Genomic DNA, 72,089 nt, shown 5'->3' on the forward strand with positions numbered 1-72,089 from the left:
AAATTAGAGTTAATATTTTGATTCCAGTGGCCCTTCTTCATCTCAATACATTCCTATCTCAATACACAAGGACAGCAGATACATGGGAACACCACCTCCTGCAAGTTCCCCTCCAAGCCGCTCACCCTCTTAACTTTGAAATATATCGCTGTTCCTTCAGTGTCATTTTGTCAAGATCCTAGAAATCTCTCCCTCATGGCATTGTGGATCAGCATCTGGACTGTTGTGGTTCAAAACGACAGCTCACTACCACTTTTTCAAGGTTAACTATGGAACATCAATAAATGCTGGTCTAGCCAGGGGCATCCACAACCCAAAAATGAATAAAGTATAAAGAACTGCTTTCAAGAAGAAGTTATTGGTTAATTAGAAGTCAATTTGGTTACCTCAGCACTAGAAAGAAGATTGTCAAAGATTCATCAACCAATATAGTGGTGAAGCACAGTAATCTGTAATGCCTGTATTGCATCCCTGAAAGAGCTGTACTAATCAATTACTTGTCCATGTTTTTCTCCAGAACCCTTCAGCATTTTCTAACTATAAGCTATAAAGGTTTACAAAATATTCATTCTCAGCATAGTTTAATCAAGATTTTTCTATGTATGTATTGTTTCTGAGAGGGTAAATGTTGGAGACTGTGTTAGGCTCCACTCAATCTACAGATATCATAAGGACTTGGGTGAGGAGAAGCAGAACATCTTAGGATCTTGTCAGGGGAAGACCGACATCCATGTGTCTTCCACTAGGCTTTATAACAAAATCTAACTTACTAACACAACTTGTGCCTGATTGCTATCAGCAAACTGCTCTTTTTTGAAGACAAGGACTGTTCTTATGAAGACACACCTGTCATTTTTGTACAACGCTGTTAAACAAAAGGTAAGCCCTCAAACCCAGGCACGGAAAAGCAAACGGTGGCGGCAAATTACCTCAGCCACAAGCAGCTACTGGGTGGCATGGTATCATGTACAACAGAAATCAGAGAATTTTCAAAGCTTTTTGATCATTGGGATTAAATTTTTCCTTTTACTGTGAGCACAAAAAATTGAAAATTCACTTTGTAGAGGCAAATTTTCATTTATGTAACAAAGGCCCTGAAATTTTATTTAAGCTCAGTTGAAGTCGATAGGTTGCATTTCCAACTAATGACACTCTCCAGCTTGGACCTAGCCATAAATCATGGGATCAGTTTAGTTGACTATGTGCTGTCATTGGCTGTGCGTGCAGCACCTATCTAAGAGTTGAATAATAAGTTGCAATGGAATCGCAATTGCATTTGATCATTGTGAGTTAAAATAACTGTAGTGCTGCATTTCAAAAGAAAACTGGATATGGTGAAATTTTAACAGCTACAGCTTGAAAAATTAGTATGTATTTTAAACGTGTGTCCCTTTTATTCAATTGAATACTATAAAATGTGCACGGGGTGATCATATCAATGTGGACACGATGTAGGTCAAAGTTTCACATTACATGCTGTAACAATTAATTGAATTTTTTTACCAGCATGCTGTGGCAGATCTCTGCTGTCAGTCTCTTGTGACACAGAATGAAACCTCACAGGGCTCCTGAAGGTATGTTGATTGCAGCGTGCATCATTGTGTTTAAAGACCCTGCCAGTATTGGTGCTCCCGGTACATCCATTACACTTATGTCGTTCCTGGTCAGCTGACTGCCTCTGTATTGGAGCCCCTGAGTTAGACTTCAATTTTATCACAATATGGGTAAAATACCATGAAGCTGCTGGCCCTTCCCCAGAGACCTTGCTGGGCTTCTTAATGATGAGTAGCTTCTCTTCATTTTATATACAGACATCATTAAACACTTTCATACAGTAGTTTCCATTCTGCTTCACTTGGGAGACTGACAATTTTGATAGTTAGTGTATATCAAGCTCTTTATCATTCTTCCTGGCTGGCTGCCTTTGAGAGTCAAAAGATACATTGCTGTTCTCAATGGTAAGGAGTACTTCTTCATCTCTAACATACTGTCGACAGGTTGTCTAATTCCACTCATCACAACGTTTTGTTTGCTTCTTCTGCAGTGCTATTGGATTCTTAAATCTTTTAAATCATTAGCATATTGGCAGGCACTCATTAATTATACTGAAGCTGGGTCCGCAAGACAGACGCTGGTAAATATAGAAGCCGTCTTTTGATGTAGGGTCAAACATTATTCTTTTGTCTGCCATAAGCCTACTAGAGAGTCCACCTACTAGTAATCGCATCCCAATAATGTAGATGATCTAATTGTCCTGTTTACATATTGATATTGACTATTTACACTTGTCTTAATCTCCATTTTCATTAATACTGCCTTACACAAACCAACTCATGGAGCATATTTACTCAAACATGAAGATAACATGGACATTGGAACGAAAACAGTAAATCAGCAACAATCCTTACATGAAAGGTAGATCTACAATATTGTCCTAAAGTTAATCATGTAGACAGAGCAAGGAGATTTGTGCTTAAACAAATTCACAACAAATTTAGAGCTGAAGTCAGGGCAGCGTTGTTAACTTTGACTGCATGTTTTCGAGGAGATTGTGTTGTCTGAACTCCTACTTATTGCCCTGAGTTTACGAACCAACACTTTCATCCTCTGGCACACTATTATTACACAAACAGACTCATCTTTATCTGAATGGAGACTTCTTGACTATTTAAAATCTTCCTTCCCCATTTCCAATATTATTATAATAAATGAAACATATGGTCATTACAGTATTTTGGCCAACAATCTTTAATTTCTGGAGATATCAAGATAATCCTGGAGGATTGACAGCACCATGGGAGAATGTGGTTCACACAAATGGTGATCTAAGTGTGGAATAGACTTCCAGGTCAGGTAATGCAGGGAAAGCGTCTGGAAACTGTTAAGAAGCAGCTGGTTAATTTTTAAGGTGGAAAGAATAGAATATGATAAGACAAAGCAGAGCAGCACTCGTACCACAGTCCTTTGTGCAACATACATGTGAGGACAAATGGGTACCATAGCATAATACTATCATTTATTTGTGCTCCTGGATCTTGGCACTAATGTGGCATTAGTACCCAAGGTTAAGGCAGGTTTGCTGCTGTTTTTCCTTAAAGGTAACCTGTAATAGCTGATAGTGAAAAGCTGGTAGCTGAATAGCTTAGTCAATGACAATACTTCAGAAACCTTTCTGTCAGATGATCTGTTGCAACTAGGTACTCTTTGGAGAAGACTGCCCTGTAATAAAGATATCATACAGTTTACAAATAAATCTTAAGTATATCCTAAACAGGTTGAAGCCGACAATGAAGACATTTACTATCCTTTATAATCTTAGTATGTCCCTGTAGGCTAATGTGCATTATGCAATAAAGCAACATTATTGACCATCTTGGTAGATTTAGTGAGCTGAAGGAGGTAGGGAGAAGGCCTTAAGAACTGTAGAAACTGGCACTGACTTCTTGGGCTGAATGGCTGGTTTTAGTCCTCTAAGTACTATATGTTATTTAAGCACCCAGAGAAAATGTGCAGCAACTTTGTTTATCTTTTGTACACACTATAAGTTTGAGCTCTGCTGTGTTGTGGAGAATGTACCAGGCATGTGATTTGCACAACTTGAATGTCATGTAATGTGGAGAAAATGTTTTTGAGAAAAGCTGGCACTAGGAGCCTTTGGGATGAAAAGCTGCCTGGCAACAGCTTTTGGATTTGAATTAAGTTGCAGTTTGTTACAGATCTATCAGCAAGAAAAACAGCAGCACTCTCTTTCTTTCTCACCCTCTGTGAATGGAAAAAAAAATCAACACTCAATGACACTGAAATGAAGAACTTATGATCCAAGCAAAGAAATTGGTTCAACTTGAGAAAGCTGCCTCATTTGCCCTTGTGGTTTGGTCTCTTGATTCAGAAAGTTTGTTCCCTTTTATCTATATTTTCCACGCATGATATTTCTGCAAAACTGTCTATCTCATGTGTCCTATTTGTAAATGAACACGTGTATTTCGTTTTACTAAGATGCATGCCTTTTACCTCTGTTTCCAGGAGAAGATTGCAGATAAGAAGTGTAAAATTCTTGCCAACTTGACGACCCGTAGCAATAAGTATTTAGAAAGAAGGGTTGATTCATTGATGTTCAAGAAATTGAGATATTAGCGCTTCTGTCCATAGACAATGAAACCTATCAGGAACATCTCGTAAAAATGTTGTATATTTTGTGCATTTTATAAATGCACAATGTGATTTTATGTTGTCAGATGTGTCCTCAAAGTGAGCCATGAATTACAAATTTGTATGATCTCATTTGTAATTCTGTTTTAGTTTTCAAATTGGAATTTGACAAATGAAGGAGCAGCACACTTTTATGATTTATACTGGATAAAAAAGTTAGTTTATTGCACAACAATTGCTGGAAGTTATATTGGCAAAGTGTGATAAGGTTATCGCCTAAAATGCTGATACAACGACTTAGAATAAAGATAAAAAGTTGCATATGAAGATGATAATGAGACCACTCACATTTACCATCTCAGGTCTGGCATACTTGAAGAGTCCTTCTTCGAATTGACTGAGTTGGAAATTTGAATTCAATGACTACAATGGCTTCTGGAGTTGTTGGTTGGTGATCCCATAGATGGACTGAGCTGAACTGGTCCTGGAAGTGAGCAAAGGCTCCTTTGTTTCGCTTTTACAGCACCATAAGTTGTGGCTCTTGCTTCAAAAAGTTTCTTTCATGGTCACTGCACAAAAGTGGTGCCCCACAGTCAGATTTTGATATAGATAAAAACTTAAATGATAGAATCCCTACAGTGTGAATGCAGGCCATATGGCCAATTGAGTCCACACTGCCCAAACGAAAAGCAGCCCAACCAGATCTACCCATCGTATAACCTAACATTTCCCACGGCTTTTCCACTTAAACTACACGTTCCCAGACACCATGGGTAATTTAGCACGGTCAATCCACCTAACCTGCACATCTTTGGACTGTGGAGGAAATCAGAAATCTCAGGCTTTTTGTTGAGATTGGAACATCTCTTCACGCTTCCAGGGGATCCATTGTTTTGGAGTTTCTGCTTATCTTGGAAATATTGCATTTTACAAGGTCTTTTGTGATTTCTTCCTGAGACAAGTATAGTATGATCTCATAAAAAAGTGAACCCAAGAAGATTTTGTAATTTCTGAGATCCATTTTGTAAGACTCCTTCCTAAAATTCTGAAGATAAATGAGCTTTCTTTAAAAGAAATGTTTGCAATATTGTAACTAGGCATTCATGACAGAGATCAACACTTTGTTGAGAAAAATGGCCTATGCGGCTGGAGTCATCTTAACAGTGATACATGACTGACTGAGATGTGTACTATCATTCAAACTAGCTCTTCAAGGAGAATGGAAAGATCAGACGCAGGTGTGTTTTTTTCAATGAATTCATACAATGTGAAAGTCGCTGGCTGAGCCGGCACTTATTCCCTATCCATAATTGCTCTTGAGAAGGTGATGGTGAGCTTCCTTCTTGAATTGTTGCAGTCCATGTTCTGTAGCTAGATCCAAAATGCCATCAGGGAGGGAATTTCAGGATTTTCAACAAACAACACTGAAGGAGCTTTACTGCATTTCGAAGTCAGGATGGTAAGTGAATGGAGGGAAACTTATAGATGGTGGTATACCAATGTATCTGCTGCCCTTTTCCTTCTAGATGGAACATCATCAAGGATTGGGAAAGTGCTGTCTAAGGAGCCTTGGTAAATTTCTGCATCTTTTAGAAGTTATAAACTTCTGTAACTGAGTTGGTGATGGAGGTTGTGAATATTTGTGGATGTGGTGCCTTCCAAATAGGCTGCTTTGTCCTGGTAAATATCAAGCTTCCTGAGTGTTTTTGCAGGCCCACTCATCCAGCAAGTGGGGAGTATCCCATTACACTCCTGACTTTTGTTTTGTAAAAGATGGACCAACTGGAGGTAATTAGGTGGTGAGTTACTCACTGCAGGATTCCAAGTCTCTAACCTGCTCTTGTAGCCATTGTATATCTATATATATGGCTGGCCCAGTTCAGTTTCTAGTCAATACTAACCTGCAAAATGATGTTGATAGTAGGGAGTTCAATGATGGTAATGCAATTGAATGTCAAGAGATGATGGTTAGATTCCCTTTTGTTTGTGATGGTCATTGCCTGGCATTTGAGTGGCATGAATGTTACTTGCCACTGACAACCCAAGCCTGTACATTGTTGCATTTGGACATGGGACTGCTTTAATATGTGAGGATTCTACTGAACATTGTGCAATCATCAATGTCTCCATTTGTGACCTTATGATTGAGGGAAGGTCATTTATAAAGCAGAGGTAGATGGTTGTGCCAAAAACACTACCCTGAGGAACTCTCGCAGAGATGTCATCGTGCTGCGATGACTGACCTCCATCAACCGCAACCATCCTCCAATGTGCCTGGTATGTGCCAGTCAGCAGAAAAAATTCACCTGATTCCTGTTGATTCCAGTATTGCTCATTTTCGATGCCACAGTTGGTGAAATGCGACCTTGATGTCAAGGTTAATTATTCTCATTTCACTGTCCATGTTTGAAGCAAGGCTGTAATGAGGTCAGGAGCTGAGTGGCCCTGACAGAACGCAAACTGGGCATCTAGATATTAGACTAATTGGCCTACAATTCACATTTCTCACTTCTCACATTTCTTAAATAATGGACTAACATTCAGAAACTTGGAATCTAAAGGAATGATTCCTGAATTGGGTTTCCCAATTTTCGATGTTAACAGCTAGCGTATCTGCAATGTTCAGACTACTTCCATTTACATTCTAGTAAGGAATCCCTCATTTCCTGATGCTTTGACACACTTCAGTGCCATTATTTTTTCACTGTTCTTAGTTCACTTACACTAATTCTGGTGAGTGTCCGTCACTAATCCAAGATCGTTTTTCTGAGTATGCTGAACTCTACCTCCACTTTAAATGTAAAGTAATCATTCAACATTTCTCCCATTTCATATTATCAGTAATCACATCAACATTAATAGTTTTCAAGTGGCCATATTGTGGCTGACCAACTTTTCTTTCTTCATGTGGTCATAAAAACTTTTGTCTCTTCTTATGCCCAATTACAAATGTCTGGCATTGTACAAACAGACAACAGTGAACCTGACTAATCATACACTGCCGTCAATGCATAGAGTCAGCACACAGTCTTTGATTCTTTCAAAGCTTTTTCAAAAATACAGCAAATGTTCAGACATAATGGGAATCAACACGACTAAATCTGCTGGCAAGAGACCCATGGATTTGAATCAGCTAGCTGATTTACACACTATCCAATTTTATTTTCAGTGGGGCAGAAAAGTAGATACCTGATCAAGTCCGAACTTGTCAGCTCTGAGAAAGGGTCACTGGAACCAAAATGTTAACTCTGATTTCTTTCCACAGATGCTGCCTGACCAGCTGAGCTTTTCCAGCAATTTGTGTTTTTGTTCCTGATTTTTAGCAGTTCTTTCAGTTTCTATTTTTTCATTAGATGTTTTTAGATTAGAATTAACCTTTGTGACAGTAAATTCCAAACCAGAGTTCAAGTTTAGCCTAAAACGAGGGACAAAAAGTCTCTTCTGCTGGTTGTAAGCCCATTGCCTACTTGGTTCAAGCAGCCTTAATACAGTTTCATGGTCTTGGCTCAACACACAGAACTGTCTCTATCAATTCATTGTGGACAATTGCACCTGGAATGTCGTGAACCTGATGCATGCAAGATATGAAAATGCCATTCTGGTGGGTAGAAATTCTTTTCATGGGCTAAAACATGTAATTGAAGCAGAGGAAAAAAAAGGAAAATATAAGAGAGAATAAGAAAGGCTTGAAGATGCATACATGACAATGCTTACAACCTTCAGTACATCCCAAAGTACTCTCCAGCCAATGAGGTATTTGTGAAGTTCAGTCGCTGTTGTCATCTGAGAAACTTGGCAGCCAATTTGCTTGCAGAAAACTCTCCTCAAATAACAATGTTAAACTGACCAGACAATTCTGCTTTTGTGACATTGATAGATAAATTTTGGTCAGGATGATAGAGATAAATCTTGTGATCTACTTTGAAAAGTACCATGGGATCATCTGTATCCACCTGAATGATCAAATGGAACGTTGGTTTGATGTCGCATCAACATATTGGATAGAATATTTTGGGCAAATGACAAAACAGCTAGATAAACATACAAAAAAATAAGAATAAGAACAGTTTGATAGAAAGGGGTGTGTATATGCCCATGTGAAGTCATATCAGCGTAACCCAACTGAGTTGAGGGAACTTTGTTCTATAGTTGACAGAGAAATATCTTATCTGAGAATTCCTCTTGGAATTGCTGAAATGGGAAAAAAATCCACCCAATCGTGAACATTTCTCCCCTCAATGAGCAGAAAAGCTATAAAAAAAACAACTAGGAGCATAATTCTCTGTAAAGAAGCTGAGATTGTTTTGAAAATTATTATTTAAATGTTCTAATTTCCATTAGAGATAAGCAATGGGATCAAGTGTCAAAAATATTTGTTAGGATGTCATAATTGGCCAAAGGAAATAAGTAAAACACCCATAATTTTTGTTAATACTGCAATCAAATACAGAAGCAATTACAGTAATGAACATTTCAAAATTTATCAGTGATAATGGGAACTGCAGATGCTGGAGAATCCAAGATAACAAAGTGTGGAGCTGGATGAACACAGCAGGCCAAGCAGCATCTCAGGAGCACAAAAGCTGACGTTTCGGGCCAAGACCCTTCATCAGAGAGGGGGATGGGGTGAGGGTTCTGGAATAAATAGGGAGAGAGGGGGAGGCGGACCGAAGATGGAGAGAAAAGAGGATAGGTGGAGAGGAAAGTATAGGTGGGGAGGTAGGGAGGGGATAGGTCAGTCCAGGGAAGATGGACAGGTCAAGGAGGTGGGATGAGGTTAGTAGGTAGGAAATGGAGGTGCGGCTTGGGGTGGGAGGAAGGGATGGGTGAGAGGAAGAACAGGTTAGGGAGGCAGAGACAGGCTGTGCTGGTTTTGGGATGCAGTGGGGGGAGCAGAAGAGCTGGGCTGGTTGTGTGGTGCAGTGGGGGGAGGGGACGAACTGGGCTGGTTTTGGGATGTGGTGGGGGAAGGGGAGATTTTGAAGCTGGTGAAGTCCACATTGATACCATTGGGCTACAGGGTTCCCAAGCGGAATATGAGTTGCTGTTCCTGCAACCTTCGGGTGGCATCATTGTGGCACTGCAGGAGGCCCATGATGGACATGTCATCTAAAGAATGGGAGGGGGAGTTGAAATGGTTTGCGACTGGGAGGTGCAGTTGTTTATTGCGAACCGAGCGGAGGTGTTCTGCAAAGCGGTCCCCAAGCCTCCGCTTGGTTTCCCCAATGTAGAGGCAGCTACACCGGGTACAGTGGATGCAGTATATCACATTGGCAGATGTGCAGATGTGCTTAAGATGGAAAGTCATCTTGGGGCCTGGGATAGGGGTGAGGGAGGAGGTGTGGCGGCAAGTGTAGCATTTCCTGAGGTTGCAGGGGAAGGTGCCGGGTGTGGTGGGGTTGAAGGACAGTGTGGAGCAAACAAGGGAGTCACGGAGAGAGTGGTCTCTCCAGAAAGCAGACAAGGGTGGGGATGGAAAAATGTCTTGGGTGGTGGTGTCGGATTGTAGATGGCGGAAGTGTCGGAGGATGATGCATTGTATCCGGAGGTTGGTGGGGTGGTGTGTGAGAACGAGGGAGATCCTGCAACCGCAGGAAATGCTACACTTGCCCCCACACCTCCTCCCTCACCCCTATCCCAGGCCCCAAGATGACTTTCCATATTAAGCAGAGGTTCACCTGCACATCTGCCAATGTGGTATACTGTATCCATTGTACCCGGTGTGGCTTCCTCTACATTAGGGAAACCCAGCGGAGGCTTGGGGACCGGTCTGCAGAACACCTTCACTCAGTTCGCAATAAACAACTGCACCTCCCAGTTGCAAACCATTTCAACTCCCCCTCCCATTCTTTAGATGACATGTCCATCGTGGGCCTCCTGCAGTGCCACAATGATGCCACCCGAAGGTTGCAGGAACAGCAACTCATATTCCGCTTGGGAACCCTGCAGCCCAATGGTCTCAATGTGGACTTCACCAGCTTCAAAATCTCCCCTTCCCCCACCACATCCCAAAACCAGCCCAGTTCGTCCCCTCCCCCCGCTGCACCACACAACCAGCCCAGCTCTTCTGCTGCCCCCACTGCATCCCAAAACCAGCCCAGCCTGTCTCTGCCTCCCTAACCTGTTCTTCCTCTCACCCATCCCTTCCTCCCACCCCAAGCCGCACCTCCATTTCCTACCTACCACCTCATCCCGCCTCTTTGACCTGTCCGTCTTCCCTGGACTGACCTATTCCCTCCCTACCTCCCCACCTATACTCTCCTCTCCACCTATCTTCTTTTCTCTCCATCTTCGTTCCGCCTCCCCCTCTCTCCCTATTTATTCCAGAACCCTCTCCCCATCCCCCTCTCTGATGAAGGGTCTAGGCCCGAAACGTCAGCTTTTGTGCTCCTGAGATGCTGCTTGGCCTGCTGTGTTCATCCAGCTTCACACATTAGAAAATTTATGCTGGGTTATTAAACAAACTGGCTTCAAAAAGTTTTTATACTGCAAAGCTAATGCACAAAGCAATGAATTTCAAATAAATGTGGCATAAAATGTAAAAGTAATGAATGGAATCTCCATACATATATAAAACCATTTAACAATCCAACTTTTGTACACGTATTTGGATCAACTTCAGAATGTGCACAGGCACATGTTGGGCTCAAAACAGGGGAAACAAGTGTGTGCATGTAATTTTAATGTGGATGAATCAAAGTCTGCTCCAATTCCCTTGGTTTGGCAGAGATCAGGGCAACTACAGTGATGTCAAAGGTTACTGACCTGCAGATTAAGATATCCAGTAAAGCAAGAAAAGGACCAGAGAGACTCCATGTTAAACAAATTATCAAAGCATACGAGATTAACTTTAGTTAATACTCTATAATCAGACCCTGCTCACCAGAATCGTTTATTAAAAATGTCAATTTTGGTTCAAATAGCAAGTTTGAAATTATACTGAAAGGCCTTTAGTGTTGAAGATTTTTATTTATTCCAAGATAATTAATTTATAAGAACTTGAAACTTTGAGAATGCACAGAAAAAGATAGAAAAAGAATTGTCAAGCTTGCCAAACACAAAACTGGAGTTCTTCTCTATTGGTTTCTGTAAATTATGGGCACTTTTCTTGACTTTGAACACATTGCTAATGTTATGCATATGTTCCTTTGCCTTGCCCTGAAAGGTCACATTGCAGTTCTGAGAGTTCAGACTACTATTTATTGATCGCCCTGTCCCCTGGTATACCTCAAAAATAGCAATTTAAAAAAAGTCTATGCAGTAACAGTATGCTTTCTGTAGTCTTATTGCTGCTTGATTACTACATTTTTAATGCAATTTCTACCGCTGAACTTTTTACAAGTAAATAAAAAATTGACTGATTTAGAAACCAAAACTTGCCTCGAAGGGGGTACTGATTACACCAGCAATTTCCGTCAAACAAAAATAACCTCATCTTGTGCTGTATTTTGTCAAATGTGAAAAAGGTCATTGTATGTGTCCTTACACAGTGAAGCACACACTATCAACATTAATGTAGAATGACGATCTACAACTGGTAGTTTAAGTGTCCATCAAACAGCTAGCAAAAATATCTTAGAATCATAGAATCCCTACAGTATGGAAGCAGGCAATTTGCCCCACCAAGTTCACACCAACCATCTGAAGGCCATCCCAATCACATCCACCCACCTACCCTATCCCTGTAACCCTGCATTTCCCCACGGCTAGCCCACCTAGCTTGCATACCCATGAACACTATGGGCAACTTAGCATGACCAACCTACCTAACCTGCACATCTCTAGACCGTGGCAGGAAACCGGAGCACCTAGCAGAAACCCATACAGACACAAGGGTGGAATCAAGCCAGGTCCCTGGCGCTGTGAGGCTATGTTAACCACTGAGCCACTGTGCTGCCCTATGACAGGGGAAAAGTAGGTTAATAGTTTTACGACTATCCCTCTCCTTTCCTGTGCACAGGTCTGACTTCTGTGACGGCTCTTGTGAAATGCACTGCTTGATGTGGTGGGAACTTTACAATTCCAGATTCAATCCTTGGCAATGTACAGTGCTAACAGATCTATGCTGGGATGATTGCAGGGGATACACTTGGCATTCCTGGGCTGGTGAAATATCAATATCAACCAGTGACCACTGGTCAAAGTCTTACAAAGCAAGAATGCACAGTTGAATAGCCTGTAGATGCTTGCTGTCCAGGTTTACATTAGCCAAATAGTCATTTAGATGAAATACCACAAATAGAGAGACAGGCAAAAGTGTGTTGCAGCAAAACGTAGTCCCTCAGAAGAGAACTGGGAAAATTCTGGAAGGCAATTCACCCCTAAAGTGTATTTAACATGGGTGGCATAGTGGCTCAGTGGTTATCGCTGCTGTCTCACAGTGCCAGTGACCAGGTTTGAATTCACCCACAACTGTCTGTGCGGAGTTTGCACATTCTCCTCATGTCTGCGCGGGTTTCCTCTAGGTGCTCCGGCTTCCTTCCACAGTCCAAAGATGTGCAGGTTAGGTGGATTAGCCATGCTAAATTGCCCTACAGTGCCCAGGGATGTGTAGGTTAGGTGGATTGCTCATGGGAAATGCAGGGGGATTGGTCTGGGTGGAATGCTGTTTGTAGGGTCAATATGAACTCAATAGGCCAAATGGTCAGCTTCCACACTCTGAGGATTCCATGATTTATGTACTTTTAATAAAAAATGTTTTTTTTCTGGCGGATTTTGTGTGCTTCAAAAAACATCAGTGCATCTGTCACTCTGAAGACTTAACTCTTAAGTGTGAACTGACTTAGCCACAACTGTAAAAAAGAATAAAAAGGAACTCAGACTTTTTTTAAAGAGACAAATGTTATAAAATAGAGAATCCTTCAGGGACTAGTGTTTATGGATAATAAACCACTTAAGCTTGTGGTCTAGCACTGATTTCTGCGTGACTGATAAAAACATGTTTTGTGCTAGCAATAATGTTCATATCAGTCCTCCAAGGGTTATTTCAACTCCTATATATTTAACAGTGCCCCTTTACGCAATCACTTCATTTGATGCATCTGCATACCAAATCTTACTATTAGTAGTAGTAGGATGGTAACTATTCATGGCCTTCATATTGGTGACAATCTAACTTAGAATTTTCTTCACAGATGGGAGATTCTTAGCATGCATAGATCATAAGTCAACCAGCATACCAAATATGAAACATTTGCAAGATTTAATCAGTGTAATCTTGCCTCCAAGAGAGATGAAGCACCATAAATGTTTGTTGTACTATTCTGGAACCCTCTTGCACATTAATAAGCTTTTCGTACACATCAGTTAGTTAAAGCTTTAGAAGAAGGTTGCATTGCCAAAGAAAAAGCTGCGATACTTTCAACAAATAATTTCATGTTTATAGATAATAAACGACTTAAACAATATGTGCGCACATATTTAATCTCAGTATGCACGTAACTGAAGCCTTTTCAAACCGTGTGATTGCGAACAAATGAACACTTGCCCATATGCTTAATAAATCCCAGCATGAAACTGGGCCATTGTTCTTTGACCACACTCTCCTGTGTGCATTGCTTGCTGCTGGACACTGTTTTATCCATTTTGCACGATACTCAGCATTCAGTGTTTCACTGGGGGATATGGGATTTCAATTCATACATTATTGATAGTAAATTAATGGACATGGACAGGATTAGCACTGGCAGCACTCACTCACTGGAGTTGCATAGCAATTGCATTTCGTCTGTTTTCAGTCTTCCGTTGCCTCACTTCATCTCCACCCTGCCCCCAACCACTCACCACCACTGAAAAAAATGTCTATTTTAACTTGGCTTTAATTTGCATCAGGAAATCAGAAATGATTTGTAGCCTTTGACGTTTGAGGTTATCAAATTTTCTGAATGCATGAATGAATAAATGGCAGAAATGAAAAAGGAATAAGAGCAGTTATGTTTAAAGTGTCTGCCAACTAAAATGTCCATCCGTAATATATCTCCATACTTGATTGGCAACAAACAACAATTGTAAACGAAAATAAAAAACAATTCAAATCAACTCGGGAAATCTTTTGCAGAATGACAAGCAGATAGTATTCTTTATCACCAATTATAACTTATACCATGGAATGTGGAATGCAGTCAATTCCAATTAACTCAGCAAGGGGTGAGAAGGCAACACCAACATTCCTCTCCAGCTTTTCAAGAGGGATGGAACTGTCACTGATTTCTCTGTGGATCATTTTTAACGCAGCAAGGCTCTCTTGTTTCTTACAGAAATATCTGTTTACTCTCAGCAGCAAAGAGAATGTAATTCTCAAAAATACTGATGTCTTTGGGAACTTTTTAATTATTATATCTGAAAGCCATCAATATGCTGCCCACAATTCGTTAATAATAACCAGCAAGGATACAAGCGTGAATGGACTTGTTTACGTCAGATCTCCATCAATGATCTTTCTCGCAAGTAAGACTAACACCACAAGGATTATTTTACCCCTACGTAGATCCATTTTCATTTATTCTTAAATATGACTCTATTTCAATGCCACCAACAATTACAAATGCTGAGACCGAAAAGGGAGCAAGCCTAAGCTTTTATGAGAATCTATTTATTTAGCTGATCAGTGGAGAGCTGAGAAGGTCCTGACCAAAATGGGTTGGAGAAACATGCTAGCTGCTAAGATTAGGAACCGATACTGAATGCTGTGCTATAGCAAGACTAATAGAAAAGTGGTGTTCTATGAGATAACCTTCTTGCCATATTGCTGTGTTGAAGCACTTCCAACACGACCAGCAGATCAATACAAATAAAGTTTCAGTCTTTGAATACTTAAAAAAATACTTTACTGCATGCGAGTGATATGCTTAAGAAGGTCAAGTTATTTTGGAATAAGTATTGCAAAACAAAAATAGAACACTGATAACATCTCCTTATTCTTTGTGATTCTACAGTTGTGCAGGCATTATTTTATAAAAGAAAAACATACTGATACAACACAAGTACATAGGCAGTTTTGATAGCTGAAGCATCATATCTGATAAATGTGACTAAACACAGGAACAACCTGATCTGAAGATAGCTACATTCTCCACCTATTACAAAGCAAATTTACCATAAATTATGGTTAGGACAAACAGTGTGTAAGTCATATTTATGCTGATATTGTGATATTGATGTTTCATACATTCATTTGTGAGATGTGAATGTCACTGGCAAGTCCAGCAATTATTATCCATTCAGCTTGTCTTTGAGTAGGGAATTGTGAGCCCCTGTTTGGACCATTGCATCTGTATTGTGTAGCAACATCTGCATGCTGTTAAGGAAGGATTTCTGGGACTTTGACTCAGTGACACTGCAGGAATGGAGATCTAGCATCACAATGGTATGCGACTTGAATGAGAACCTGTAAGTGTCAAAGTCCCATGCATCTGCTACCCTTGTTCTTCCAGGTGATAGTGGATGTGGGCTTTAAGATGCTGTAGAATGAACCACAGTGAGTTACTCCAGTGCATCTTATATGAGGTGCACAATTCAGCCACTGCATGCCACTAGTGGTGGGAATTAAATTTAAGGTGGTACATGGACGCTGATCACCTGGATAGTTTTTAGCCTCTTGAAAGTTGTTGGAACTGCAATCATCCACACAAATGGGGAGAATTTCGTCCTGATTTGTCACTTATAGTTAGTGGACATGCTTTGGGAGTCAGGCGGTGAGTGGTTTGCTGCAGAATTCGCAGCCCCTAGCTTGTTCTCATGGTCACAGTATTTAGAGAGTTAGTCGAGTTTGGCTTCTGGTTGATGCTAGTTGGTCAATGTTGGTAGTTGTTGGGTTTTGGGATTGTGACACATTGATCTAATATGGGGAGTTGACCATCATAAGGATTTTTGGATAGTTTATTAAGTATGTGAGACAAGTTAATTACACAGAAAACTGTATGACTCATGACAGATTGAAGTAGAGGAGACGGCTGAAGATCTCACTGAGCCATCTTCTCCTTCTGGTCAATTCCCCATCTGAAGAAGTAAACTGTTTGACTAGGACTTCCTGAGAAGGCCTGCCTTGTGAAGTTTAGCCTCTGATCCTGACCACCCTGTTTAGAAACTTCGCTTCTTGAGGCTGGTCGTTTGTATCAGTGACCCTTTTTAATCCTTTCCGTCAATGACCATGGGACAGCTACACATGATGTCTGGGTGAATGTTGTGCCCTTCCCCAACTTCATCCAAAAGTAAATTGTCATTCTTTCTAGATCAAAACTTCCTGTTTTGCCTACCACTGCTTTGCCAGTAGGGTATATGTGACACCATATAAATCTTTGACTTTGCCAAAGTCATCCTGGTGACTCTTGTGATATTTATTGTATGTTCCTTTTGTTTTCATTTATTAGAAACTTGTTTCCACAGCTATCAGATCAGGTTCCTTGCTACACAGGAAATACAGAAAAGTTCAGTGCAGTGACCCCAATTTCCAACATAGCAGAGGATTCAAGGTTGGTAATGCCATTGAATGTCAAGGGCAGCACGTTTGTAGGGATGGTCATTGCTGGCACAAATGTTGTGTGATACTTGTCAGCCCAAGCCTGGATATTGTCCATGTATTTCTGCATGCAACCAAGGATTGTTTCATTATCCAAGGAGCTGTAAATGGTGCTGAAGATTGTACAATTGTCAGCTAATGCCCCACTTCTGACTTTACTTTAGAAGTAATGTCATTGCTAGAGCAACTTTAGATGGTTGGGCCTAGGATACTACTCAGAGGAACTCCTGCAGTGATAACCTGGGACTGAAATGATTGACTGCCAATACCTCAGCCATTTCTATTGTGTCAGGTATGACTTCAACTAATGGAGCGTTGACCCCTCTTTTATTCATTGACTCTTGTTAGTCTAGGTTTCAATGATGCCATACTCAGTAAAATGTTGCCTTGACATCAAATGTAGTCTTTGTCACTTCAGGTCTTGAGTTCAGCATTTTGTCCTTGTTTAGACCAAAGCAACAAAGAGGTTGCAAGAATTGTTGTCCTGGTTGAAGCTAACTAAGCAATACTGAGTGTGTTATTGCTGAGTAAATGCCACTTAGTAGCACTCTTAACAACAATATTACTCATTTTCTTGTTGATTGAGAGTAGACTAATTGAATGGTAATTGTCTTTGCTTATTTGACAGGACATAGCTGGACAACTTTCCACATTATGGGGTAGATGCTAATGTTGAAGTCATACTGGAACAACTTGGGAAGGAATGATGTTAGTTTTGAAGGTGTATAGTGTAAGAGTGTTACTAACCTTTTGCTGTTTCCTGATGTCATGTGAAATGAATCAGATTGGCTGTAGACTTGCATCTATGATGATGGGAAGCTCAGAGTGAAATCAAAATAGATTCTACTCACTCAACACTTCTAGCTAAAGGTGATTGAAAATACCACAACTTGTCTATTGTATTAGTATGCTGGTATATTATCTCTGTGGATGCAGCTGTGTATAGGGCCACCTACTCTGACCTGGAGATGGCCAGTTTTGAGTTACTGAAGTTGCCTATCCCATTTAGCATGGTCATAGAGCCACACAACATTATAGGGGATGTCTTCAGTGTGAAACTGGGACTGGATTTCTTCAAGAACTGCGTGGCTGACACCCCAGCCAATAATGCCACAGACAAATGCATCTGTGACAGTAGGTGAATGAGGGTGACATCAAACAGGTTTCTCCCGTTTTCTCCCATGACCTACTTCAGATCCAATATATCTGCTGTATTCCCCAGGACTCAGGGGTTTAGAGAAGTACCAATGAGCCTCTCTTGGTAAAGGATGGAAGACATTGAAGTCTGAAACCTTGCTACCCTCAGTTCTTGTTCCAACATGGAGGATGGCGCTCAGCGTGGAGGACCACTGATTTACCAGGTAATGGAAGGCGGTAGTGGTAATTGTAGCAGGAGGTGTCATTGCCTGCATTTGAAATGGTGCCATATGCTTTCATAGGGTCTGGCATCAATATTGACTCACAGAGTCTCACCCTTTCGACAGTGATTGTTGACTGCATGGTATGGGACAGTATAGTGAATCAGGGACAAACACAGGGAATGCTAAGAAACACAACAGACCTAGAAGCATCTGTGAAGATAGAAATGGAGTTAATGTTTTGAGTCCAAATCCTTCAGAATTCATGTCAGGATGTTGTTTGATTAGTCTAAGCTTTCCAGGTTTTGGCACAGTCCCAAAATGTTTATGAGGAGGACTTTGCAAGGTCTGTTGGGTAGAATATCCTCTCTTGTTTCCAGTGCCTAGTTTGAAGCTGGGTGATCTGTCCAGTTTTGCTCTCATTTCACTTTCTGCAGTGGTTTAACACAATTGAATGGATTTCTAGGCATTTCAGAAGGCAGTTAAGAGTCAATTACATTGACATGGATGTGGAGTCACATTGAGATCAAGTTGGGCAAAGACAGCAAATTTCCTGGTATGAAGGACATTACTGAACCAGGCTGATTTTCACAGTAATCTTTTTGCTTCATGAGCATTATTAATGAGATTAATTAATTGAATTTAAATTCTCTCAGCCACTATGGTGAGATTTGAATTCATGTCTCCGGAGAATTAGTCTGGGTCTCTGGATTATTAGTTCAGTAACATTACCACAAAACTGCCATTGTGGAATTACATGCACATTTGTGACTGTATAATGACCCCAACCATTTACTTTTATTAATCATAAAAATAACATTTCAGGGTTTCCATTTTATTTTTCAAAAGGTTCAGTCATTCTACTTTTCTATTCCTTCATTTCATTGAAAATGGGACACTAACTGAGAAGACGATACTGTTCACTGCTTTAGTTCGCTGTCTCAAAATAATTTGCAGCCCAGGAGATACACTTGATGCACAGTCACTGTTGTTATGCAAAGATAGAAAGAGTTATATTTAAAATGTACCTTACATGAACTCAAAATGTCCCAGAGCCCTTTGCAATCAATGAGGTACTTTTTGAATGTAAGCAGGTATCACTTTGTGATGCAAGAGAATGAATTAAGAATAGGCTATTCAGCCTATCAAACATTCTCACCAATGCCCTTCACATCTGTAGCAAAGTTTCCCAGCTTTTATATTTCATTTCTTTTTTTTAAATTCCATTTATCTTCCTAATCACTTGCCGTACCTGCATAATAACAATTAGTGAACAACTGAGCGTATGTGTTGGGATTTCAAAGAGACATAGTTTGTTTCTGTATTAATAATTAAGAATCCATTTTTCCACTTGTGAAACGATAGGTTTGTAGATGTGTTTTATTTTCTTCTTAGGCCTGCTGTGAGTTTCTTTTATCTTGGATAGTGGTCAAAATCAAGGCAAATTAACCATCTTAGACAATTGTGACAACTTGCAGAATAACGAGTCTTGATCTTAAGTGGACTCTTCTGTCTAATATAGGAGTAGCAAGAGCTCATAAACTCTGTTGCACCATTCAATGAGATCATAGGTGATCTAATCATCCTCAACTCCAGTCTCCTGCCTTTTCACCATAACTCTTGATTCCCTTACTAATTAAAAACTTGTCTGTCTTAGTTTCACATATACTTAACCACTCAATCTCTTCAGCTATTTGTGGCAAGGAATATCACAGATTCACTACCTGGTGAAAAATGCCTTGTATATTTTAGCAAGACTTCTCTCTCTTTTATAGTCCATCCCTTTTGAAATAAAGCCCAAAAATCCTTTAGCACTCCCCGATTTACTGTCCAACACATATGCTAGCGATTTGTTGTTTATGTAGGAGGACGCCTAAATCCCTCTGTTCTGTAGCATTTTGCCATGTTTTTCCATTTAAGTAATTTTCAGCTCATCTATTTTTTAAATGTGCATAATATCACATTTTTCCACATTATATTTCATCCACTAAGTTTTGGCCTTCTCAATTAATCTATCTATATCCATTTAAGGACTTTTTGAGTCCCAGTACATTTATCCTTCCCATCCAAGTCATTAATGTACATTATAAATACTTGTGGTCCCAGCAATGATCCCACCACTAATTGCAAGTAATCACCTTGAACATTCTCTCTTATTCTAACTGCCTGTCATTCATTAGTTAGCCCATCCTCTATCCATGCTAATAGAATACCTCCAACACCCTAGGGTCTGGCCTAATGTGTGGTACCTTATCAAATGCTTTCTGAAATTACAAAAATGTTATACCATAGCTTCTCCTTTATCTTTGTTGTGTGTTATTGGTGGTTCAGTAGCGAGCACTGCTGCCTCACAGCTCTAGGGGCCTGGGTTTAATTCCACCCTCAGGTGACCTTCTGTGTCGAGTTTGCACATTCTCCTTATGTCTGCGTGGGTTTCCTCCGGGTGCTCCAGTTTCCTCCCACAGTCCAAAGATGCACAGTTTAGGTGGATTGGCCATGCAAAATTACCTATAATATCCAAGGTTGTGTGGGCTCGGTGGAATGGCCATGGGAAATGCAGGGTTATAGGGATAGGTCTAATTGGGATGCTCTTTAGAGGGTCAGTGTGGACTCGGTGGGCCAAATAGATTCTCTGTAGGGATTATATGATGCTCTGAAAAAATTCTTATGTATTTATCAGGCATGATTTCTCTTCATGAAGTCATGCTAATTCTGCTTGATAGCATTATGTATTTCTAAGTATAATGCAATTACATTCTATATAACATTCTCTAACATTTCTGAATAACAGACATTAAGCTAACTTGTGTACAGTTTCCTTTATATATCTCCTTTCCTTTTTACATCATTTCCATCAGCAGTTTTCTAATGTTAAGGGACTTTTCCGGAAATTATTACCAGTTATGGAGACCTTCGCTATTTCATTTATCAGTTTTGGATTGGAGCTAGGAACTTCATAAAATTTCTACAGTGTGGAAACAGGCCCTTCGGCCCAAAAAGTCCACATTGACACTCAGAGCGCCCCACCCAGACCAATCGCCATAATCTACGCATCCTTGAACACTAACCTGCTCATCTTTAGATTGTGGGAGGAAGCCGGAGCACCCGAAGGAAACCCACGCAGGCACGGGGAGAATGTGCAAACTCCACACAGACTGTAGCCTGAGGGAGGAATCGAACCTGGGTCCCTGGCGCTGTGAGGCGTCATGTCACCCCTGGGTATGCAGTGATTATCTAATAGTAGTTTTGGCTGGGAGCTGAAGCTTACCTTTGGATTGTGAGCAGCAACTTGTTTTTCTTTCAGAAACAGAACAGCCAAACTGATATTTGTTTCTGAGGCCAGGTCTGGAAGATAATTGCAGGTTGATTCTTGTTCAAAGAACATTCCAGATGTTTCAGTTCCAGAGATGCACTCTGCTCAAACAGGTAGCAGATGTTGAACGTTAACTGGAGCTTAACAGGGAGACAACCAATATAACAAAATGAAACCAAAGCTTGAGATGGTTTTAAACTTTGTGTTTAAGTCAGAAAAATTGTGACTACCAAGCTACAGGACATAGATTTGATTCTCCATGGTTATCTTCCCATTTTCAACTTGTTGAAAGTTCAGTGAATAGATTTTCAGCTTCAAATATTAAATGAATATTCCTAAGATCTGACTGGAAGCTGGTTGCATGCATCGATGTCTTGAGAAACCAAGCAATGCACAATCACACGTACCTACAATGCTATAGATTATAGAGTCTGCTTAAGACCATAAAATTGTAAGAACATAAGGAATAGGATCTGGTGTAGGCTGTTTGGCCCCTTGAGACTGCTCTGCTATTCAATAGGATCATGGCTGATCTGATACACCCAGATCGCTTTCCTACGCTTTCCCCATAACCCTTGATTCCCCTATTGATCAAGAATTGTTAAATCTCACCCTTAAATATACAAAAGTACTCTGCCCCTCGAGCCCTCTGTGGCAAGGGGTTCCAAATACTCTCAGCCTTCTGAGAGAAGAAATACCTCTTCATCCCTGCCTTCAATTGGCGCCGTTTTATTTTGAGACTATAAATTCTGGTCCTAGATTCTCCCATGAAGGGAAACATTCCCTCAGCATTTACCCAGGCAAGGCCCTTAACAATCCTATACATTTCAATGAGATCACCGCTCATTCTCCTAAGCTTCAATGAGTAGAGTGCTAACCTGTTTAATCTTTGCTCATAAAGCAATCTCTCCATACCAGGGATCATTCAAATGAACCTCCTCTGAACTGCCTTCAATTTCAACAATATCTTTTCTTGGATAAGGGGACTAAATCTACTCATAATACTCTTGATGTGGCCTCATCAGCACCTTCTGCAATTGCAGAAAGACTTGCCTATTCCTGCACTCCAAACCCCTTGAAATAATGGGTAACATTCCAATAGCCTCCCTGATTACCTGCTATAACTGTATGCTAGCTTCCTGTGTGTCATGCACAAGCATACCTTTGTCCCTTTGTGTTGCTGCTTTCTGCAGTTTCTCTGCATTTAAATAATACTGTTCTTTTGTTGAAAAATTTCACGTTATATTTCGTTTCCAAATCTTTCGCCCACTTACTTAACCTATCAATATCTCTCTGTAAATTGTTTATATCTGTCTCACAACCTGCCTTTCCACTTGTTTTTGTGCCTTCTGTAAATCTGGCTCTAGTACATTCACTTCCTCCTTCTGTGTCATTAATATATATTGTCAACAGTTGTGATCCCAGCACTGATCTCTGTGGAATCCCGCTGGTTACAGGTAGCCAACCTGAAAAAGAACCTGTCATCCCCATTTCTGCCCATGAGCCATATCCTTAAGTGAATTTGCCAGTTATAGCTCACTTATTCTTTCCTGTTGATATATCCCTTAATTGTGTCCATTTGTTCAGGTGTCTTTGTGTGACTGGAGGGCTAGAATCAAAAAGCATTGTGTTAAATTAGAGACATTATTGAGATTATCTTATGGTTTAACTTTGCTCTGCTAAAGCTACTCTATCATTAATAAGGTGTGTATTTTGTTTAAGTTATAAAATTAGTGTCTGATATCAGTTATTCACGAAGTCTGGTACTGGATATTCGAAAAGTCTGGTTAAGAACCATTGGATGGGCATTGAAGGTTTTACTTTTACTGTGGTGTGAATACAGGGGTAGGGAGCTGATTTGCTGTCAGTCTTTGTGTCATAACACAATGCATCCACTTTCTCGGTAGCTGCTTCTGTTAAATATTTGAATGCATCCTATCAGCACCAGAGAACTTATCAATCTTTAGCTCCATGAGCTTTCCTAGCACTCTTTCTCTATTGACGGTTATTGTATTTATATCTTTCCCTTCTTTTCCCCCTTGATTATTTAGTTGGCTCTTCCCATCAGAAACATGACAAAATAAGTTGGGAAACTGTTCCAATGGCCTATTTTACTCTGGGAAAGCAAGAACCAACTAACATTCAAACTAGATCTGTTCTTAGTTAACTGTTATGACCAGATTGTGGGTAAGACTACTCATATTCTTCCAGCTCTTGACGGGATACTCCAAATTGTCAAGCTCCTCGATAAGGAGGAATGAAGTGATTCTCTTTTCTTTATTCACCTGCACCCTCATTTATTCAAAACAATGCTTATTTACAAAGGATTCCCACCCCTGTGGATATGCTTTTTTCATGACAAATGAATTTATGTCTTAGAAAAAGCCAATTTAGCTAGGCTTTCTTGAGTTAGCAAGACAGTGACTTTATTAGCCGCTAAACTTGAGAAGAAATAATATAAAACACAAACACAAATTAACAATGAGCTGTAAATCCAAAAAATGAAATTAACTGATACAATATTTGGTCTCGCTTGGTGGTCGTGATGAGTAGATAGTGGACTGGTAAACAGTTGATTTTAGGATTCTTCATTTTGACATTCAAATCCTTTTATTCTGTTCCCTTTTGACAATAGTTGACTAGCAGCACTCAGAGTTATATTTTTTTTCTTCTTTACCTGCAGTGCAGGGGTGTATAATGGTTGTGCTTAATATTGTAACTTGCACAGAAAACAACCTCACTGACTGGAACATCAGGCCACCAACAAATATAGATCGCGGCTGAAGCTAGTTTTAACTCCTTTGCCTGTGTGTTCTTGAAAGCAGAAAACTCATACTCAGATATGTTTCTCACTTAGATTGCAGTGCTTTTTTTTATTGTCCTAATGATCATTGTCTGACACACTCATCGGGAATTACAGTTGAGTTTTTTGTCCCTTTGAAGTTTGTTTGATAATTCTAGATGTGACATTCTAGGGCTCCTCTCCATACAAACATCGGATTTACATTCACAATCAGTTTGGATGCATCAGCCCGTTTTAAAAAAAGTTGGAATTTAGAAATTGTCTAAGTCCATATTTGATCTGGGGTTATGGTCTGTAGTGAACCCACATTGTCTTAATGTGTATATTTGCAATCAATGTTATGGTAAGCTCATCTAGGTCCTTCACTATTTTATAAACTTCAAGCAAATCTCCCAAGGATACATTTCGCAATAGTGAGCAGACTCATCTATTTAGGACTATTCTGATGACCAAGACTCTTTAACCAGCGAATCCATTCTGTTTGCAGGTTCAATATCTCCCATCACTTGATTAGCTGACATCTCATCAACGGATAAAATATTGAAAGAGCTGCAGATGCTGTAAATCAGAAAACAAAACAGAAATTGCTGGAAGCGTTCAGCAGGTCTGGCAGCATCTGTGAAGGAAAAAACAGAGTTAACGTGCCGGGTCCAGTGACCCTTCCTTAGAACTCAGTTCTGAGAAACCCAAAATGGTAGCTCATTAACTGATAATAGCCCATAAAGTAGTTTAGAGACATAGAGGCAATCAACAGGGAAACACACTCTTTGGTCCAACTCATCCTCACAAACTGACATCCCAATTTGACATAATACAATTTGTCAGAATTTGGCTCATATCCCTCAAACCTTTTCTATTTATATTAAGATCCAGATGCCGTTTATAAGTTGTAATTGTAACCATCTCTACCACTTCAGCTGGCGCCTCATTCCATACACTCACTACCGTCTGCACGAAAAAGTTACCTATTGGGTCCTCTTTAAATCCTCCCCCTCTCACCTTAAGCCTATGCCCTACAGTTTTGGACTCTCTCTCCCTTGGAAAAAGACTTTGGCTATTCACTCTGTCCTTGTCCCTCGTGATTTAGTCACATCGCCCCTCCTAGCCTGGATTGCAAATGCCTCGCCAATGAATCTGCTTGTCCAATTATCATGAAAGGAAAAGGCCCAAGATAATTACAATCTTGATGCTGTTTTAAAAGCAGACTCAGTTGTGTGCAGTTGAAATGTGTATTCTGCCCGTTATACTGCACAGAGTCTGACTTCCAGATTTAAACCATTCAATAATGTGCTATTGTTAATTGAAAAATAGACTATCTTTTAGAAATATCAACATAAACTACGTGTGGCTCAGATCCCTCTTTGCATCCCAAATGAAATAGACTGATCTCGTTTAGATCAAACTTATGAAATCCACAATCCAGTGTTGCCTAGCCTTTTTACTGCTGAATCTGGCATAAAAAATTGCTTTCATTATTCTGACCTCAAGATGAGAGATAGAGAGAGAGAGAGAGAGTATAGATATTGCTGCAAATTAGCTCAAGGTAGGACAACCTAAAAGTGTTAAGTAGCTTTAGAAAAAAGAACTTGCATTGGCGCTGACCACAGTCACAGCTGTGAATTGCCAATAATTGCCCACACAAGCCGCCAGTTGGCAGTGATGCAGGAAAGCAGTCTTTGGGCAGGGGCATGAAGCTGGAGGGTTCCCAACCTGGCAATGGCCCGCCCAATTTAATCACTCTTCTTGCCTTCAATCTTGCTTCGGGAATGGCATTAAACTTTGCCCTTGGTCTAGGCTGGCTGTGGCTAGGCAGTATTGCTGGTCAGGAAATCGCCATGCTGTATTGCAAAACTTTTCCTCTTGGCAGAAGTAATGAATCATAGGACCAGGAGTAACAGGACTGCTGATGTCAGAAGTCTGACAAAGTTGAAATTGGACACAAGCGGGATACCAAGGGAGCAATATCGTTATCATATCTGTTTCCTTGCCCCATATTTAATCGCACCCACTTCAACACGATGAATATCAAGTGGACATTTTAGTAGACAACCAATCTAATATCGTCTCTCCCTCACCACTAAGCCTACTGGCCAAAATAAAGTTCTACCGTAAGATGATAGAAGGGCTCAGTACATCAGTCAGCATATGTTAATAAAACAGAAGAATTTCCATTTCAGATTTAAGCCAGTTGTAGACTTCTGGTGAAGGACAAACAGGAACTGAAATTAATCTGCTCTCTCCACACTTGCTGAGTGTTTCTGGCGTTTCGTTTTTATTTCAAGGAATCACTTAAGCATTTCCTCAGTTAAGAAAAGAACAATAAACCATCTGGTTGTAAAAACCTTTAGACAGTGAGTTTATGTCCAACTAAAACCATGTTTTACTTGATTCTGCAAGCCTCAATAATAATTTGTCAGATTTCTAACAGGTGCAAATATTCGAACAGCAAATAAAGGAATAAATAGATTCAGTAACTGATACTTAATCCAAAAAAAATTGCAGGAAATTATTCATATAATCACCAGAGTTGCCATTTCATAAGACAGTCCCTGGTTTATAATTATTGAGGTGTGTTTGGTTTGAGGGAAGACACTAGAGTGATACACTAGAATATCACATTTACTTAGCGTTACGTTGATCAGAACTGAATGTGATCTTGGAGTATTTACACTCACCTCTGCCATGAGTCAGTTCATGTGTCAGAGAGAATCAAATTACTGCCCAGCACATGTGCTGTGGTTTTCCTCTGGGTAGAAAGTGACTGAGGGATTTAAATCAGACTGTTTCCACCCTGCCTGAACTGAATGACATTTGCCTTGCTCATGCAGAGCCTTAATGTCACAATCTGTGTTCAGCAGCTAACTCCACCGAGAACGATTCATGGGTTCACTGTATTGCCTCAATGGGGCAGTTCTAAGGTGTACTAAATTATTTTTAACAGTGCTGCTTTGGCCACAAAGACTCACAGTGTGTACAAAGCTCTGCTTGAATCAGGAATAAATGAACGTATGCTCCTCAATATAATAAGAGATGGAATTTAATTGTGGCCTTGCCATTGATGTCTGAGAATGAAATTCAACATTATTTGCTCATTTTTAACACCAGAATATTGTTTTAGGAATGATTAGCAAGACTGCAATGGCAAGGGACAGTTAAAATGACAGATCGGATAATGCAGGTGGTACAGGGGGAACTATGTCAATTGAAAAACCAAGATCTTCTTGTGCCCTCCAGTATGGAGGACAAAGCTTAGCTGACACGTCTGCTGTCAGTTTAAACCAGCAAATATCAATACAGAATGAGATTTGCCCTGTGGTATGTTTGGCTTCCTGATTGGGAGGTACTATTTGGATGATTTATAACAGAAAAGAGAAAATGGATTTGGACTGTTACTCCTATGAATCCAACTTCAGTTTGCAAATGTACACAGACCTTCAGAGTCCTTGACTTTAAAAGGTATCATGCTCTTATTTAGAATTGAAGACAGTGTAAACAACCGCACAGTTATACTTGCAGTGTTACCATAAATCAACACAAACATTTCCAACTGTGTAGCTAATAATGAAAAATATTCTGAGGCAGACTTTGCATTGCTTCCGCGACCAAATTCGAATGCATCACTGTGACTGAGAGTGGTCAATCGCTACTTCACAAAGGTTATGAAGTCAACTGGTGAAAAGTCTTTGAAATTCCGCAACTGAGGTTGAGGATACATTGCTGCAATAGTTAGAATCTAAGAACTCAAATAGGTCGCACCATAGCTGCCACGGGGAGTAAAATGCAATGATCTGGAACGATTTCAGATGCATCTTGGAATAGTTGCAAATGTTTGCATCATTTGTGATCATTTAACTGACTGATTTGCAACTGTTCTGACCCCACCGCTCAGAAGGTTTTCATGAAGCAGTGAGTCATGTTGCAACAACCTATAACTGGTTCTGTAATGATGCGATTACACCAGCACTTCAAGTGACTGGGAGAGTGAATGAGAGAAACTGGTGACAGAACTTGGGAGCAAGATAACAACACAGAAGTTGCTGGAAAAGCCAGCAGGCCTGGCAGCATCTGTGAAGGGAAAAACAGAGTTAACGTTTCGCGTCTGGTGACTCTTCCTCAGCAACTTTGGTTTTGTTCCTGATTTACAGTATCCGCAGTTCTTTCGGTTTTTTTTACCAGCAAGATAAACCTGGATTCTTTCAGTGTGGGATAAGTTATGGCTCAGCGGAACCATTCCCACCTCAGGCAAATGATTGTGAGCTGAAATCCTACTCAAGAGATTTCAGTATGAAATCTAACCTGACATTTCAGTGCTTTACTGAGGGAACACTGCAATCCCAAAGAACAGAGGAATCCTCCTAATATCCTGATCAACATTTGGTTCCTCAACTAACATCACTAAAATGGATTATCTGGTCAGAGTCAGGCTGCTTTTTGTGGAATCTTGCTTTGTTTTCTGTATTAAAAGATGGGTTTCATTTCAAAACTATTTCTAAGTTGCAAATGCACGGAGTTCTGAAAGGAGAATTAGTTTTGCTAAATTTGTGAGATACTTCTAAGGTTGGTGGATAAGGAAGAATAAGCAGATGTCTTACATCTGGATTTAATAAAAGCATTCAATAAGACAACACACAAATTGTGTTTTTGTCATTGTGGGTGATGGACTAACATAAATTGAGGATTAACTAATGGAAAGAATATAGCGAGTGGGAATAAACAGTTCATTTTCAGGTTGGTTGGCAGTTGCCAGCTGGTTACTGTATGAATCAATGTTTGGGTTTCAACTATTTACAATCTATTACAATGATTTTGACATGGAGAGCAAGTGAAGCTGCTGACAGTAGTTATAAAGATGATCCAAAGGGCAATGCAAAGATGCAGCAAAAGGATATGGACAGGCTAAATGAGAGAGCAAGAATGAAGCATCCATTTTGTGTAAAAAATAGCAAAGCACAGGAAGTGTTGAAAGTGACTGTAAAAAGGTGGATATTAGGGAGACTCGGGTGTCCTTGTATACATACATCACAGTAAATTAACATGCAATTACAGCAAGCAATTAAGAAAGCAAACATGCTAACCCCTATTACAAAGGAACAGAATTACAAAGATAAACACATCTCACTGCAAATTGCAGTAATTTATATTGGCTTGCAATGACTAACATTGAATACTGTGAACAGGTTTGGTCTCCTTACCTAAGAAAGGGCACACTTGCCCTTGAGGGAGTGCTATGCAAGTTTACTTGATCAATTCCTAGGATGAGATTATTCTGGGAGGAGATGCTGAGGAGACAGGGCCCTCTACTCTTTTGGCTCTAATTTAGACAAATGAGAGGTGATTGCTCTGCAATATAAAATGCTTAAACAGTTTGTTGCTTCTCCTGACTGGGGAGTCAAAATCTAGTGATCAGAGTTTCAAAATAAGTGATCAGCCATTAAAGACTGAGACAAAGGAAGCAAATATTTCGCTCAGACTGTTGTAAATCTTTGAAAACCTCTTCCCTGGAGAGCTGTGGATGCTCAATCATTGATTTAGTTCAGGTTAGAGGTCAATTGATGTTTGAGTGTTTATAAAATCGAGGATGTGCGATAGTGCAGATAGATGTAACTCATGTAAAAGATTAACTAGGATCTTATTGAATTTTTTTTTATTCTTTCATGAATTGTGGATGTCATTGGCCAAACAATATTTATGGCCCATCCCTAATTGCTCAGAGGGCAGTAGAGAGCCATATTGCCACGGATCTGGAGTCAATATGTATGCCAGACAAGGTAAAGATGGCAGATATCCTTCCTGAAGGACATTAGTGAAGCAGGTGGGTTACCCTGACAATGAGAAATGGTTTTATGGTGTTCATTTGACTCTTAAACTCAGATTTTTAAAAGTTGAATGGTCAGACTTGAAACTGGATTTTATTACCATGGTGAGATTTGCACCTGGATCCCAGAAATTATGTGGGTGTCCGGATTAATAGTCTGGTCATCATACCATTAGGCCACTGCCTCCCTCTAAATGGAATCAGAATGTTGAATGGACTATTCCAGCTCCTACTTCTTATGTTCCTTTTCGCTAGCGTACATAGCATTTCAGAGATTGGAATGTTAGCAGAAGAGGAGGTTGTGGCCCTTGTATAGAGTTTGCTGAGTGCTACAGTACCACGGCTGCAGCTGAATGAACCTTAATACATTATATTTCAAAGTGTAATTCATTGTCTAAAGTATCTTGAGACATCACTTTGAAAGGAAAGGCATTACATAAATGCAAGCGTTATTAATTACAGCTATAATTTTGACATTTTATTTCAACAAATAACAACAGGGATTATAGGATGATTAAGAAAGAGATTCAGTTGCAAATGCTCTATTAACAATGTGATCTCATTTCTGTTCTCCAAGGAATACACTTAACCACTGTCAGGCCTCGCTGCACTAATAATGTCATGCAATGTCATCCTGCTGAATGTGACTGAATCCGATTTTCATCAGCACTGAAAGAAGTAGGTAGCAGTGCAAGCGGAATAGTAATTGTTTTAGGTGCTGTGTACATGACAGCTTGACTTTTCTCTGTGTACTACAGAACATTCAACAGTGCAATATAGTGCTAACATCATTCTTACATGACTAACAAGCAATTTCTGAAATTCCTCAAAACGAAAGCTCATAATCTTACCCTTATACTGTCTTTAATGCACTTTAAATGTGGAGTAAATTGAAGCAATAAAGGTAGCAGTAAAAACAATACTGGATATCGACAAGCTTTAATTTATGGGTCTATGAAATAATATTGGATTGTGTAAACTGGGAAACATAAAGCTGATTAACGTATCTCTCAACTAGAAATCTGTTATTTGTTGTGTATTTTAATTCATTTCTTTAACCTCCCGCTGCACCTAAATTCTCAGGCCAAGAAATATGGTCAAGTTAGTGGGTAAACGCAGTAGAACAGGTCATGTTTTGATGTGGAGTTGGCAATTTTTATTCCTCCAGTAAAAACCCAGCACAATTCACTGAACAGAGAGCTGTCTTTGGTGTTTGATCTATTGACCTCTATCCCATCTTCTCCTACTTGTGCTGGCACTCATTGAGATGCAGTTGTAAAACCAGGCAGTATTTTCCAGAATCTTACTGATGCAGCCACTAATCATGAGTAAGACAAGACGATATATGTCAGTGGACATTTGACCATCTGGGGCATCATGTCTCAGTCCTGTTCTACAATCAATGGCCATCTCTGTGTGGAATAGATCAGGACTAGAGGTGAGGTGAGAGTGCCTGCTAGACATCAAGGCCACATTTAACATGAAGGAGCCTTGCTGTTCCAGGCGCAACAAGACCTGGACAATATCCAGTTGTAGACTAGCAAGTAGCAAATAACATTCATATCACATCAGCGACAGGCAATGACTATCACACCAAAAGAGAATTTAACCATTGCCTATTGATATTGACTGGCTTTGCTATCACTGAATCCACCACTTTTAGTATCCCTGGGACTAGGATTGACTCGAAACTGAACCACATAAATGCTGTGGCCGTATAAGTAACTCACCTCGTTTCTCCCCAAAGTCTGTCTGCCATCTGGAAGACACAAATCAGGAGTGTAAAGGAATACTCTACAGGTCAGGATGAGTGCAGCTCCGACAACACTCAAGAAACTTGATACCATCCAGGACAGAGCAGTCTATTTGGTTAACACCAGGCACTTTCCTGTTGCTTATGTGAGCTGCAGCAATAGCTTTGGGATGACATTGAAATCTTTTGTCAACCTACACTGAAGTATGCATTGTTTGAGAGACAGGTTTTGACCTTGAATGGCTGTGAATCAGAATCCCAGTTTACATTTCTCCAGATAGAAACAAACATTTGGGAGTGATGAGAAACACATGTTTTATGCAATCACGCAAAGCCAAGGTAATCCCGTTTGCATTGTGGAAGCGTGTCCTACCGGGCAGAAAGTTAATATGCCTAAAGGTCACTTCTGGCAAGAGCCTTAAAGTCTGCAAAGAGAAAAGAGAACCCCTATCCCTTTAATTAGGGATGTTGTAACTACGTGTAAATTTTGCAATTAATTTCCTCACGTTCTCCTCAAGTGTCCTATCCTACCCCAGAGGCTAAGTGACATTTATTGCAAGAATTTGGAGTTGCTCCTGACAGAGAGAGAGGGTCAAAACCAACATCTGCTGCAAAACATGGGGAGGGAAATCAGAGTGTCAAACACCACCTGCTCTGTGTCCACATAACTTTTTAGTTTGGCCTAAAAGTCTTTTCGGATCCTAAACCTGCATCTCTTAGCCAGGTATCATATAAAAACCTATATAGCCATGTCAAGTATTCTGGTCCTAATTACCGTGCATCGTTAACCGTTGGCCATTCAAGAGAGTGGTGAGCCTGTGGAATTCTTTGCTGCAGAAAGTGATGTTAACCAAAATATTAATTGTTTTCGAGAAGGAGTTAGAATAGTCCTTAGAACTAAAGGGATCAAAGGGTATGGGGAGAAAGCACAAACTGGGTCCTGAGCTGGATGCTCAGTTATAATCATATTGAATGAAGAGCAGATTCGTGAGGCAAAATTGTCTATTCATGCCTCTTTCTTCTGTGTTTCCATTTAAAAGCTGGAGAATAATATACAGTGAGATCAATGTGTACAAGATAAAAATATGCTTATTTCTAGCCTAATAAATGCATTGAAGTTAAAAGAATTATTCAAAATAGTGAAATTAGAACCCGTGCTTAAGAATCTAAGTCATTTCAAAATTGTGTACTTCTTACAGAGTAACAAAATTTATAGGTTAAGTGTCAGGTTTGTCTTTTGATAGATATTCCAGATGCAATGTTATAGATAAATGATGAAAATCTTAATTCTTTCATAACATTCGTAATAGATGTGTCTTTGATGCTTATATGCCATGCTTTTATCACGACTTCCTGTAGCACTTGGAGAAGTGCATCTTGTCGTGTAGTTCGTGTGGTTTGAGCAAAAGCCTTTTCTTTCAGATTCATTGTCTCTTCTGGTTGATGACTGCCACAACATGTTGAGTAGTAGCTTTGTATTGAATCTGGAAGATTTCGTACTCTGTCTTAGCATCCTGAACTTTCTTCAGAGGGAGTGCTGCTCTCAACTGCTTGTTAACGATATACATTTCTCTTACTTGTACATCACATCCAGATGACATCTCTGTAAACAAAATAATACTCTTTGCAGATACTTTGGAGCTGATCGAGCAGTTTTAGGAAGATGCTTTAAGGTGACTTATGGTCAGATACTACAGATAGTTTGTTTCTCTGAAACAAATATTGATTCAAATGTTCTCAAGTAAAGGCAATAACCAGGCACTCTGTCTTAATCTGAGAATAGCACCATTAAATTTGCAACAATGCCCTGGATGCAAATGCAAGTGATTGTTTTTCTTTCATAAGCATTGTATCAAGTCCTATGATGTTGACATTACATTCCAGGACAGTTATCATCCCTTATTGCTTGATTCAAACAAAAGGTCTGTACCCAACCACCGCAGGACACCCTTAACTGTGTGCTTACTTCAAGATTCAGACTGTGATGACAAATCATGCAGACATTTGTGGGATACTTCATGAATCCAACAAATCATTGTATTGCTTTCACATCCATTGGTGTCTACATCTCTACTAAAACTTTCACCTTACCAGGATCTGGCAAATACATCTCTTTGGTCAGTATTAGACTCGTTGGTTTGACTTTCTGTATCATTATTCCTATATCTTGTTTAGTTTCAGGATGATCTGGTAAACTCTGTCTAGCAGTCACACTAGAGTCTGAATGTGATCTGAATAGCTTCTACTGTGTCCACATCTGGAGATCAGTAGGTCATCCGCATAGTTGCTATTCCAGAAGGATCATGATCTTGTGCTGTTTGATATGATATGCCACCAAAACAGTGGAAATTAAACATGGTGTGTGTGATCCTCTCTACTACCCAAAAAGCATTGAGAATGTAGTTAGAAAATTGTAACTTTCTTGCTGCTTCATTTGCCTTTATTTCAAGCGCAATAAAGACCTTAGCATTGGCTAGTTATGGAATACACTATACGGTTGACATCGAGTTGTGAGATCTATTCAGAGCTTTGTGGAGAATATTTGGTTTATATATACTCTCAATTTGCCAGGATTTCTCCCTGCTTCCTATCCAGTTTGTGGCAGTTGTCATTTTCTTGATGACTCCCTTCTTTTCCTTATCCTCTATCCTATCTTTCAGACGAGAGTTGAGGACACCTCAACAGTTGTGGCATTTGTCACACATTCTCATCCACTTTCTGATGATTTTCACTTGGAAGACATCCAAGGCATGGAGTCATAAAGTCATGGAGACATACAGCATGGAAACAGACCGTTTGGTCCAGTTCGTCCATGCCAACCAGATATCCTAAATAAATCAAGTCCCATTTGCCAGCATTTGGTCCATGTTCCTCTAAACTCTTCTTCTTCATACCCATTCAGATGCCTTTTACATGTTGTTATTGTACCAACCTCCACCACTTCCTCAGGTAGCTCATTCCATACTCTCACCACCCCTTGTGTGAAAAAGTTGCTCTCGAGGTCCCTTTTAAATCCTCCCCCTCTCATTTCAAACCACTTCCTTATAGTCTCCTAGGATCTGTTCAACAATTAATGGCCTAGTGGCCCATGAAATACTGTATATCTATTCTAAGATATTTCAGGTTATGAATTCAAGCTTCAGACTTGCTTCAGCTTAAATGAATGGGTCAACTATTAGGAACTCCAGCTCTTCATTCTTCCCATTGCATTGAGCTATCATCTTCATTTGTCCTGTTGGGATGACTATCATTCCATTATATAGCCTCAACATTAGTTACAGGGCTTCATTTTTCATTATTGTCTCAAGTGACCTCACACATTCTGCAAAGCTAATAGTGTTACACAAAGCACACCACAGTCACATGATTCTTTTTCCTTTTGCAGTCTTTATTCTAACAGACAAAAAACATTTATCGGCTTTGGAACTAATGATCCCAACTCTTTGTAAAGTGAAAAATAAATCATCAAAATCATTGGATGACATCTCTCTAGCTGCCAGCTTAATAAGCTTAGTTTGCTTCTTTTTGGTTTAATCCATATGCAAATTTATTCAGCTTCTTGCATTCAGAACACTGCTTTCACATGCTGGGCATGGTTCCCTTTCTTTTCTGTGATGTTCTCCACAATAGCTTTGATGACTTGCTCCTCTGTAAATAGACATGCTCTCACTGCAGGATCTTTTATGACTAACCAGTCCTGTCTTTAATGAGAACCCACAGAATTCAGCTATCAATGTGGTCTTGTGCAGATCAGTAGTTTCTTTCTCTCTCTCTCTCTCTCCCTGAGTTCTGATACTAAACATGCACCGTTAATAAGGAACATTAATATTGGATTCAATCACTGTTTTTAAAGCTTTCGGAATCACTGCAGTCTAGCTTTTCTGCTCCTTAATAAGATCTAGGATACAATACATCGTCTTATTTCTCAATGTAGAGAGCAGGGTTGAACTTGTATTTATATATGTTCATGTTCTTTCTTAAATTAATTCTGTCACAATTTCACGAATTTGCTGCTGAGAGTGGAAAATATTCTGATTCCGTCTCATGCCTCCTCTCATTTCCACAACAGTGGGGAAGGAAAATACACAATCCTTTTAGCTTGTTCAGTGTCTCAAAGTTGCAGACTATTTTTTATAACTTTGTTATTGTTCTTTGAGTACCTGGTTCTCTTTCAGTTCTGAACATGCACACGTTTTGAGCTGCACCCATCTGACAGCATGTGACCCGTTTTTTAATGGCTGTCATGAATCACAGAAAAAGGGACTTAGAGCAGAGGCAGAAGACAAATAACTACCACAAGTCAGTCAGTGCACTGATTACAATTACAGTTCTCCCAACACAACCCCAGAATTTATTAAGCCAAAAGTTTCTGAAGTCAGAGCCATTTATGACTGAAATGTAACCATGTCTATTACATAGAATGAAAATGAATAGGTTCTCACATGTCATTTTCTGTGGAGATACTTAAGATCATAAGACCATAAGAAATAGGAAAAGGGTTGGCTATTTGGCCTCTTGACCCTGCTGCACTATTTAGTAGGATGGTGACTGATCCAGCATTCCTAACATCCACCTTCCTCTGTTTACCCCATAACCATTCATTCCCCAACCAATCAAGAATTTATCTATCTGAGCCTCAAATTTATACAAGGACTATGCCCCACAGCTCTCTTTGGCAATGAGTTCCAATGATTCACAACACTTTGAGAGAAGAACTTCCTCCCTATCTCATGTTTAAATTGGCACCCCTTTATTCTGAGACTACACCCTTTGGTCCTAGAATCTCCAATGAGGGGAAACACCCTCTCAGCATTTACCCTGTCAAACCCCTTAAGAATTCTATATCTTTCAGTAAGAACACCTCTCATTCTTCTAAACTCCGCTGAGTTTCGTTCCAACTTGTTTAGCGATTGATCATAAAGCAATCCCTCTCCACTGGGAATCATCCTAATGAACCTACTCTGAATTGTCACCAATGAAATAATACCTTTTCTTAGATAAGGGACCAAAATTGCTCACAGTTTTCTGTGGTGTCACCAGCACCTTGTACAGTTGCAGTAAGACTTCCCTACTCTTATGCTACAACCTCCTTGAAATTAGAGCCAGCATTCTATCAGCCTTTCTGATTACCTGCTGTATCTGTGTACTAGCTATCTATGTTTTGTGCACAAGGACTGCCAAGTGCCTTTCAACACTATTGCCAGTTTAAATAGCATTTAGGGTAAAGCCCTTAGTCCTGCCTGGTTTCCACATTAACCAAAAAGCCTGTCCTTTGGAAAGGACATTTTCCAACTACTTTGAACAGTTTTAAATTTACATGGGGAAAAAAAACCCTTTAAATGCTTACTTTGTCTCATGCTATTACTTGACATTATTCACTACAATCAGGTCAATTCCTTCAGAATTATGTTCCACTTACAATCGAGAGCCACAATTCACTTTGCCATTTGAGTGGAAATACTAGCCTCTATTATTCAAACCTATGCTTCCAAGCAACAGGTCTAAAGCATAAAATGGGATGGCCGTGCAGGGTTGATGAAAAGACACTAATAAAACCTACCCACAGCCTTGCTCTTTGGAACATTTTGACGAGAGATCAAATCCGTAACTGCATTTTATCTTATTCTTGTTACGTTCATTTGTGCCAAGATTCAAAAAGCAGAATGTTAAGTTCCTCCAGTCTGCAGGTGCTGATGGAGAAAAGCTGTCCATGGAAAATATTAACTCTTACTTCCCCTTTCCCAGGTAGTGCCTAACCTGCTGAGTATTTCCAGTATTCTTTGTTTTCAATCTCGAACAAAGTTATGGTCTCAGTCTAATTAAATTTTGTAATAACAGAAATAACATTTTCTTTAATTACTCATTTTCCACGGAAGTCAATCATTGTGAACACCCTTGATGGTACTGTCCTCTGAAAATCCTTTACTACTCTATGATCAGTTAATACAAGGCCCATTTACTACTAACTGGGAGAGTTTGAATTTTTTGTCCTGTTATACCCCGAGAACTGGTTTAACCAGCTCTCCAGCAATTCCAAGTATAGTCAGGTTGGGTGATCATTGCCCTGGGTGTGTTGCTCGAATATCTTGTTCTCAAGCGATCCGCATTTTAATATTTTTCCAGTGACATGTTTTCACTGGATTTGAAAAGACAGCTGTAATTGGTCTTGGAATGTAAGTAGCAATAAAATAGCTTTTTGCTGATTGTTCTCAAGAATTCACTGGATAAATGAATCTACTGCTTGTGTTACTGAACCATTCAGAGCAGGAAGATTTCATGTTTGACCCCTGTGTGCACCGAGTCATTTATCTCAGCTGACAATTTGGTGGAGATGCTGCATTTGTCCTTTGTCTGTTTGAATAAAACAGCCCAGGGAAAAATCAACCAGGGCTTGATGACTGAGCAAACACTGGAATGGATTAGATGCTGTTCTGCTGCAATAATGCCTACCACTCATGATTTGGACTCACAGATGAAGATGGTCATTTTGAACTTGTGGAACTTGTGATCAGCATAAACTTCTCAGTTTAAAAGCAGAGGCGTTTGAGATAGTATCAGCTGCGGCTCAGTTAGTCATGCACTCAGCTCTTGAAAGAGCTCAAGTCAGACTCCAAGCACTTTAATAAAGTAGTATCAGTGATAATGGGAACTGCAGATGCTGGAGAAACCAAGGTAATAAAATGTGAGGCTGGATGAACACAGCAGGCCCAGCAGCATCTCAGGAGCACAAAAGCTGACGTTTCGGGCCTAGACCCTTCATCAGAGAGGGGGATGGGGAGAGGGTTCTGGAATAAATAGGGAGAGAGGGGGAGGCGGACCGAAGAGGGAGAGAAAAGAAGATAGGTGGAGAGAGTATAGGTGGGGAGGTAGGGAGGGGATAGGTCAGTCCAGGGAAGACGGACAGGTCAAGGAGGTGGGATGAGGTTAGTAGGTAGGAGATGGAGGTGCGGCTTGGGGTGAGAGGAAGGGATGGGTGAGAGGAAGAACAGGTTAGGGAGGCAGAGACAGGTTGGACTGGTTTTGGGATGCAGTGGGTGGAGGGGAAGAGCTGGGCTGGTTGTGTAGTGCAGTGGGGGGAGGGGACGAACTGGGCTGGTTTTGGGATGCGGTGGGGAAAGGGGAGATTTTGAAGCTGGTGAAGTCCACATTGATACCATTGGGCTGCAGGGTTCCCAAGCAGAATATGAGTTGCTGTTCCTGCAAACCATTTCCACTCCCCCTCCCATTCTTGAGATGACATGTCCATCATGGGCCTCCTGCGGTGCCACAATGATGCCACCCGAAGGTTGCAGGAACAGCAACTCATATTCCGCTTGGGAACCCTGCAGCCCAATGGTATCAATGTGGACTTCACCAGCTTCAAAATCTCCCCTTCCCCCACCGCATCCCAAAACCAGCCCAGTTCATCCCCTCCCCCCACTGCACCACACAACCAGCCCAGCTCTTCCCCTCCACCCACTGCATCCCGAAACCAGTCCAACCTGTCTCTGCCTCCCTAACCTGTTCTTCCTCTCACCCATCCCTTCCTCCCACCCCAAACCGCACCTCCATCTCCTACCTACTAACCTCATCCCACCTCCTTGACCTGTCCGTCTTCCCTGGACTGACCTATCCCCTCCCTACCTCCCCACCTATACTCTCTCCACCTATCTTCTTTTCTCTCCCTCTTCGGTCCGCCTCCCCCTCTCTCCCTATTTATTCCAGAACCCTCACCCCATCCCCCTCTCTGATGAAGGGTCTAGGCCCGAAACGTCAGCTTTTGTTCTCCTGAGATGCTGCTGGGCCTGCTGTGATCATCCAGCCTCACATTTTATTAACTTTAATAAAGTAACCCAGGCTGATACTCCAATGCAGTTCTGAAGGAAATCTGTGCCATCTTTCAGGTGAAACATTAATGTTATTCTCTGTTGTGGGTGAATGTAATTGACACCATTCTGCAGAAGTGTAGGCATTTCCTCCAGAGTGTCCTGGCTAATATTTAGCTTCAATCCACAACACTAAAAGATTTTTAAAAGAAAATTCTGACTCATGCTGGACATTAAATGTTAATGCTGTTTCTCATTCCTCAGATGGAGACAGGCCTGATAACTTTCTCAAGCATCTTCTGCTTTTAGTTCAGACTTCCGTCATCTTCTGCCCAACTACTTTTGCTGGAAGAAATGAAGTGACTATTATCACATTGCAAGTTGTGGGACCTTGCTATGCACTGGTTTAGTTGTCCCTGTGTTTTGCAACATTGTCTAGACTTCGAAAGTACTTAATTGACTGTAAAGTACTTTGGGATAATCTGAGGTCAAGAAAGGTGCTTCATAAATTCAATTTTTTTTAACAAAGTGTCCACATACACAATGTCAGCTACGGTCCTGTGTGTACCGATTTCCTGCACTCAGCTGTTCTGAGGGGATACATGAAGAGAAGCCTGTTTCAATACAGCAGAGGAAAGGGTCCGTCAGAATGGCCCACAAGAAGATTTGCCACATCCTAGTAGCTACTTTTAGGGTGTCACTAGAATCTAGGAGACTATTTTCTCTCACAGCTTGGGACAAGTGTAAACAAAAAAAAGACCTTTGCAAGAGTATGAACCAGCAGGAAAACATGCATAGCCACAAGCAAAAACATAGTCATATGTTTATAGAAACCCCTAATTGAATACATTGCTTTCCTTTTACTCCTGCACGCATTCCATTAGTTTGTATGAGGAATGTCTGATGTCTGCCAATTTAAATATCTGATTCCTCCCTTTTAAAAGTATATGTATTTAATAATAAGCTTTGTTTGTAAAATGAGTTGCTGAACTTTGGGCAGAGTTGTCTTTTTCCCATTTTTAAACATTTTACAATCATGTGTGTTTTCGAAGCAGCACTATACGATAACAACACGCAGAGAAGGAGCAGGTTAATACATTATGGTTTCTTGGCATGAATGATTTTCTACAGAGCATTCAGATTATATGTACAATAGCATATGGTCAGGTTGACCGAAGGAGGTGTATGTGGTTCTGCACTGGTCTTAGCCTTCGGTGTGCATGAGCTGAAGAACCACAAAACAAAACAGTTAAGCAGCTATGTATATCTACGATTCATCCTCTGCTTGCCTGTGAACAAAAGATTGCTATATTGTATTTCTTAACTCCTTCATTAAAAAAAGCTAGATTTGGCTGAGGTGATTAGATGAGTGGTTGTTGGCATTAAAGAATAGTGGTTGTGTTGTGTGTGTTAGGTCAGGCAATAACAATCGACATGTTCAAAAATGCAAAGCGACAGCTTATGGGTGCATCTGCACAGGACACCAACATTGGCTGCATGCCAATACTCATTTGTCCTCTGAAATTGACGGCATGTGCAGCTAAACAGAGAAATCCAAAAGTTGCTGCATGTGATTCTACGCTTCTCCGGAGAGTGTTAATGTGCTGCTGTCGAGGTTCCCACAGACTCTTAGCAATCAGAAGTCATTGCATTAATGAGAGTTTTCACATGCTCTTAGTCCCGCGATGAGTATCTTTGAAAATGTTACACCATGTTCAATCACCCTATAACCATTGGAGTGCCAAAGGGATCAGTTATATTTAGTGTATTTTAATGATAGGATAATGCAGTGAATGTACTATAGCCATGTTTGCAGACACATGGAAATAGGTGGTAAAGGCAAGTGATGAGGATGAGACAAACAGCCTATGGAGGGAATTTGTGAGCTTAAGTGACTGCTAGAAACTAAAGTGAAAAAATGTGAGGTTATGTGCTTTGGCAGGCACAATGAGAGATCTCAATACTATTTAAAGGGAGAAAGACTGCAGGAAGCATTTGGGGGAACTCTTGCAAGAACCACAAAAAGCTGGCATCCAAGTTCAGCAGGGATTAGGGAAGGCAGATAGAATGCTGGCCTTTATTCCAAAGGAATGGAATATAAAAATAGGGAGGTGCTTGCTAACAGTATACAAAACATTAATTGTATCACACTGAGAATACTGTGAACAGTTTTGTTCCCCTTATTTAAGATGGGATACAGTGACATTGGATGCAATCTGGAGTTAGGTTGAGCCAGATATAGAGAAATTTTCTTATGAAGAGAGGTGGATTGGGCTTGTACTCATTTGAGTTTAGAAGAATGAGTGGCACCTTATTGAAATAAAATTGATTCTTAGGAGCCTTGACAGGGCAGTTTATTTTCCTTTGTGAAAGAATCTAGAACTAATCTCAGATTAAGGAGCCATCCTTTATTCATTAGATGTGGGCATCATTGGCTGGACCATCCTTAGTTGGCCAGAGGGCAATTAAGAGTCACCCACATTGCTGTGGATCTGGAGTCAGATGTGGGTGTGGGCTAGACCAGATGTGGATGACAGATTTCCTTCCCTAAAGGACATCAGTGAACCAGATGGGTTTTTCCTGACAATCGGCGATGATTTCATGATCATCATCAGACTCTTAATTCCAGATTATTATCTGTCAAGGTGGGATTTGAATCCAGGTCCTCAGAACATTACCTGGGTCTCTGGATTAATAGTCTAGTGACAATACCACTAGACCATCGCCTGTCCCCTATTTAAGACAGAAATGAGGGGGACATTTTGCTCTCAGAGGGCAATGAATTGGTAGAATTCTTTACCATAAAGGAATGTTGGTAATGGGTCATTAGTATATTCAAGACTGAGAGACAGATTTCTAATCAGAAAGGGGTAATCAAGAGATATGCGCAGGATTATCAGATCAGGTATGATTCCATTGAATAGCTCATCAGGTACTATGGGCCAAGTAGTCTATCTTTGCTCCTACTTGTAATGGTCTTTTGGGTCTTGTTGAATGAGTTGTAACTGGGTTTTTAACTACACATCAAGTTCATGATTTGTAAATTTCTGAACAGCCTCTCTGGTGCTGGAAAATTAATTTTGCATTTGTGGAATGTATAATTCCCCCATTATGAGAAAAATGCACATTTTAAAAATAATTTTTTAAAAATTGCTAATATTTTAACTCTTTCCTTACTGTCATGACCATGTTTCAATATCTATTCCTCTCTGTAAAATAATGTAAAGGGTGAAGGATTATCAATTGCTTTTCTTCCTGCTTTGTGGTCTGTGACATTTTGCTGGAGATTTTGTCATGTTTCGTAAGATCACTGACGTTGGATATTTGGAGATCCCCTTGACTTGACACCAGCTCAGGAGGAAATATTCGGTAAGATAAAATCCATATGACGAGATCTTTATAGATGACTTTCTTTGATGTCTGCAATCAGGTTCTCCGGTCTGCCCCTAAATATGGAAGCAGGAGTTTTTTCTGCTATCTTTTCATCATTGCAGTTTCATTCATGATTCATCTTGTTTCCTTTTTCCAGCATTGTTAGTTCACCATCATCGTACCTTCTCTTTCAGTGACAGAATTTGTTGAGCGCAGGTTTCTCAGAGCTGGTCTGTTATTTACATAAAGCATGATACTGCCCTGCTCAGCAGTCATTCCTATCTCCCTCGAGGCTTGAATACTTTCTCACAGCATGCAGCGCTGATACCTAGCATCCAGTTGTAGGAGCTGATGAAACTCACCCGGCGAAGCCAACCGAAGCATGCTGACAATCAAGTGCTCCACTGCCCAATATACTGGATTTCCTTCTAATGTAAATTTATCTTAAAAGGAACAATTAGCATCTAAACAGTTCTCCACATTTTAACAGTTGAACTAATGAATTCTGTCCCTCAGTCATTTGCTATAATGTGTAATTTTGAAATGGTTGGCGATCAATCAATAAATTAAGCAGAACTATTTAAAAAACTAACAGTTGCCAATGTCACCACTATGAATTATTGAAGAATGGTCTGCTATTAAAGCCATTTATTTTTAAAATATTTGTAGCTGCCAGTTTTCATTGAACAGTTATTGATCTTTCTAGTAATTTAAGGCATTCATTCCTAATGTGATCTTATCAAGTGAATTAGATCTTTTTGATCTTCCTAAATGCACCATTCTATGTCCTGAATTTATCAATGCAGGACAAATAAAACATTAATGGAAATACTTTTGCAAAATATTGTAGGAGCAGAATTCTGCAAATGCTGGCAATCTGAAACAAAAGCAGAAACTGTGAAATCCTTAACAGCAACAGTACAGAGAGCAGCAGAGTTAACATTTCAGGCCAACAACTCTTTTCCAGAGCTCAGGTTACTTAGAAATGTAACCATTTTGAAAGAATGCAGGGAGAGAGGACGGAGGGGGTCAAAGAATAAGAGGGAAGGGCTGTAATAAGGAGGAAGCAGGAGAGAAAAGGAACAATGATGCAACACAAAAGGAAATAAGAAAAAGAAAAGAAACAAAGTATGTTTTCAAAGAATATGCCAATTTAAAAGCAGAGTTATCAGCAATTGCAGCCAGCCAAAACAAAAACGAGCTCCAGATGAGATGAAGTGGGTGCGCAAGTTATGATCCAAATTGTTGAAGTTAGTGTTGAGAATGGAAAGTGGTAAAGTGCTGAAGAATTTGTGAAATAGTGTTTGAACTGCATTGGAACAGCAAAGGAGACCAAGGACAAAAAATCAAAGAGGAAAGGGACAGAGAGGTAAATCGATAGGAGGTGGAATGTTGAAGGGAGGAGGTAAAAGAGAAAGTGTCTCTTGGACTTGCATGGGGAGGTGCTGTGGATAAGGGATGATGGATGAGTTGGCCGGGGCATTGCAGAGACAAGGGTCCATTCAGAATTCTGAGAGAGGAAGGGAGAGTTTTTCTGGTGACTTCACACTGCAAGTGGTAGAAGTGGCCATGGATGATACATTGAATGTGGAGGCTGGTGAGGTTGAAGGTGAAGATCAGGGGAACCTTGCCCTCATTCTGGTTGAATTGGGGAGTCTAGTGGTGGACGTAGTTCAGGAAAGAATGAGACCAGAAATGCAGGAAATGGATGAAGATTCATTCAACCACAACCCCAGAGGAAATGAAAAGGAGAAACTAGGTGAACGGAATCACATATTTGTGGGACGTTGGGTGCCAGAAAATGTAGTTGTAGTATCTATAGGACTTAGTCGGCTTAGAAAGAAACGGTGGGAATGAAGGTGAGTTAAACAAAATAAGAGTCATTAATAAACCACTTGAACTGGAAGCAAAGCTGCTGGAAATTTCCAGTTGTAGGTAAGAGCAGGAAATTAGATCAGTATAGTTGTGAATTTATCAAGAAAAGTGATGAAGGAGGCAACATGAATAGAAGTGGGACAAAGAATGGGCCGCAAATCCTATAAGAAAGGCAGGCAAAACAGGGTTCCATATCCATTCCACAGTAGCTCCATTGCTTTGAAGGAAGCAACAAAACTTAAGAAGTGTAACAGACAAACAATTTCTGCCAAGCAGAGGAGGTGGGAGTGGGGATGTTGGTTCAGGAACCTCCCAATAATATGACAGATTTCCCCTTGTCACCAGCTATCCCACCCATCTCCCCATTTCCTCCAGGTAATTTTTTTGCCAACATAGCTCTTGTTGACGATTCCACAACTTCCACATACACCCTTCTAGTACATCTTCTTTTTCTTTATATGTCCCATTACCATCTCCTTTTTGCCTGGTACCACCATCACTTATATCACACCTATCAGAGATTTTCTATCTATTTCTCCTCCCTACATTCTATCTCTTATCCACTTTCTGATGAAGAGTCATCAAATCTGGTGAGAATTTCCACAATCTTGCTTCATAAAACATCAGCTGATATTCCCATTCTGTGGAATAAGGAGCTTGCTTTTTTTTGGCTGTGTCATTGGACCAGAAATTGTAAAGTATCTGCTTTGGAATAATTTTTCACCAGGAAGTCCTGTCAGCAATTTTTTTCAAAAAACGCATGATGTAGACCAACATGGAGGGCCTGAGTTTTGTTTCCAGGTCAGGGATACAGAGGTGGAAGAAATCCGGTCTTTAAAATTAGCCACCTACAATTCCAATTTTTAGTCTGGGTGAGGCAGGATGGGGGCAGAATAGGGAGTCAGCCTAGGAAGGGCCTAAGAGGCTGCCAGTTCTTGATATGGGCTGGGCAGGAAGTTTGAGAAGCCTTGAGAGGTCCCAAGGGATTTATGCACCTTTTACACACAATTGTCTCAACAATTAGCAGTCCCAAAATGCACCTGGCCCTCTGCAACATTCTCTGGCCCCCACCAAAAAGAGTACATGACATATCCCACCCAAAATATCTCAGAACCCACCCCCATAATGTTCTGGGACCATGTGTGCTGGGATACTTCAGCTCTCTGAAGATTTACCTCTGCACTTCAAAGCTGTACCCTGGCTATCCAAAGGAAATGCACAGAGACCACCTGCTTTTACCCAGTTTAATCTCCACACTCCAGATTCCAAGCATGAGAGATGTCACAACACCATTTTGGTGAAGGAAGTGTCAGAGAAATGAGTTCAATGTCAATGTTGGTACTGAAAGTAAAGAGCGAGATAGATAAACAGAAAGATTTAAAATCTTTAAAACATATTTTAAATCTCCAACAATAAACAAAATGGTAGGAATGAGATTTCACATCTATTACCAGTAACATCTTGTGTCAGAGAGGTAATTGGGAATAGTTCGGTCAATCACATTGCTAAAAGGATATTTACATTGGAGTGGACAAACCCTAATCTTTTCAGGATTTAATGGGTATATTAGGCTGTAGTTTTTATTAATCATTATTTCTAAGGGTTTTTAATAGATATGTATTCAGATAAATACAGCAACCTCACGCCATTCCATGTATGTGGCACGGTTGGGTGCTTGTTGTGTGGTGATCCTCAGGTTAAGCCAACAGCAGTCATTTCTCTCTAATGGGAGAGCAGACTTATGGTCTGATCGGACTACAGCTACTTTGCTCCTGCAGAGACCACATGTACTAACTTGAAGCTATTGTCACCCTTACTATTATACTTAATGCAAAATTATTTTTTGATAGCCTTGATGGCTTACATACATGATCTAATATTATTTTCATTTTAGTCAGATTCCTGCCTTACCTCAATCTTGTTTTAAGGACATAGATCACAAGAGAGGGTTTATCTTAGTTGCTGAGTGTAAAGGAAATATAGTCAGGTTAGAAGTGATGTTATGAGTAAGAACATCTCCAATAAAGAAAAGTTTGATTCTAATTGTTTGACTCAGCCAAGATATTTTTAGATTTGAACGATCTTTTGTTAGTTGATTTTTGTTTTTTTTTCAATGGTTTTCAGCAGCTTGATGTGTAGACACACAACAAAATTTGGGTAATCACAGGAAAAACCCAATTACACAGGAAAGTACAAAAATCAACCAATCTCTCTAAGTTGCACCAGGACATATTTACTTCAGCAAGGTAACAAAGCACAATAACTAGGCAATTAAAAAGCTTTATGAAACTGCAGTTGACACGAGTCATTCCAACTCATTTTATTGAGGGCTTTGATTCAAATCACCACTTGCTTCTTTAGGGAGTCATTAAACCGGGGGAAGATTAGTTTAGTTTGCTAGTTTGCTAGTTTGCATGCAAAATTATGCCAGCAGTGAGGGTTCAATTTCCACAGTGGCTGAAGTCACCATGAATGTTCCAACTTCTCAACCTTACCCATTGTATGTGGCGTGGTGACCCTAAAGTTAAACTCATCACTAATTGTGTCTCTGTAATGAAGGAGTAGCTCTATAGTCCTTTGGAGCTGTAGTGACTTAAATTTAGTTGAATAGGTAGGCCAATAGTGTCCGCTTTTATCTTCAAAACAAGAAGGACTTGCATTTATGTTGCATTGCTAACATGAAAAACATTTCAAAAGTGCATTACAGATCACATGAGTACCATAAGGCCTTTGGGTGACAAATAATCTCTACAACTATTTTCCCTTTAGATAGCAAATGTTACAATCTATTCAGACAAACAGATTTTGCTAGATGAATCATAAATTAAAACACCAATCAAGCAACACCACAACCTATTGCAAATATCAGGTCGATGAGTTACAAACAGAATAACCCAGAAAATAAAGAATGAGAAGTTCAATTAGCATAGAGTTGCCTGGGCTTTGCAGTTCAAATTGCCAGAAGTAGGAGCATTGACACTTAAGGCAGTTGAGGCTTGCCCTATTTGGCCAAGGCTATTTCCAATGTTAAAACACTTCACTGTCACTTCCCTCATCCAGAGTCAATCAGGAATTAGCTAGCTGAACAGATTATGGGAAGAAATTCAGATTTATATTCTGCTTCAGTCATTTTAAAAATAATTTAGGTTCAATTGAAGCAACCAATTCCCAACAAACAGAAACCAGAAGTAATAAACTCAATGTAGCCTGGTAAGGAACAAAATTCTGATCACTTCCTCTGATACTTTCACAGAAAATAGTTGTCAGAATTGGGACCCTTTTCACCAGATGTCAGTTATGTGTAACATTGCAAAGTTGTTTGAAGAGATAATATAGCTAAGATTAAACCCTAACATCAAAGACATTTTAGAGAAAGTTCCCAGTAATATGTTTCAGAGAGTGAACAGAACACAATCAGACTACCCATGTTAACCTTTGTATTGCTTTGGTTCCTGATGTACTGTGGTTACTTTAAACCGTTGGTGTTAATGCAGTGGTGGGTGTTGTTGATGGAAAAAAAATGAAAACTCAAAATATCCCCTAACACAAAATATAATGAACTAGTTTTTAATTCTGGGAACTTCTTTCAAAACTCCAACAATCTCTGCAGATGATTCACATCGTCATACTGAGATTGACGGTTCTTTTCTTGGAGGTATGGAGTGACATTGTGATGTCCCTAATGCATAGCTATTTGTCTTACAGAGATTCATGTTCTTTATACAATGGTCACTACAATATGTCAGTCAGTTTCGCTCAGTCAGAACGCAGCGTTCCCTCAGTCAATTTAACCGTTCCAAATGGATAAATATTCTGACAATAATACCTTCTGAGTTTTCCTTAATATTATTCATGCTTGTCAATAAATTTGTCCCTCTCCTTGTTACTCCCCTCTAAGGGATAATAAACCTGACAGAATTGAGTCAAGAATACACATGGGGGCAGGATTTGGAAAGGTTTGAATTCACTGAATCCAGATTCTGTTCTTCAATTCTCAACTGATCAAGATTTCTCAGAATTCTTAGTTCTCAAGACCTCAATTCCCCTGTATTGATTTGCACTGTGGCATCCATCAAACAAAATTGCTTCCAAACGTTTACTTAAGAGGAACTTACATTGGTATAGAACATGCCACATCCTCAGGAATTTACATACAATCTATTACTTTGTAACTTAAATTTAGACATTATTGTTGTACTGTTAAGTACAACAATCAGTTCACAGGCAAGATTATACTGACAACCTTGCTTATCTTAAAGACGTCTGGTTGAGTCAGCGTAGAGCCTGAAAAACAAGTTGGTTGGTGAAAATGTAAGCTGTAACTACTTTCAAACAATGTCACAAATCAGTCCAGAAATGGATGCAGGAGATTCATTTCAATATCAAGTGAATTCAGCACTCATTTCAGGAAACCCCCTTAAACAAGTCCGACTGTAGCATGGACACCCACATAAATCAGGTGTAGTCCTTGTCGTTTTTGTAGCTACATTTTACCATCAGGTAGGCTCTTAAACATTGGATTTAGAGTCATAGAATCTCTACAGTGTGGAAACAGGCCCTTCAGCCCCATGAGACCATGCCCAAACACTATGGGCAATTTACTTAACCTGGACATCTTTAGACAGTGGGACAAAACCAGGGCACCTGGAAGAAACCCCCGCAGACACTGGGAGAATGTTAAAATTCCACACAGTCACCTGAGGATGGAGGTGAACCCAGGTCCCTAGTGCTGTGAGACAGTAGTGCTAACTACTAAGCCACTATGCCACCCGATATCCTTGACAAACAAGCTCCTACTGGCTCATTTTACTTGGAATGAAGCAAAAGAAAATACCAAGCAATAAACATTCTGAGACAAAACTCTCACATCGATGACAATATCTGAATTTTGTTCTCCAGATTTGTTACCAAACAGGTTCATGGTTTTAGTAAATCTGAATCACACTTCACAGCTATGCAGCAGCTCTTGAAAGGAAGACTACATAATCTGAGTCAGTGCGTGATTAGTAAAGATAGTTATGACAAACTTTTCCAAGAATCTCTGTTCATTTGCTATCATGTCAGATATTAGAAACTTGTCAATCAATCAGTAGGAATGAGTCAGATTCCAGCCTTTCATTATTACATGATTTTATTTGACAAGTGTCATATCATAAACATAGGCAAGATGCAGATTTCTTGAACGACTTCCACTGTTGTCTCTTATGGCAATAATGTTCCAACTCTAGTGATTGCTGTCAGTAGTGGGTATTTATCTGATGGTGTAGTGCGATGCTTTCTATAAATGTGTGCACTGTTTCACAATCAATGAAGAGAATGCCGAGTTCACCATATGTAGATACAATTTCCCCGCACACCATCTGTGCAAAGTGAAAAAAATGTAATTTGCATAGATCAGATTACTGTGTGCTGGTATTAAGGCAGCAACTGTCAATTATTTGAGCTGAATTTTAATTGGTGTCTTTTTTTATGCTCTACTGCAGAAACCTTTCCTCCAGAAGAGGTTTCTCCTTTGTGTTGTAGCAAATGATAGTTTGACATTTTGTCTTACCCCTCAAAATGAGTGGAAAATCACAAAAATGCCCTTTCACCAACAATCCAACAGCTCAGCAAGAAGCCAAGTGTCAGTCAAATATTTGTGGACACCTGCATTTAGTCTAAAGTTTCTAAGGGCTGAATCTTAGGACCTCTTGGCTAACGTTAAGTTGAGTTTTATGGATAGTGTCTTTTCATGATGCACAGCAACCTTTTACATGTTATCAACCCAAACTCACTTCATTAACAACTTAACCTATCTCTTGTCCAATGCTAGCCTGATTATTCCACTTGCTGTAGCCAGACATGCTTGCTACTTCACTGATATGCTGGGTACCCCAACATCATTGGTGCTGGCACCACCTTTCAAAGGCCGTTGAGCTCCTGAGCAAGCACTGGCATTCCGAAGCTGTCTATACATCACTCCTAGTGGCCACGGCTGATTAGGGGAAATTGGTGCCACACGTTGCAGACAAGGGCCGAGAGATCTTGACAGATTGTGTGATGCAGTGTAGGGGCATTCTCTTCCCACAGAACAAGCGAAGAAAGTCATTGATACCCAATCTTGCCAGTAACTACCCAGGTGAGAGCCATCTCCTCCATCAGGCAAAATGTCCAGCAGTGCAGGAAAATGGTCAATGGCTTCATAGAATCCTACTGTAAGGAAGCAAGCTATGTGGCCCATTAAGTTGACACTGACTCTCTGGAGAGCATCCTAGGCACATCCCCCTAACCTGCTACTGTAATGCAGCATTTCCAATGACCAATTTACCTAATCTTGCACATCTTTGGACTGTGGGAGGAAACTGGAGCACCCAGAGAAAACCCCCACAGACATAGGGAGAATGTGCAAATTCCACACCTGAGGCTGGAATTGAACCTGGACCCCTAGAGCTATGAGGAGGCAGTGCTAACCACTGAGCTACCATGCCACCCACCTCTGCTTTGACAGTCTTGGTGGCACTGTCTGCTTTCTGCTACTTCACTCTCACTCCACATCTGCTCTTGCCCATCAAGGCCCATGCTCTGCCACTCTCACTATTGCATGCAACCTCTTCACTCATTCACAACCCTCACCCAACCCCCTTTCGCCCACACGGTCCTAACCCTACTTGCCCTTTCTGCTGTCAACTCACTCACTTAGGGCACCTAACCAACTTTCCCCCGCTCACACCTGCACTAATAGTTGTGCCACCCACTTTCATCTCACTCAATCCCTACCTTTCTCTCATTGCAGGAGAAACGTGAGCCAGGACAGGCAATGGGATGCCCAACATCCATCCTTTCAAGCCTGATGAGCAAGAACCCATCCCATCAACCCCATAGCCATTACACTCCCTAAATCCCCACCCACCCCCTTCCATCTGCATGTGTACTTATTCATGTTCATCCCCAGCCCCAGCCAGATGGGGTGATCATGCCAGGGTGTTGTCATAATCTTCCCCCCTCCGGAAACCACATATGCTGTTCACTGTTGACAAAGCCCCCTCTTCCCACGTGACCCATTTCCCACCCATTCTCTACCGTTTTCCCTCTTACATATCATGCTGACTCCCTTTATAATTGTCACTCCTGCATTCCTTCGGCACCCACTGCTGCAGCCTCTGTCCCACAACTCTGGGTTCCTGGTAAGCACACCCACCTTGACATTCTGTAAATGGATGCTCTGGGCCGAGTGACTCAACTAGCCTGCCCGAAACTAGAGATCCTCAGACTCTGGCTGATGTCTGTACACCCATCTGAATGTGATCCTCCAACTCTCTCGACTGGCTGCACTGGACCCATATGGCTGACTGTGACCCACTCCTCGGACACCCTTGATCATGAGTACCCTGAACAGATGCCTGACTCTGGCCAAGCTCCTGGACTGATCTCTGAGTTTACCTTTGGCTTACTGTGCTGGGAGCCCCTGACTGATGGAACTCTCTGTAGACTTCAATGAGGACCATGTGCCTCAGCCTGTCAGACATGGCTGCCTGCTTCTTGCATGCGCTGTGTGTTTGTCGCTTAAGCTGCTGGCACATGGTACAAAATATGAATCAAGACAGAAGTACTGTGAGCCTTTAAGTCTACCTGAGGAGCCAAGGCATGAAAAGCATGGCATAGCAAAGCAAGGCGAGGTAGGGATGCTGTGAGCATGCAGGTGGGCCCAAAGCAAGAGAGCAATGAGTGAGCATGTGAGCAGCCTTGAACTGAAGCCTGACGTGGACTGTAAACTGGGAGCCTGCCCCTGTGCGCAAAGGATCACTGCACTGGTCTGTAAGCTGGGAGCCTATCTCTGTGCATGAAGGGTCCCTGCACTGGTCTGTAAGCCAGGATCCTGACATTGTGCACAAAGGATCCCTGCACTGGTCTGTAAGCTGGGAGCCTGCCCCTGTGCATGAAGGGTCCTTGCAGCAGCATTCCAATGATAATTGCTGGCATGTTCCAAAGGGCAGCAGCATTATGCAAGTGGATCAGAGGTGCCAGCCTCACAGAGAGGCTGGCATATTTTGGATGCTTGCATTTGTGGACTTGGAGTGCATGATTATCATAGATTTTTCATCATAGCCCATGTAGTTCAGGGCCCTATATGATCCCAACTTAATTTCTTTTTTACTGCTTTGTTGCAGATGTCCCTCCATTTCTGATGGTCGTACCATCCCAAGATTTATTGAATGAATATTGGTAGAACATTATTCTATGCAGCACACTACAAATCAACCTGATTCTCATGTCCCCATCCATTCAAAAACAACATTCTACCAAGGGCCACTGGATTGCAAGTGTTTGATATCTGTCCTAATCAACGTTTGCTGTCACCAAATCACCAATCACTGAGAAAACAAGGTGTAGAGCTGGATGAACACAACAGGCCAAGCAGCATCAGAGGAGCAGGAAAGCTGACGTTTCAGGCCTAGACCCTTCTTCAGAAATTTCAGCCTTCCTACTCCTCTGATGCTGCTTGGCCTGCTGTGTTCATCCAGCTCTACACATTGTTATCTCAGGTTCTCCAGCATCTGCAGTTCCTACTATCTCTCACCAATCACTGAGATTGGTTAGAACATGGCTGAGGTCAGCTCAATTTGGCATACATGGGGGAATGAACAAGATTCGACAGTTTTAACAATGCTGGAAGTTCACTGCGCAACGATGAAGCAGCAACGGCTTCACAGCATATTTTTTTTGTGGTTTGATGTAAATTAGCATTATTTGTGCAAACTGTTAACTTCAGATACAGGACTATAGAATGTGCAGGAATAAATAGAACAACTGTTGAGACATCTGTCTTCAATGTGGCTAACCATAAACTCTGATGGTGCTTGCACTGAATACACGATAAAGACCAGTGCTCACATCTGGGGGATGACACATTGAGTGTGTAGCCAACTCCAGATGTCCAAAGCCTCCTTATGTAGTACAGTCATTACTAAAAACTAAACTATGTCATTATCGTCAGCTAGACGTCTGCATTTTTATGTGCATTTTGTTTCCACGACAGACTATTAGTAATTTCATTTTTCGTTAAAATGGTGTCTGCTCTGGGGATAGTGCAGCTATTCTTTCACTGACAATCCCCTCAAAATGGAATTTGAGGAAACCAATCTATCTATTTTCTGAGTTGCCAGCAATGTGAGGCTACTGCAGGGTTATAAGGTGGATAAAAATAGCTTCTGGTTTGAAATGCTGCCCTTCTCCATTTTTTCCAGTAAGTCGCAATACTTCATGGTATTTCCTGACAGGGTGAACCCCCACAGGAAGCCTCCTCAATTAGAGTGTGCATCAAAAAATTTGGGCTCATAATTTCCAGCCCTATTCGTTACAAATCTGTGCCTTCTTCACATTTGAGAATCTGCTTTGCAGTGCTCAGCATATACAGCTGCTGGCCAAAAGCCCATCGTTGGAAAAATCACTTCTAGATGATCCTCTGTGTTCAATTGTTTTAGCGATAAAAAATTGAAAGGGCTATTTTGTTCTCTACAGCTCTGAGAAGTAGGACATTTTGGACCTGGCTTCTTGGGCTCAGCTGGAAATTAATGAGGAGGATCAAAATGGGGACCTGTGAGGCGGTGGGTGGCAGAAAAGTGGGAAGATACAGTGAATTTATATCCTTCATTTTTGCCACCTTTGTGGTCACAAATTGATATTATGTGGGGTGAAGAGGCGATCAATGGCAGATTGCTGCCTTCCTTGGGAGCCTGAAAATAAAATGCCACTGAAATCAAAGAAAAGTCATAGCCTTTGATTGACTTGATTCTAAGAGGATTCCATTCTTGCTAATAACACGCTGTCTGGGAGCCAAGAATTTTCTGTCTCAGAGTAAGGGGCCCCACAGAACTGAGATCTGCACTTATTTTATATTTCCCATCAGTGAAGGCATTTATTAGTCACGCTGATTCTGACTAGATTAGCTAGGTGAAATTCATTGAATTTCAGGTCTAACTTCATAACTTGCAAAAGATTGTGAAGATTAATGACATAACAGAAGTGAGATTGGATGATTGGGAATAACCAAGTTGTGAAAAACAAACTCAAGCACTAACTCAATATGCAGAGTTTTCTGAGGAAGTGAAAAGACCCACTTTGAATTCCTGATCCACATGCAAGCAATTGTAATGTTAAAATGATGTGTTTGCTGCTATTAAGGGAATGCCTATACTTTGCAATCCACACTCATATCTAAGCTTCTAAGCACAAAGCGTTACAACACAACAACTAGCTTCCAAACCACACCTAATTATCACTATTGTTAACAAAGATTTTATTGTATGACAGAAATGTGCACTGATACAAATCACTGGATCTGAGTGTCTACCTCAGTGAGGGAGTCAGATTTACTAATGAAGTGACAGAAACCAGTCTCCCACAATCCAAATTAAAACAAAGCCAAAATAAAGAAACAAAGGATTTACTAGTGCCTTATTTTACATTTATGTCTAGGAAGTGTCTTTATGACTTTTACTGATGCGGAATATCGTTCTCCAGCAGTAAGTAACAGGAAACACTACTGCTACTGATATTCCTTCCACTCATTTTAATACATGGAAAATTATAGCCCACAAACTGATACATGTGACCCGAGACAAAGCTTCAAGTGAAAGTGTGAATGAAGAATGTGCATCACTATTTTTACATTCACGCACATTTTGTATCTCGAAAAGTTAGTCCCTTCAAGACTCCAACTAGTTTCCTTTAAGTAAATGGTGTTTCAATTGGTAGTATTAATGATTCTGAATAGCATTTAAAGCACTTCAGACTATCAATAACACACATTTGTCAGCTGTTTGCCAAATTCTCAGGAATGCTGTTTGACCTAAGTATGGTCACGTGAAGATGGATTTGCTACTGTCTCATTAAATTCATACAGTTGTGATGAATGCTTTGTGTTGAATTATATATATTTAATAAACTGGTGTTTAATAACTTCATGAATGTGTTAAGAATATGTTGGACATGTGAGGCTCATAAAACTGACACTACTGTGGCACTTACTGCAGAAGATAACTATTGTGCTTAACTTCTGTGTTGTCAGCAACTTTTGATACCATTGCCAGAGCAACCATGGACATGAACCAGTCAACAGTGTTCAGTGTAGCAAACTTCACTGCCTTCCCCTCCCCCTGTCCATCACCCTCTGTCATGTTCTCATTCAATCTTTATCTTTTTATTGTTTAATCACAACTTTTCAATTTATGTGTTTCGATGTTTTCATGCCCTGCACTAAGAACTTTGGCCTTTCTATTACATTTCATTATTAAGAAAAATAAATGATACTGACAGTAACAGTGGGTGGCATTTTCCCATTTTCAATTAAAGTGTGTTGTCAATTGAGGCTCATGGCACCAGGTCCACCATGGCTCAGAGCAACTTCTCTTATACATGTCATTAGTTATGCAACATTTCTGCAAGGAAAGCTTCATCCTATCCGCCAGCCTTTCTTGGGAGCACATTGCTATTCAAGACTAGAAGGCGTACAATGAGCAGTTCACATGACCATTGTCCCTCACAACACAGTGTTCTGCTGGGGAAAACTATCCAAAATACTACTTCCTGATGGTTCAATTGGTGTCCTGCAGATGCTCAGGCATTTCAAGACAATCTATCAGTCTTTGCATACCCTGAAAGATTGCACATTTACCAATGATGGAAGGATCAACAGGAGATTCCTCAGGATTCCTCTCAACTTGTTAACTCTCTTGAGACTCTTCACTGCACCACTTGCAGATTTTTTTCCTATTCCTTTGTGGGATGTGGGCATAGCTGGCTGGGCCAGCATTTCTTGCCCATCCCTAGTTACCCTTGAGAAGGTGGTGCCTTCTTGAACAGCTGCAGTCCTCCTGCTGTGGATTGAGCCACAATGCTGTTAGGGAGCAAATTCCAGGATTTTGACCCAGCGACAGTGAAGGAACGACAAAATACTTCCAAGTCAGGATGGTGAGTGACTTGGAGGTGAACTGGAGGTGGTTGTGTACCCATATGTCAGATCCTCCTGTCCTCCTAGATGGAGGTGTTCGTGAGTGTGGAAGGTGCTGCCTAAAGATTTGATTAGATTAGATTTGATTCACTACAGTGTGGAAACAGGCCCTTCAGCCCAACAAGTCCACACCGCCCCTTTGGAGCATTCCACCCAGACCCATCCCCCTATAACCCACACACCCCTGAACACTACGGGTAATATAGCATGGCCAATCCACCTAACCTGCACATCTTTGGACTGTGGGAGGAAACTGGAGCACCCGGAGGAAACCCATGCAGACATGGGGAGAACGAGCAAACTCCGCACAGACAGTCGCCCGAGGCTGGAATTGAACCTGGTTCCCTGGCGCTGTGAGGCTGCAGTGCTAATCTTTGGTGAATTTCTGTAGTGCACCTTATAGATATTACACAGTGCTGCTACTGAGCATCAATGGTGGAGGAAGTGAATGCTTGAGGATGTTGTGCCAATCAAGTGGGCTACCTTGTCCTGGATGGCGTCAAGCTTCTTGAGTGTTGTTGGAGTTGTACTCATCCAGGCAAATGGGGAATATTCTATCACAGTCCTGACTTGTGCTTTATAGATGGTGGACGGGTCTTTGAGGAGTCAGGAAGTGACATACCCGCTGCAGTATTCCTAGCTTCTAGCCTACTCTTGTAGCTGCTGTGTTTATGTGGTGAGTCCAGTGGAGTTTCTGATCAATGATAGCCCACAGGATGTTGATAGTGGGGGATTCAGTGATGGTAGCACCATTGAATGTTTAGGAACAGTGGTTAGATTGTCTCTTATTGGTTTTGGACAAAGCCTGGCATTTGTGTGTCGCGAATGTCATTTGCCACTTGTCAGCCCAAGCCTGAATATTGTCCAGATCTGGTTGCATTTAAACATGGACTGCTTCAGTATCTGAGGAGTCATGAGTGATGCTGAACATTGTGCAATCGTCGGTGAACATCCCCCACTTCTGACTTTATGATAGAGGGAAGGTCATTGCTGAAGCAGCTGAAGGTGTTTGGGCCGAGGACACTACCCTGTGGAACTCCTGGAGCTGGGTTGATTGACCTCCCACAACCATGACCATCTTCCTATATGTTAGGGATGATTCAAACCATCGGAGGGTGTGCTCCTGATACCGTTGATTCCAGTTTTGCCAGGGCTCCTTGATGCCACACTGGGATGCAGCCTTGGTATCATTCTCACCTCACCTCTGGAATTCAGCTCTTTTGTCCATGTTTGAATCAAGGCCATTATGAGGTCAGGAGCTGGTGGAACTCCAAACTAGGTGTCACTGAGCAGGTTATTTCCGAGGATTTCCTGTTTGATGACATCATCTGTCACTTTACTGATGATTGGGAGGATTGAAAGATATGATACCCTGACAGTTGTCTAAGAGTACTCAGGGTGCTCACCTGCTGACTGTTCCTTTGGAAACTGTGTAGCGGCTGCTGGAGGTTACTTTTCTTGCTGGGCTTAATGACGTAGTACTGATTGTTGCCTCTTTCTGTGTTGTCTTTGGAGTAGTGCCAAGATAATAGTGGCTTCAAGCACTGTGTTCTCAATGTCAGATTCATGAGCAGAGAATGTCAGAAATCCAATTCAGGTTAATTGAAGGAATTCCTGAGCCTTCCCACGTATCACAATGAAGCCTCATGTTATACCTTCACACAGTGTGCTATGGAGGCTTCCCAAGGAGGCCATTGTTTTCCCTTCATGAGGAGCTCTGAGGAAGAGACTGCATCCCAATGTATATTGCACAACCAAAGTGTCTGTGCTACACTGGGAGTTGAATTCTGCCAGGAAGCCATCACAACAGCCTTTGTTCACAAAGCTTCAGCTTTCTAACTCATTGCTGACCATATCCTTGTGTAGTTGTAGGTCAACATGCAAATCTGGCAGCTGTAAGGCATTGTGCTTGCTATGTAAAATGGGAACTTCAGGTATTGTTTTGGAGTGTCTTATTTTCATTGTAATTTCTTAGCTGACATGATGAGGAGGCAGTTGGTGTGCACAATGTAAAGGTCATGATAGATGAACCGTAGTTTCTACCATACATTTTTGGACAATCAATGACCTGCTGGTGAAATGCAAATTGAAGCCGGAATATTGGCATGAATGAGTCAGTGGAGGTATGATTACAACAATTGCCTCTAACAGGGTGCCTTATTCTAAGTGTTTTACTTGGCCCTGCAAGAAGTAAACAGGAGCTTTCTCTGTTCATGTTGCAATTTTGGGTAGCCAATGTGCAGCTTACTTTTGTTCTGACATCATAAGCCTCCAACTTTGTTTCAAATGTGAATGATTTGCTGGCTCTACCTACAACACACAAATTTCCCTACACTCATCATGTTCCTTTTAGTGTTGCTGTCACTGTGGTACTGATGACTTCTCAGCTTCCTTCTATTTTAGTTGAGAGCCTTTACTAAGTGAGGCCACCTCACCACACAGCCAATGACTTTAAACATTCCCGTGCCCTTAATGGCCATACACCATCCCCATGACATTTCTGTGTATTGCCACCTTGCTGCGGAGAGAATTGAATATTCTGTTGATCCTGTTAGAGTTGCTGGCAAGAGTTCTCAGCTCCTGGCAAGGTCACCCAAGGTGGTAAGGTCAGAGGGGAGAAACCTGACAAATCACAATCCAAAACAAGCCCTCAATGGCGATCTGGTGGAACATCTTCCTATGATATCAATGAATAAGATGGCGGGTGCTGATGTCGGGAGATCCCCAGCTATCGACGTTTCCTTGTTACTGGAACTGGATCTACCTTCTGCCCAGGACAGTGTGCATGCTGATGGGCATTCACATTCTCATGTAAAGGAAATGAACTAGAGGAATTCAGCACAGCTGCCCACAACCAAATATGTGGTTGAAGATGTTGGCTCTAGGATCAAGTTCATCAACCGTGCAAGGACACACAGAACCTGTGACCAGTGTCACAGAATTTCCTAGGTAGGCAATCACACGTGTTAGTGAGTGATTGCTGAGTGCCAAGACCCGCCAGAATTATCCTACCCACTTCTAGAACTCCCAGGCCTCTCGTATTCACTACGGGACCTCACCTTCCTATCTATAATTGTCCTTTGTCACTGTCATTCCTCTCTCAGCAACACAAGACTTCAGATAACAAGGTGTAGAGCTGGATGAACACAGCAGGCCAAGCAGTATCAGAGGAGCAGGAAAGCTGACGCTTTGGCCCTAGACCCTTCTTCAGAAGGCCTTCTTGACCTGCTGTGTTCACCCAGCTCTACACCTTGTTATCTCAGATTCTCCAGCATCTGCAGTTCCTGCTATCTCTGAAACAAGAATTCAGATGCTCACTTTCCCAAGGGCATTATGGACAAGCTCCCTTTCCATTATTAAGTAAGTTCCCAGGATGAACCATGTCCCTTCTCCTGGATTGACTAGCTAGGAAAGCCCTGACTGAGCAAAGCCCAGCTCCTCCAATGATGCTTCCGTAACATCCCAACAAACCCACCCGGAATCGTCAGAATGCTTACACTTGACCTGCAGGCCCAATAGTGAAAAATAATGCCTTGACTCCAGCAGGATCAAGCATTTCATGGATTGTGTCCAACCCTTTGAACTAGAATCAGATGAGCCCATTGACTCACCATGGCGGTATCCCTGACTGACTTCACTCCACTAAGGATGCTTACTTTTGACTTTAATGACTGACCAGTTGCTTGAAACATGTGCAGTATTTTTGCCAGTTAAACCATTGTAACATGCTTTAGGTCTAACATAGGTTTAATACAATGCTGCACAATGACTTGCCAACCCCCCATACTTTGCTCTAGGCCATCCTAAGCTGCCTGCCTGTTGCTCAAAACAATGTAAAGCACAGAGGCTGGCAGCCTGTAACCATACATTAATGACCCTGTCTCTCTTTGCTTAAGAACAGTATAGGCTACACTAATGATGGCAGTCCCCAAGTCAGTACTGGAGTCAATGATTGCATTCTCAGAATATAATGTGAAATGTCCAGAGGATGGCAGCTTTCATTAACCGGCAAAAGGAGTGAGAACTAAGAAAACAAGCTAAAAGCCTGCATGTGTCCAAGTGATTGTAAAAGTATCTCATTTGCATGAAATGCTTGACTGCCCCTGTGCGCAAAGTGACCAGGCAGAAACTTGCAAATTGTAGCAGTCTGTGAGCTCCAAAATAAAACCGAAGGCTCGAAGCAGCGTCTGAGTCAGTGTGGCAGTAGCAATGGGATCATGGTTAGACTGGTGGTTGGCAGATTCTGACTTCCAATGGATGATGAGTTGAGTAGGCAGATGAGCAAGGAGTAGGCAGAGCTATTGTTGTGAAGAAGCATTAGCATGGTGGTGGCCCAGAGGAGCATTCAGCAAGCTGCAGCATTGAGCTAACCTCTCTGAGTTTACATGTTGGGAATTTGCATGCCTACCTTCTCACTGAAAGAGAGAAGTTGCATTTAACTAAGATAAGTCGCGACTTTAATAATGCTCACCTAAAACAAGGAGAAATGGTCAACCAGCTAGCTATCAGTTTGGAGAATTGGCCTTTGCATGCCAGGATCTAGGATTCTTATGTTGGTTCTTTAATGTTAAACAAATTGACTTTTAAATAACTAAAACTGTAGCTCATGATTCCAGAAGAAAATCTCCACAAATGATGGGCCAAATAGGACACAAGCCACCAGCAGGATAATTACAGAGTGCAAGTTTGGCAAAATGAAAATGATCCTGCAGACTCAAATTCCAAAGGAAAATAAATTGTCCTCACCCATAACCTTAACCTGCCCATTTTCTCTTACAGATGCTAACTGGCCAGCCATATACTCGAAGTGTTTCCTGTTTTTATTTTGATCTAAAAACAGCTGTCCTTTTGCATCCTGCACAAGATGGCAACTTTGTACGCTTTGGCTCACGGCCCTGCAGAGCACAGATGGGTGATACAGCTGGACCGTCAAGCTGATGTGATATAAGACGACTGTGCAGCTGCAAGGAACATTCACTTTATCATTATCTGTAATCACATTTTCATAAAATGATTGGGCACAATGATCACAGGCTTGCATGGTTTGCACTGCAAGACGAATGGGTAACAGTGTGCTGAATTCTACTGCCACCAGCTCTAGTGGGAGTAGTGCCACCTCTACATACATGTACCCGTGAAGAACTTTGGCTCACTCCAGGAGTTAGAAGTATGTTGTTAATTTATTTCAACTGCATAGACATCGTGCCAGAAATGATAAACGATAAACCGATAATTACATACATGTCCTTAAAAAAAACTCACCTTTTTACACAGAGCATCACTCTTCGAAACATTCCATTTCGAGGTCTCCCAAGACCCGCTTCTCCATTCTATGCTTCAAGGTTTATTAGGAATTCCTAGGCTAGCAAGATCACCTTTAACACAATTAATACATGACTGGAACTTACAATCTCTTATTGTATATCTGGCCATAATTGACAAACCCATTGTAAAATATTCATTAATCTCTTGCACCTTTTTCAATGGCCTTCATGCGCAATGACTATTCTCTCTCATAACTTGCTCGATCCTTTCAAAAATTTACACTATGCTATCCACAACTGAATTACTGCTCTTTTCAGTCAATTTAATTGCCTCTACTGGGGATGGTTCTCTGAAAAACATTTGTGAAGCAAACACACCATCCAATACTCAGCAAGAAATACTTTGTATACAATCAGATTTTTGCAGCTCCACCGAAGCTTGAACAGGGCCAAAACAGCAACCCAATATTTTCAAAATAGTAAATAACAAGACCCATTAAAAACAATTGCGAGACCAATTTTACTCGAGTCTGGAGTGTATATTTAATCAAAATGTAATTGTACTGTCTTTGAAGTTAATAAATTAAATATCCTGCTCATTTTTCTGAACAAATTTATGCAAATTAAAATATTGAATACCATGAAATATGTGCCAGGGAAGAATCTGTATTCTTAAAAGGACAAATCTCAGTGCAAAAGCAGCAAACCTCGTAATCACATGGTGTAATTACAGTGAAATAGTCATAACCCTCATTTTTAACATGACCACAAAAAATTTTGACGTATTACTTGAAAGGATTTGATTTCATTCTTAAGTAAGAAGGGCTGTCATTTTCTTTTTTATTCTTTCATGGAATATGTCTGTCGCCGGCACGGTAAGAGTTTGCTGCCCATCCCGAATTGCCTAAAAAGTGAATGGCTTGCCCTTCAGAGGGAAGTTTAGAGTCAATCACATTACCATGGATCTGAAATCAGACATGGAGGCCAAAAACGGGTAAGGATGTCAGATTTCAGTCCCTGAAGAGTATTAGTGACCAGGTGGGATTTACAACAATCAATTAAAGTTTTCGTGGTCATTACGATTGAGAGAGGTTCTGAGGAAGGGTCACCAGGTCCAAAATGTTAATGCTGCTTTCTCCTACACAGATGCTGCCAGACCTGCTGAGCTTTTCCAGCAACTTTGTTTTTGTTCATGATTTAGACTAGCTTGACTTTCCAATGGAAATTTCAAATCTGCCAACTCTCAATGCGAGGTTGGAATCCATCTTCCCAAACATTAGCCCGAGTCTGTGGATTACTATTTCAGTGCTATTTCTTCTGTGCCCCTGTGATCTGTGACACTAACAAAAAAACTCCCACTCATGGGGACACATATATTGACATTCACTCACACTGATACAGATGGGGACACACATACTGACACACACTCACACTGTTACAGATAGGGACACACATACTGACACACACTCACACTGATACAGATAGGGACACACATACTGACACACACTCACACTGTTACAGATGGGGACACACATACTGACACACACTCACACTGATACAGATAGGGACACACATACTGACACACACTCACACTGATACAGATGGAGACACACATACTGACACACACTCACACTGTTACAGATGGGGACACACATACTGACACACACTCACACTGATACAGATAGGGACACACATACTGACACACACTCACACTGTTACAGATAGGGACACACATACTGACACACACTCACACTGATACAGATAGGGACACACATACTGACACACACTCACACTGATACAGATGGAGACACACATACTGACACACACTCACACTGTTACAGATGGGGACACACATACTGACACACACTCACACTGATACAGATAGGGACACACATACTGACACGCACTCACACTGATACAGATAGGGACACACATACTGACACGCACTCACACTGATACAGATGGGGACACACATACTGACACACACTCACACTGATACAGATAGGGACACACATACTGACACACACTCACACTGATACAGATGGGGACACACATACTGACACACACTCACACTGTTACAGATAGGGACACACATACTGACACACACTCACACTGATACAGATGGGGACACACATACTGACACACACTCACACTGTTACAGATGGAGACACACATACTGACACACTCTCACACTGTTACAGATAGGGACACACATACTGACACACACTCACACTGTTACAGATGGAGACACACATACTGACACACACTCACACTGTTACAGATAGGGACACACATACTGACACACACTCACACTGATACAGATAGGGACACACATACTGACACACACTCACACTGATACAGATGGGGACACACATACTGACACACACTCACACTGTTACAGATAGGGACACACATACTGACACACACTCACACTGCTACAGATGGGGACACACATACTGACACACACTCACACTGTTACAGATAGGGACACACATACTGACACACACTCACACTGATACAGATGGAGACACACATACTGACACACACTCACACTGTTACAGATGGGGACACACATACTGACACACACTCACACTGATACAGATAGGGACACACATACTGACACACACACACACACTGATACAGATAGGGACACACATACTGACACACACTCACACTGATACAGATGGAGACACACATACTGACACACACTCACACTGTTACAGATAGGGACACACATACTGACACACACTCACACTGATACAGATGGAGACACACATACTGACACACACTCACACTGATACAGATAGGGACACACATACTGACACACACTCACACTGTTACAGATGGAGACACACATACTGACACACACTCACACTGTTACAGATGGGGACACACATACTGACACACACTCACACTGATACAGGTAGGGACACACATACTGACACACACTCACACTGATACAGATGGGGACACACATACTGACACACACTCACACTGTTACAGCTAGGGACACACATACTGACACACACTCACACTGTTACAGATAGGGACACACATACTGACACACACTCACACTGATACAGATGGGGACACACATACTGACACACACTCACACTGTTACAGATAGGGACACACATACTGACACACACTCACACTGATACAGATAGGGACACACATACTGACACACACTCACACTGTTACAGATGGGGACACACATACTGACACACACTCACACTGTTACAGATAGGACACACATACTGACACACACTCACACTGATACAGATAGGACACACATACTGACACACACTCACACTGATACAGATAGGGACACACATACTGACACACACTCACACTGTTACAGATGGAGACACACATACTGACACACTCTCACACTGTTACAGATAGGGACACACATACTGACACACACTCACACTGTTACAGATGGAGACACACATACTGACACACACTCACACTGTTACAGATAGGGACACACATACTGACACACACTCACACTGATACAGATGGGGACACACATACTGACACACACTCACACTGTTACAGATAGGGACACACATACTGACACACACTCACACTGAAACAGATAGGGACACACATACTGACACACACTCACACTGTTACAGATAGGGACACACATACTGACACACACTCACACTGCTACAGATGGGGACACACATACTGACACACACTCACACTGTTACAGATAGGGACACACATACTGACACACACTCACACTGATACAGATGGAGACACACATACTGACACACACTCACACTGTTACAGATGGGGACACACATACTGACACACACTCACACTGATACAGATGGGGACACACATACTGACACACACACACACACTGATACAGATAGGGACACACATACTGACACACACTCACACTGATACAGATGGAGACACACATACTGACACACACTCACACTGTTACAGATAGGGACACACATACTGACACACACTCACACTGTTACAGATGGGGACACACATACTGACACAAACTCACACTGATACAGATGGAGACACACATACTGACACACACTCACACTGATACAGATAGGGACACACATACTGACACACACTCACACTGTTACAGATGGAGACACACATACTGACACACACTCACACTGTTACAGATGGGGACACACATACTGACACACACTCACACTGATACAGATGGAGACACACATACTGACACACACTCACACTGATACAGATAGGGACACACATACTGACACACACTCACACTGATACAGATGGGGACACACATACTGACACACACTCACACTGTTACAGCTAGGGACACACATACTGACACACACTCACACTGTTACAGATAGGGACACACATACTGACACACACTCACACTGATACAGATGGGGACACACATACTGACACACACTCACACTGTTACAGATAGGGACACACATACTGACACACACTCACACTGATACAGATAGGGACACACATACTGACACACACTCACACTGTTACAGATGGGGACACACATACTGACACACACTCACACTGTTACAGATAGGACACACATACTGACACACACTCACACTGATACAGATAGGGACACACATACTGACACACACTCACACTGTTACAGATAGGACACACATACTGACACACACTCACACTGATACAGATAGGGACACACATACTGACACACACTCACACTGATACAGATAGGGACACACATACTGACACACGCTCACACTGTTACAGATAGGACACACATACTGACACACACTCACACTGATACAGATAGGACACACATACTGACACACACTCACACTGATACAGATAGGGACACACATACTGACACACACTCACACTGTTACAGATAGGGACACACATACTGACACACACTCACACTGATACAGATGGGGACACACATACTGACACACACTCACACTGATACAGATGGGGACACACATACTGACACACACTCACACTGTTACAGATGGGGACACACATACTGACACACACTCACACTGATACAGATAGGGACACACATACTGACACACACTCACACTGTTACAGATAGGGACACACATACTGACACACACTCACACTGATACAGATAGGGACACACATACTGACACACACTCACACTGCTTGTTTGCCAGTAGCCGTAACTTCTCGAGTAACTGACCCTTGACACAAATCAGAGGCATGATATGATGGCCACCCACTCCTTCCTGTTGCAAGTCCCTCTCTAATACCAAAGTCCATGGGCAGAGGATGTTGCCAATTGCAGGCCATGGAGCATGCCCTGAAATGTTGGTGCTGAGCGATGGCTCAGCAGTTAACACTGCTGTCCCACAGCACCAGGGACCCTGCTTTGCTTCCACCATCAGGTGACCATATCTGTGGAGTTTGCACATTCTCCCCATGTCTGCGTGGGTTTCCTCTGGGTGCTCTGGTTTCCTCCCACAATCCAAAGATAGGCAGATTAGGTGCATTAACCATTGGAAATGCAGGGCTACAGAGATAGGGTAGGTTCTGGGTCTGGGTGGGATGCTCTTCAGAGAGTCAGTGTGAACTCAATCGGCCAAATGGACTGCTTCCACACTGTAGGCATTCTTTGATTGTCCGATTTGCAGGTTGGGAAGCAATTGGTGAATTGGCATTGCCAAGTACATGATCTACTTTCATTTTTGGGTATTGTCACTGTTTAGTGGGAAACTGCATATCAATGAAGTAATTAACAATTAAATGTTAATACACGCTAATGCATGAAAGTCTGTTTCCCACTGCTCGCTATTGAGAACCTTTTCTTGCTGTTCAACACTTGCTTGGAAAATGGAACTTGTTTCTCTCAATTTTGAGAGTTGTTAATTTATCTGATTTTTCCAACTTTCTTGCTCATGCCCATGTGACTCAGTTCCTGGGAAGATTCCACCCTATTTTTCTTCTGCGTACCCATGCTGTCTGCCCTCTATCATCCTTTGCTTCTCATAATGATCATTAATTCTGTCCTCGAGAATGTCTTCTGATAGCTTTCTCACTGCCGATGCGTCAGATTGATTGGCCTCTAACTATTAGATTTATGCCTCTCACATTTTTTTGAATGGGATTTGTAATCCTCCTATCCTCTAAACCATTCCTGGATCCAAGGAGGACAGCAAGAATGCAGCCAGAAATTCTCCAGCATGCATCCTAGTAACTGATAAAAACTGAGGATAGATTCCATAAAGACTGAAGGAGGTGTTCATTTTGAGTCACAACAACCCTTTTAGTATTAAATAAAAACCAAAAGAACTTTGGATGCTCTAAATCAGGAGCAAAAACAAAGTTGCTGGAAAAACTCAGCAGGCTTGGCAGCATCTGAGAAGGTGAAAAACAGTGTTAATGTTTCAGGTCCGGTGATCCTTCCTCAGAACTTCCAGTTTTTTCCTTCGCAGATGCAGCCAGACCTGCTGAGCCTTTCCAGCAACTTTGTTTTTGTCCCTTTTAATGCCTTTTTCTGTTCATTTTATCCTCATTTACATTCTGAGAAATGAGAAAATGTTTATAACAACCTGTAAGTTTGAATCCCACTTAAAAATATGGAAAATATAAACTCTCATGGAAGGAACTTAAATAGTACACTGTCCACAAGAAAGAATAAAATTGACAACACACCTTTGGCCTTTTCAAAGAATATTTTTAGTGGCTGAACTGATGTTTGATGTTTTGCCGTATGAGTGGGCAGAATAATCACAGCATTTTGGACAGTGCATAATATTGCCAATGAAAAAGAAATGCTGCTCAGGGATGGAAAAGTAAAGCATACCTTTGGAAGGAGACAGCTAGTATAATACATTCACTGGAGCATGCAGTGACCTAAAGAACCTCTGCATTGCAGCATTCACTGTTTTTATTTATCTTGAGGAGAAGGCACAATGTTTCTGAAAGGTAATCAGTTACCCATTCTAGACAAGTGATAGAGATTTCCTATCTTTTTAAATCAGCCATGTGTAATTTTTCTGCTCTAATTGTACATTGACACAGTCAGTGTTTTCTTTCCCTAAAGTGACCATAATGCAATGCTGTGTGGTCCCAATGTATTGTGTTCTATCCCAATTCCATGCATTACTTCCTGAGTCCAGACCCATTGTGCAGCACTGGGAGTTCTGGTGGAAGATTCAGCATGGAGAACACTTTTGATTTCACTGGCTAGCTGCTTTAATGTGTTGCAGGTTTAGATTGCCCTGTTTTGTTCCACATATATGTTGTGCTAGTTTGTTCTGGATCTGTTTAATTTTCCAAACAGCTTGTTTTGGATGGCTTGCTATGGAATGGCACAGTGGCTCAGTGGTTACCACCGCTGCTTCACAGTGCCAGGGACACAGATTTGATTCCAGTCTTGGGTAACTGTCTGTATGGAATATCCCTCTGTCGGCGTGGGGTTCCTCTGGGTGCTCCAGTTTCCTCCCACTGTCCAAAGATGTGCAGATTCAGTGGATCGGCCGTGTTACATTGCCCATCGTGTCAAGGGATGTGCAGGCTGGGTGGGTTACCCATGGGAAATGCAGGGATAGAGTGTTTGAGGAGTGTTGTCTTCATAGTTTTAGTGTGGACTTCGTAGGCCAAACGCCCCACTTCCATTCAGTAGAGATGCTATGCATTCTGTCTCTGGAGTTGCTGGGACTTTAACCTAGGACTTCTGTCTCAAAGGTTGGGACACTGCCACAAGGCTTACCATTTTGGGTCAATATGCTTTGGGAATGTTCTATTGACAATTGACAAAAGGCAGCTACTGTCAAAGCACAATTGGCACCATGAGAGCCATTCACATATCCCCACGCTCCTTCGTGTATTGTCCTGCCGGAGAATAAGATAAGGGCTGATTTTCATGAAAAAAATGGAGTTTATGATGAAATATATGATGAATATTTGTGAAATCATGTTGGATTAGAGGCAGTTTAACATGGTGCCTATTCTGAGTGATTCATACAGGTAGTGGCTATGGATACATTAATTTAATGAGTTTAAACATTGAATTAATTGTAATGAATAACCTTAGGACAATAACCTAGTAAGCAGGAGCTAATATAGATTCTGTTTCTGTCAGAACAACCAATATTTCTGAGGAAATGGTATCTTAAATGCAAAGACCTACAATGTAGTGTACACTTTGACTTCTCTTCAGGAGAGATGACTATTTAGAATTAAACTTAAATCAGTTGGATTTCAAGATAATACCACATAATGGGTTAGAAATCAACTGCAAGCTATGAAGCAGCAGGTATTCAGACAACTTTAGTCTGAACAGTAGGAAGCACTGAGCTAGATGCCTCAGGGATGAGTGTTGGGATCCCTACTGTTTCCAATTTATATGAATGACAAGGATTAGAAAGATCAATGCAAATTGGTCAAAAGCACAGGCAGTATCCAACTAGGACAGTTAAAACTATGGAGGTGGCTTTAGAACGACGCAATGTTGGACAAAATTTACAAGGGGCTGAACTGTGGCTAGTGAAAAATAATACAGGCTGGTCTAATGTGCTGTATAAAGTGTACAATAGATAACATAAGAGCTTCAGAAACATCTTTGAAATAATTGAGGAAGAAACTGAAAGAGATCTTTAAACTTTTTGGAAGTCAAGGAGAACCTTCTTATAGAGCAGCATCCTGCGTACGCAGGATGTTGCCCCCTCAAAACAAAATCAAGATGGTTAGGCAGCATTTCCTCTTCGAAACTCCTGATGGCTGAGGCCTGTAATGTTGCCGTGCAGTATTTAATCTTCGTGGGTAGCAATTAGCAAGGCAAACAGAAGATTCACTTCAACAGGCAACACTGTTAGTTACTGCCTGTTTGCAAACTGCGCCAATTTTTTTTCCGACAACAGCAACTTGTAGCTACGTAGTCAATTTGACATCATGAAATGCCTTAAAGATCTGTATTGAAGTGTTGCAAGCAATATTTTACATGCGACATGTAAGACAATATTGGGGCAGATGGTCAAATGTTTGGTAAAAGAGGCACATTTTAAGGAGTGTTTTAAAAGAGCAAAGATTTAGAGAGGTGGAGGGCTTTAGGGAGTGAATTCTAAAGCTTAAATTACTGAAGGCACAATTAAAACAATAGAACATTGAAAATTCAGGATGCTTAAGACAGCAAAGTTAGAAAGGTGCATGTATCTTGGAGTGTTGTATCTTTGGAGGAGATTACAGGGATAGAGAGGAGTGAAGCCATGAAGGGATTGGAAAATGAGCAGGAGTATTTTACAATCAGGGCAGAGTTTATTTGTGATTTGGTGTTGGTCAGCAAGCACAGGGATGAAGAGTAAATGGGGCTTGGTATGAGCAAGGACATAGGCAGCAGAGTTTTGGATGGTTTCAAGTTCAAGGTTTAAGGAGACAAGAATGTGGAAAGTTTACCAGGAGTGCATTGGAATGCACAAGTCTTGAGGTAACAAAAATATAGATTTCAAACACTGTCTCTAAAAACAAGAAGTGATCTGAAAACTGCTTAAAAAAAAAGAGTAAGACAACATTTCCTAGTGCCAAAGGATTGTGATATGAGGAAAGATGGGGAGTAACATTGGTCTTTCAGTTGGAAAGGAGGATGGTTGAAGGGTGACCACATAGAGGTATACACAATTGTATCTTGTAAAGAAAGACTTGATCTAAGCACCACTTAAACAATAAAAGTAGGTCAGGCAGATACAGATTCAAATTAGCAATAAGTACACTCAGGAGGCTGTCAGAAATATTTGGCGGAAACTTAGAAGGTTCTGAGAATATCTTTATACACGTTGATTAGCAAGTATCTACTGGACGTTGAGAAATGTTGCCTGTCATTTTTCTTGCTGCTGTCCAGACACCCAATGTTTACATTTGCCTGTTGCTGCCAGAACTGAAGCCATGCAGCAGTGCGCTGATCAATACGCACGGAGCTACCGAGTGGCTGAGCAGCCATGGAACATTGGGTCTGAATGACATGGGCTGGAGTGATATTTGTGGCAGAATTAAATGGATAGTTAGGCAAAGCCCACCTCAATGTCAAAAGCATCTCATTCTATCTTTCATGCCTTTGACAAGAGGCACAG

Source organism: Stegostoma tigrinum, chromosome 26 (genome assembly GCF_030684315.1).
Source record: "Stegostoma tigrinum isolate sSteTig4 chromosome 26, sSteTig4.hap1, whole genome shotgun sequence".
Lineage (NCBI taxonomy): Eukaryota > Metazoa > Chordata > Chondrichthyes > Orectolobiformes > Stegostomatidae > Stegostoma > Stegostoma tigrinum.